The sequence below is a fragment of the Bos mutus genome, chromosome 22, assembly GCF_027580195.1.
Source record: "Bos mutus isolate GX-2022 chromosome 22, NWIPB_WYAK_1.1, whole genome shotgun sequence".
NCBI lineage: Eukaryota > Metazoa > Chordata > Mammalia > Artiodactyla > Bovidae > Bos > Bos mutus.
In genome coordinates this window covers 51678437-51745612 of record NC_091638.1, presented here as the reverse complement: position 1 = coordinate 51745612, position 67176 = coordinate 51678437, and the positions used below count along the sequence as shown (strand labels likewise).

General features: G+C 51.6%; 6 protein-coding genes and 2 pseudogenes across 8 annotated transcripts; 7 read left to right on the top strand and 1 right to left on the bottom strand.

Annotated features, from left to right (window-relative positions):
* Positions 1 to 4763: 4763 nt before the first annotated feature.
* Positions 4764 to 6880, top strand: LOC102284674 (cathelicidin-3). Its single transcript, XM_014483341.2, has 4 exons — positions 4764 to 4961; positions 5584 to 5691; positions 5852 to 5923; positions 6515 to 6880. The coding sequence occupies exons 1-4, from the start codon at positions 4764 to 4766 to the stop codon at positions 6665 to 6667; spliced, it is 531 nt and encodes a 176-aa protein (XP_014338827.2). The 3' UTR covers positions 6668 to 6880.
* A 10424-nt stretch (positions 6881 to 17304) lies between these two features.
* On the top strand, positions 17305 to 19352 carry LOC102285503 (cathelicidin-4-like; annotated as a pseudogene).
* A 5445-nt stretch (positions 19353 to 24797) lies between these two features.
* Positions 24798 to 26145, top strand: LOC138984657 (cathelicidin-4). The gene is made up of 4 exons (XM_070359340.1): positions 24798 to 24995; positions 25099 to 25206; positions 25344 to 25415; positions 26022 to 26145. Exons 1-4 carry the CDS (start codon positions 24798 to 24800, stop codon positions 26076 to 26078), a joined length of 435 nt encoding a protein of 144 aa, XP_070215441.1. The 3' UTR covers positions 26079 to 26145.
* Positions 26146 to 30357: 4212 nt separating this feature from the next.
* Positions 30358 to 31641, top strand: LOC138984668 (cathelicidin-4-like; annotated as a pseudogene).
* Positions 31642 to 37043: 5402 nt separating this feature from the next.
* On the top strand, positions 37044 to 38423 carry LOC138984654 (cathelicidin-4-like). Its single transcript, XM_070359313.1, has 4 exons — positions 37044 to 37241; positions 37345 to 37452; positions 37590 to 37661; positions 38271 to 38423. The coding sequence occupies exons 1-4, from the start codon at positions 37044 to 37046 to the stop codon at positions 38325 to 38327; spliced, it is 435 nt and encodes a 144-aa protein (XP_070215414.1). The 3' UTR covers positions 38328 to 38423.
* A 5138-nt stretch (positions 38424 to 43561) lies between these two features.
* On the top strand, positions 43562 to 44959 carry LOC102269519 (cathelicidin-1). The gene is made up of 4 exons (XM_005909335.3): positions 43562 to 43759; positions 43873 to 43980; positions 44130 to 44201; positions 44786 to 44959. The coding sequence occupies exons 1-4, from the start codon at positions 43562 to 43564 to the stop codon at positions 44873 to 44875; spliced, it is 468 nt and encodes a 155-aa protein (XP_005909397.1). The 3' UTR covers positions 44876 to 44959.
* A 2919-nt stretch (positions 44960 to 47878) lies between these two features.
* LOC102269799 (cathelicidin-7) lies at positions 47879 to 49758 on the top strand. The gene is made up of 4 exons (XM_005909336.2): positions 47879 to 48079; positions 48700 to 48807; positions 48960 to 49031; positions 49633 to 49758. The coding sequence occupies exons 1-4, from the start codon at positions 47879 to 47881 to the stop codon at positions 49756 to 49758; spliced, it is 507 nt and encodes a 168-aa protein (XP_005909398.2).
* A 2750-nt stretch (positions 49759 to 52508) lies between these two features.
* On the bottom strand, positions 52509 to 66670 carry NME6 (NME/NM23 nucleoside diphosphate kinase 6). Of its 3 annotated transcripts, none has more exons than XM_005909337.2 (6): positions 66533 to 66670; positions 63967 to 64063; positions 62500 to 62602; positions 61292 to 61331; positions 60728 to 60888; positions 52509 to 60463 (listed from the first exon to the last, which is right to left on the bottom strand). In XM_005909337.2, exons 2-6 carry the CDS (start codon positions 64054 to 64056, stop codon positions 60297 to 60299), a joined length of 561 nt encoding a protein of 186 aa, XP_005909399.1. In that variant the 5' UTR covers positions 64057 to 64063; positions 66533 to 66670; the 3' UTR covers positions 52509 to 60296. The 3 variants fall into 3 exon arrangements, with proteins under 3 accessions (XP_005909399.1, XP_070215470.1, XP_070215469.1); XM_070359369.1 differs by having other exon boundaries at positions 66412 to 66539; XM_070359368.1 differs by lacking the exon at positions 66533 to 66670 and adding an exon at positions 65859 to 66362.
* Between the last annotated feature and the right edge of the window lie 506 nt (positions 66671 to 67176).

Sequence of the window (67176 nt, the reverse complement as noted above, 5' to 3'; positions counted from 1 at the left end):
TTCACACCAACACAGCATGGCTCTCACCAAACACAGTTCTAGCCCACCCCATCCCTGCCACTCATCAGTCCTCCCAGTCTCCATCCCCATCCAGTCCACAATCCCTCCTGCCCCCAGCTTCTCCCTTGTGTGATGTTTTTAATCAAGGTCAGTATCTGAAAAGAGGTTCCCCCTCGGGGGGCAGTTTGCTGTTGGAGGCATGAACAGTGGTTCTTTGCTTGTGGTGAGCGGTCTGAAAAGTGCTTTTAAAATCTCCAAATTACTTTGTTCTGTTTTTTTTTTTAATATAAATTTATTTATTTTAATTGGAGGCTAATTACTTATGAGCTTCCCTCAGGGCTCAGATGGTAAAGCATCTGCTTGCAATGAGGGAGACCCGGGTTCGATCCCTAGGTTGGGAAGATCTCCTGGAGAAGGAAATGGCAACCCACTCCAGTATTCTTGCCTGGAGAATCCCACGGATGGAGGAGCATGGTAGGCTACAGTCCATGGGGTCGCAAAGAGTCAGACACGATTGAGTGACTTCACTTTCACTTCACTAATTACTTTACAATATTGTATTGGTTTTGCCATATATCAACATGAATCTGCCATGGGTGTACATGTGTTCCCCATCCTGAACCCCCCTCCCACCTCCCTCCTCATACCATCCCTCTGGGTCATCCCAGTGCACCAGCCCCAAGCATCCTGTATCCTGCATCGAACCTGGACTGGCAACTCGTTTCATATATGATATTATACATGTTTCAATGCCATTCTCCCAAATTGTTCTGTTTTTTCTCTTTCTTTCATTTAAAAAAATTTAACTATTTATTTATTTATTTTGTCTGTGCCAGGTCTCTTACCGCTTTGCAGTGAAGGCCTACAGCTCTGTCTAGTTGCAACGAATGGGGGCTAAACTCTGGTTGTGGTATGCAGACTCCTCATTGCGGTGGCTTATCGTGTCGCAGAGCACCGGCTCTAGGCATGCAGGCTCCACTAGTTGCAGCACGTGGGCTCAGTAGTTTTGGGTCGTGGGCTCTAGAAAACAGGATCAGGAGTTGGGGCCACAGGCTTAGTTGTCCCATCGCATGTGGGATCTCCCTGGACCAGGGATCAAACCTGTGTCTCCTGCTTTGATGGAAGGATTCTTTACCATTGTATCACTAGGGAAGTCCTTTCTTTTTCTTTCTTTTTTTCTGGTTTAATTTTTGCTGGCTTCCAAATTGTTTTTTGGAAATCAGAAAAGCAAGTGCCACCTGGATCTGTTGAGGTTGAACCTGGGATCAGGAGAAAGGTGGATAATGATAAATAGAATCAGAAGAGATTGCATTCTGATTTCCAGTCCCTCATTCTCCCCAGGAGTTGGTCCCTCCTGTCTTTCAGTGCATCAGTTCATTTCTGTTCAGTCGCTCAGTCACGTCCGACTCTTTGCGACCCCATGAATCACAGCACACCAGACCTCCCTGTCCATCACCAACTCCCAGAGTTCACTCAGACTCACGTCCATTGAGTCAGTGATGCCATCCAGCCATCTCATCCTCTGTCGTCCCCTTCTCCTCCTGCCCCCAGTCCCTCCCAGCATCAGAGTCTTTTCCAATGAGTCAACTCTTCCCATGAGGTGGCCAAAATACTGGAGTTTCAGCATCAGCATCATTCCTTCCAAAGAAATCCCAGGGCTGATCTCCTTCAGAATGGACTGGTTGGATCTCCTTGCAGGCCAAGGGACTCTCAAGAGTCTTCTCCAACACCACAGTTCAAAAGCATCAATTCTTTGGCACTCAGCCTTCTTCACAGTCCAACTCTCACATCCATACATGACCACAGGAAAAACCATAGCCTTGACTAGACGGACCTTTGTTGGCAAAGTGATGTCTCTGCTTTTGAATATGCTATCTTGGTTGGACATAACTCTCCTTCCAAGGAATAAGCGTCTTTTAATTTCATGGCTTCAGTCACCATCTGTAGTAGATGGCAAAAGCTCGGAGGAGCTGCTGGAAGTGTTTCTACCTTCCCAGGGCACTCATGGACAGATGGAAGACGTCCACTAGGACAAGCCAGTCAGTGGGAAGGGAACACAGAGGCACCCGGGGAGGAGTGTGTGGGCTTCTTGTGAAGGGCCCTGTCTTCCTCCATCCTCCTAGAAGTTCATGTCTGGATGGGCTCAGCTCACTTCCTGCTGGAAGGTCGTGGTCTCCAGGAGGCTAACCCTGAGATCCTAAGGGTTTGCTAGTCTTTGTCCTGGTGGAAGAATGAAAGAGAATTTGCTTTTCTGATGTATCCAAGGCATCCAGGGTCCTGTCTGGGGAGAGAACATCCCCTCAGTCTCTCTGCTGACAGGTCTGGCCTGGGCCCCAGCTGCCCTCTCTACACCCATGTCCCCAGTAAAAACCTACTCACAGGAATGGTACCCATGCCCCACAGTCTGTTCACTGCCTGGGGCTGGCCCTGAGCTTGGTTCTCTTCCGCAAAGCTCAGGCACCTTCCCGCTCAGCCCCCACCTGGGCCCAGGTCACCTTGTCACACGGTCCCAGATCCAGCGGAGAGGAGCTGATAGGATGTTTGCTGTGCTTGGTGGTGGTGAGATTTGGAGCCCGAGCTTGGCTCAGCTGAGGCCCTTGGAATCACTGGGCTCAAGGCTGACTCTGAGCAGTCACCTCGATGCCCTCCAAGTACTCTGGCTATGGTGTGGCTGGTGCAGCCTCTGTTGGTTTTATGTCCCCCGCCTCCCCCTAGTACCTGGGGGTGGGATGGTGCTGCCCTCCTGCCAGCTGATCTGCTTCATCAAACCCCATGCCTGGGAAACCCCAGCCTAGCTGAGGAGTTTCCAGGAGGACTTAGCCTCCCCATCTCTTTGCTTCACCTGAAGTGGTCAGTGGGAAGGAGGAAGTAGACCTTGAGCAGAGAGAGGGTCCTGATGCTCAACTGTCCTTCCCTGTTTCTTGCAGAGGGCAGGAGGGAGGACCAAATTGCCCTCCACTGGTTGCCGAGAGGTGCACAGCGTGCTGGGTCAGTGGAGGGATTGGGTCCCCCACTGGGTCTGCCATTTCCTAGTGAGGGGCGTTGTCCTTGATTGAAAGATTTGCCTGTGGGTCTCATTTTCCTTGACAACTGATCTACACAGAGAGCTGGTGGGTGTTCCCAGAGATCTGGGGCCCTGTTTAGAACAGGGTTTCTGTTCCGATTGCCCCAGACTCTCAGGGACCAGAAGGGTAGCTGGAAGAGAAAAGGAGGGGGTGATGCAGGATCAGGACTCCTACGAGTTTGTTTGGGGTGAAAAGTGTATGTGGATTTCCTAAAGACCGGATGTGGACTTGGGGGCAACCTGTCTGGGGACAAGGGCGTGGTGTCTTTCCTGAGAAGAGCTCTGTTCTGACAGGCTGTGAGGACTAAAGCAGGATCCTGGAGGCATGGAAGGCTCACACTTGGCATCACAGGACTAAAGCAGGATCCTGGAGGCACAGCCTGAACCTGGCAGAGGACACGACACTGCATCCAGAGAGGATGGACAAGGGGACTTCAGTCTGAAGTCTGAGCAAAGGCAAGGGCGCAGAGGCAGGAAAGCATAGGGTGGGTGTCAGGATTACCAGTCACCCTGTAAGCATGTGTATTGCTCGCTATTTTCTATTGCAATCATCTCCCTTTCCTCCTTTTACTTGGGAAAAGGATACAGCTTGACCAAGGTGGCTCTGGGGCAATATCTGGGCTGTGTAACCAGGTTTCACAAAGCCCAACTCTCTTTCCTTCTCCAAGACTGAGTGGGCAACCAGCACCGTCCATCCAGGCTGCCACCTTCCAAGGCGGGCTGGCCAAGCCCTCAAGGGTCCCACAGGGCAACTGAGTCCACGAGCCACCACGGGCCTCATGGGCACATGGTGCTTCCCTGCTGGTGATGGATTCAAATGGGCTTCATGGTCTCAGGACTCCTCTGTCCCTTGGGCACATTCTTTCTCCCAGCTGTGCTCTCTTGTCCTCCCAGTGGGCCCCGCTTCCCCCTCGGTGTCCAATCAGAGCAGTGAGCAGGGAGTCACTGAGGTCAAATCAGAAGGGATGTCCTCAAGTCTCTGCGAGCCAAGAGAAGTTTCCTTGTGTGGTTGAGGTCAGGGAAGGCTTCTCAAGTTGGAAGACAGGTCAAACAGAGGCATCAGGTGCAGAGATGGGAGGAGAGCAGGAGGCTCTGAGTGGCTTGTGGTTGGGGTGGATGGGGCACCCTGACACCTGAGAACCACAGGGCTCGGGTGTGGACAATGATGAGGATCAATATCCAGACCGTGGTGCCCCTGCCTCAAGGCAGCTGGTCAGTGGCCACATCAGTGGCTGGCAGGAGCCCTAGATGATGGTGTGAGGGTGGACAGTAGTTAGGGAAGAGCCTGGAACACAAAGAAGTTGACCTCTGGGGCTTGTGGCTTCACTGAGACGAAAGGAGATGGGGGCAGGAGCTGGGCAGGAGTGGAGGGAGGTCAGAGGGCTTGTAGACACTGTGTACTCCTTCCCTCTTGGAGGGCACAACCCACCTGAGCAAGCCTTACTGTGACACTTTCCATGTGCCCCAGAGAGGCCGAGGTATTAAGAGAGCTGGAGAAACCATTTCTTCACCTTGCACAGGGGCCTCCCTGCCCACTGCCCAGAAAACCAATGAGGCAACAGCAAGGACTGTGGCAAGACCAGCTCACACCCTAGGAAGAGGGCAGGGATGGGGAAGGTTCCTTGTTGAACCTTTGCATCAGGCCCAGGTTGAGCATAAAAGAAGCATTTCTCAGGTGGAAGGAGGCAGACTGGGGACCATGGAGACCCAGAGGGCCAGCCTCTCTCTGGGGCGCTGGTCGCTGTGGCTGCTGCTGCTGGGACTAGTGCTGCCCTCGGCCAGCGCCCAGGCCCTCAGCTACAGGGAGGCCGTGCTTCGTGCTGTGGATCGCATCAATGAGCGGTCCTCAGAAGCTAATCTCTACCGCCTCCTGGAGCTAGACCCGCCTCCCAAGGACGTGAGTTGTGGAGGGGGCCGGGGACAGGCCCTTCTCCTGCCTGCTTTGGCCACAGTGTCACTCCTTTCACTCAGGCTGTACCTCCTGTCAGGAAGGCACTTTTCCCTCTAGGTGGGCTCCCACCTCTTCCAGGAGACCTTCCCAGATCTGGGGCTCTCCCAGCATCAGGCTTCCTGCCTTAGCATCTCTGCTGTGGGAACAGGCGCCCTGCACACCTGGCTCCCTGAACTTCTGGGAACTCCAGGGATGGAGGGGTCACAGGCTCTGTGAGTGACTTCCCTGCTCATGTCCCACCTGAACCTTGATGTCTCTCTGCCAGGGGGAGCTCTGTCAGCCTGGAGGCTCCAGTGACAAGTGCTCTCCCTGCAGGCGGCCCTGACCTCCCACAGCCCCTCTGAGGGGAGGCGCTGCCATCAGCGCTGCTGTGAGGGCCGCTCCTGCTTTCTGTGTGCCCGTGAGGCTGGGCATGGGCTCTGTCCCCTCCCCTGTGCTGCCGGCACCAAGCCCAGGGCAGGACACACAGGGGGCTGGAGAGGCTGCCATCCGGGTGGGGGGCAAGGAGACAGATCAGAGAAGGAAACATGAGCCTGAGCTCAGTCTCCCCACTTTGATCGTTGACTAGGTAGAGGACCGGGGAGCTCGAAAGCCTGCAAGCTTCACAGTGAAGGAGACTGTGTGCCCCAGGACGAGCCCGCAGCCCCCGGAGCAGTGTGACTTCAAGGAGAATGGGGTGAGCCTGGGGTCTGGAAGCTGAGGGCTGGGATCAATGCTTCTCAGGGAGCTGAGCAGGGGCCTTCAGGGAAGATTTCCAGCCCCTGGGGTGTGAAGTAGGGTTAGCCTGGAAAGTTATGGCCTGGGGGTTCCAGTTTGACCTTGAACTTTCCTTCCAGCTGGTGAAACAGTGTGTGGGGACAATCACCCTGGACCAGTCCGATGACCTATTTGACTTAAACTGTAATGAGGTGAGTGGCCCCTTCTGGTTTTGGAGGGTTCTAGGGGGTAGAGTGTGGAGCATGCTTTGGACTGCTGACCCGCTGCCTCATCCAGGGTAGAGAAAGGCCCTTCTACCTGGACCCCTCCTTCCCCAGTCCCAGGTCTCCAGCCCTGGCTCTGCATCCCTTAGAGCAGTGTTTCTGTAATGCGGTCCCCACCCCGGAACTGACATGAGACAGATTCTCAGATCTGAGAGCTCCTGAATCCGACTCTGGGGTGGAGTCCAGCCATTTCTATTTTCACAAGTCCTACAGGGGATTCTGACTGGGCTGAAGTTGAGAGGAATTGACTCAGTAATGATCTCTAATCTGCTGCTCTAATCCAGCTTCGCTAGGATGGGCTTGTGAACCTTGGAAGCCCTATGTTGTCTGTGGACCTGTTTCTCCCTAGGTCTCTGTATATAGGGGTTCAATCATATGCTTCAACGATAACAGCCAGAGGGTGAACAGGGCCCAACACTCGTGGTGTCCCAGTTAGAGGGCTGTTCAGGTGTGAAGTGAGGGATCTTGTCTTGACCCTTGCCCAGTCCCACAACAAATCTGTTTTGTCATGGTTTACAGCTTCAGAGTGTCAGGAGAATTCGTCCCCGGCCACCACGTTTGCCAAGGCCAAGGCCAAGGCCATTGCCATTCCCACGGCCTGGGCCAAGGCCAATTCCAAGGCCACTGCCATTCCCACGGCCTGGGCCAAGGCCAATTCCAAGGCCATTGTGAAAATCATTGGGAACGCCAACATCAAGGTTAGCACTACGGCCAAGACCAGCGCCGAGCCCATATCCATTCCTGCTGACATCTCCCATTCCAAGGTTTCCCGGAAAACAGTGAAGAATTGGTTGACATCACACCCATTAAAGAATTTTGATGAATCCTGAGTCCACAGAAGGGTCCTAAGGGTCTGATTTGTTTGGCTTAGACTTTTGGACGGTGAAAAATAAATTCTGGTGAAGACAACTTTCCCCCACCTTCAATTTCAATTTTCTCACCTCTTAACACTTACTGAGACCGAGTCCTTAAGCCTGAGAGGCCTCCTTTGTGTGTGTGTGTGTGTGTGTGTCTGTGTATGCGTGTGTGTCTATGCACATGTGTGTATCTGTGTGTGTGTGAGATCACTCCTGTGAACACAGAGAAGCATGAAGCCCCTGTTCCTTCCAGGAGGGCACAAGGGAGGCAGCAGCCCCAGGAGCTCCAGGACGGCGTCTCCACCCTCGGGTTCCTCGCGAGCCCTTCACCCACCCTCTAACACCTCCTCTAACACCCAGTAGGATGTACGGAGACCTGCTGTGTGTGGAGTGCTGGTGGGAATGCTGCTCCAGCTCTCATGGAGCTGACAGTCCATGAGGGGCCAGGCTTCTCACCTTGTTAAACACTCACAGAGTCACAGTTCAGTCTCAGGGCTGAGCTGGAAAGTTCAATGTCCAGAATGTCCCACCTGCTCTTGACAAATTTAATTCTGGAAAAGCCCACTCCTTTTGCCTTTTCCTATGGCATTGAGACACATCTGTGTTTCCTTACCTGGTCCCAGATTTCAGCAGTGGGTTTGTGCTTAAGGATCACACGGTATAAAAATTTGCACCATTAAATAGACACATCCTGCTCACTGGGGTGAAGAGCTCTGCATGAGGGTGAGAGGCACAGAATGACAAACAGGTCACATGTCTACTTGCCTGTGTGTTTCAGACACTCTTTGTGTCCTGCTCACTCCCCACTCTCGAGCTGACCTTTGCCCTGGGGCAGACTGGAAGCACTGGGGAGTTTGAATCCAGGGAGCAGCTTCAACTAACCATTGAGCGGACTTGATGGAAAAACACCTCCTCTTCCTTAGTCCTTGCGGTAGCCCACTCCCAGACATATCACACCTCTGTCTGAGGTTCTGTGCACTTCAGTGACCTCTTCATTGAACGTACTCTTCGGACTCAGGTCCTGCCCTGTCTCCCGTCTCTACATCCCTGCTGGACCTTTCTGGAATTGCCTCCCAAACAAACTACTTCTGCTAACACTTGTCTTAGGTCTGTTTCTGGGTCAAGACACAGATTCCTTTCTCTCAGAGGTACAGAGGGCAGGATCTCACAGAGGGTATGCTTTGTTACCTGTCAGGTTTGCTTCCTCTTGGTGAGTAGGCGGGGCTGATTTCAGGAAAGTTCATGCGTCACTCTACATCGCTTCTCACTGTGAGAGGAAACCCTACAGGGCAACTCAGGGCTCTGTTTTGTCTGTGTCAGTGATACAGGCTTGACAGAGCCAACTGTAAAATGGTCAGGAATTTTTTTTAGCTGCTCGTCAAACTCCTGGTAGCCTCAAAACGGTGGACGTTCCTGCCAGTGTGTTGATGCCTCCCAAGCTCCGTGCCGCCTGGTCCTGTCTGTGCTGCTGAGACAACGAGAGCTGCAGGGAAGAGATTTGGTACCAGAACACGTAACTGGAGTCCGCCGTTGTTGATGAAACTGAGTAGCAATGTCTTTATTTTCCAAAGCACACACTAGATGTCAAAACTTGGGAAAAGCCACTGGAAAGGCTGTTTGTTTGTTTTTCTTTATTTATTTATTTTTATTGGAGGCCAATTACTTTACGATATTGTGGTGGTTTTTGCCATACATTGACATGAATCAGCCATGGGTATACAGGTGTTCTCCATCCTGAACCTCCCTCCCACCTCGCTTCCCATCCCATCCCTCAGGGTCATCCCAGTGCACCAGCCCTGAGCACCCTTCTCACGCATCGAACCTGGACTGGCGATCTATTTCACATATGATAATACACATGTTTCAATGCTATTCTCTCAAATCAACCCACCCTTGCCTTCTCCCACAGAGTCCAAAAGTCTGTTCTTTACATCTGTGTCTCTTTCACTGTCTCGCATATAGGGTCATTGTTACCATCTTTCTAAATTCCATCAGTCAGTTAGTTCAGTCACTCAGTCGTGTCCGACTCTTTGTGACCCCATGAATCGCAGCATGCCAGGCCTCCCTGTCCATCACCAACTGCCGGAGTTCACCCAGACTCACGTCCATCGAGTCAGTGATGCCATCCAGCCATCTCATCCTCTGTCGTCCCCTTCTCCTCCTGCCCCCAATCCCTCCCAGCATCAGGGTCTTTTCCAATGAGTCAACTCTTCAAATGAGGTGGCCAAAGTACTGGAGTTTCAGCTTCAGCATCATTCCTTCCAAAGAAATCCCAGGGCTGATCTCCTTCAGAATGGACTGGTTGGATCTCCTTGCAGGCCAAGGGACTCTCAAGAGTCTTCTCCAACACCGCAGTTCAAAAGCATCAATTCTTCGGCACTCAGCCTTCTTCACAGTCCACCTCTCACATCCATACCTGACCACGGGAAAAACCATAGCCTTGACTAGACAGACCTTTGTTGGCAAAGTAATGTCTCTGCTTTTGAATATGCTATCTAGATTGGTCATAACTTTCCTTCCAAGGAGTAAGCGTCTTTTAATTTCATGGCTGCAGTCACCATCTGCAGTGATTTTGGAGCCCCCCAAAATAAAGTCATCCACTGTTTCCACTGTTTCCCCATCTATTTCCCATGAAGTGATGGGACCGGATGCCATGATCTTCATTTTCTGAATGTTGAGCTTTAAGCCAACTTATTCACTCTCCACTTTCACTTTCATCAAGAGGCTTTTGAGTTCCTCTTCACTTTCTGCCATAAGGGTGGTGTCATCTGCATATCTGAGGTTATTGATATTTCTCCCGGCAATCTTGATTCCAGCTTCTGCTTCTTCCAGCCCAGAGTTTCTCATGATGTACTCTGCATATAAGTTAAATAAACAGGGTGACGATATACAGCCTTGATGTACTCCTTTTCCTATTTGGAACCAGTCTGTTGTTCCATGTCCAGTTCTCACTGTTGCTTCCTGACCTGCATACAGATTTCTCAAGAGGCAGGTCAGGTGGTCTGGTATTCCCATCTCTTGAAGAATTTTCCACAGTTTATTGTGATCCACACAGTCACAGGCTTTGGCATAGTCAATAAAGCAGAAATAGATGTTTTTCTGGAACTCTCTTGCTTTTTCCATGATCCAGCGGATGTTGGCAATTTGATCTCTGGTTCCTCTGCCTTTTCTAAAACCAGCTTGAACATCAGGAAGTTCATGGTTCACATGTTGCTGAAGCCTGGCTTGGAGAATTTTGAGCATTACTTTACTAGCGTGTGAGATGAGTGCAATTGTGCGGTAGCTTGAGCATTCTTTGGCATTGCCTTTCTTTGGGATTGGAATGAAAACTGACCTTTTCCAGTCTTGTGGCCACTGTTGAGTTTTCCAAATTTGCTGGCATATTGAGTGCAGCACTTTCACAGCATCATCTTTCAGGATTTGGAATAGCTCAACTGGAATTCCATCACCTCCACTAGCTTTGTTCGTAGTGATGCTTTCTAAGGCCCACTTGACTTCACATTCCAGGATGTCTGGCTCTAGGTCAGTGATCACATCATCGTGATTATCTTGGTCTTGAAGATCTTTTTTGTACAGTTCTTCTGCGTATTCTTGCCGCCTCTTCTTAATATCTTCTGCTTCTGTTAGGTCCATATCATTTCTGTCCTTTATCGAGCCCATCTTTGCATGAAATGTTCCCTTGGTATCTCTGATTTTCTTTAAGAGATCTCTAGTCTTTCCCATTCTGTTGTTTTCCTCTATTTCTTTGCATTGATCGCTGAAGAAGCCTTTCTTATCTCTTCTTGCTATTCTTTGGAACTCTGCATTCAGATGTTTATATCTTTCCTTTTCTCCTTTGCCCTTCGCTTCTCTTCTTTTCACACCTATTTGTAAGGCCTCCCCAGACAGCCATTTTGCTTTTTTGCATTTCTTTCCCATGGCATGGTCTTGATCCCTGTCTCCTGTACAATGTCACGAACCTCAGTCCATAGTTCATCAGGCACTCTATCTATCAGATCTAGGCCCTTAAATCTATTTCTCACTTCCACTGTATAATCATAACGGATTTGATTAAGGTCATACCTGAATGGTCTAGTGGTTTTCCCCACTTTCTTCAATTTAAGTCTGAATTTGGCAATAAGGAGTTCATGGTCTGAGCCACAGTCAGCTCCTGGTCTTGTTTTTGCTGACTGTATAGAGTTTCTCCATCTTTGGCTGCAAAGAATATAATCAATCTGATTTCGGTGTTGACCATCTGGTGATGTCCATGTGTAGAGTCTTCTCTTGTGTTGTTGGAAGAGGGTGTTTGTTATGACCAGTGCATTTTCTTGGCAAAACTCTATCAGTCTTTGCCCTGCTTCATTCCATATTCCAAGACCAAATTTGCCTGTTACTCCAGGTGTTTCTTGACTTCCTACTTTTGCATTCCAGTCCCCTATAATGAAAAGGACATCTTTTTTGGGTGTTAGTTCTAAAAGGTCTTGTAGGTCTTCATAGAACTGTTCAACTTCAGCTTCTTCAGTGTTACTGGTTGGGGCATAGACTTGCATTACCGTGATATTGAATGGTTTGCCTTGGAAACGAACAGAGATCATTCTGTCGTTTTTGAGATTGCATCCAAGTACTGCATTTCGGACTCTTTTGTTGACCATGATGGCTACTCCATTTCTTCTGAGGGATTCCTGCCTGCAGTAGTAGATATAATGGTCATCTGTGTTAAATTCACCCATTCCAGTCCATTTTAGTTCACTGATTCCTAGAATGTCGACATTCACTCTTGCCATCTCTTGTTTGACCACTTCAATTTGCCTTGATTCATGGACCTAACATTCCAGGTTCCTATGCAATATTGCTCTTTACAGCATCGGACCTTGTTTCTATCACCAGTCACATCCACAGCTGGGTATTGTTTTTGCTTTGGCTCCATCCCTTCATTCTTTCTGGAGTTATTTCCACTGATCTCCAGTAGCATATTGGGCACCTACTGACCTGGGGAGTTCCTCTTTCAGTATCCTATCATTTTGCCTTTTCATACTGTTCATGGGGTTCTCAAGGCAAGAATACTGAAGTGGTTTGCCACTCCCTTCTTCAGTGGACCACATTCTGTCAGATCTCTCCACCATGACCCATCCGTCTTGGGTTGACCCACGGGCATGTCTTAGTTTCATTGAGTTAGACAAGGCTGTGGTCCTAGTGTGATTAGATTGACTAGTTTTCTGTAAGTATGGTTTCAGTGTGTCTGCCCTCTGATGCCCTCTTGCAACACCTACCATCTTACTTGGGTTTCTCTTACCTTGGGCGTGGTGTATCTCTTCACGACTGCTCCAGCAAAGCACAGCCGCTGCTCCTTACCTTAGACGAGGGGTATCTCCTCACCACCACCCTTCCTGATCTTCAGCGTGGGACAGCTCCTCTCGGCCCTCCTGAGCCCGCACAGCCACCGCTCCTTGGAGGTGGGGTTGGTCCTCCCCGCCGCCGCCCCTGGCCTCGGGTGTGGGGTTGCTTCTCCCGGCCGCTGCCCCTGGCCTCGGGCATCCGAGCATGGGGTAGCTCCTCCCGGCCGCCACCCCTGACCTCGGACGCGGGGTAGCTCCTCTCGGCTGCCGCCCCTGACCTCGGACGTGAGTAGTCTTCTCCGCCGTTCCTGCACCGTCGCAGCCTGGCACTCTCGGCCGCTGCCCCTGACCTCGGACGTGGGGTAACTCCTCTTGGCCGCCGCCCGTCGGGCATGGGGTCCTCCTGGCTTCTGCTCCTGACCTCGGACGTGGGGTAGCTCCTCTCGGCCGTACTTAGTGCGCCGGTCGCAGCCGCCCGCGCTTAGTGGGCTAAATTCCATACATATGCGTTAATATACTGTATTGGTGTTTTTCTTTCTGACTTACTTCACTCTGTATAATAGGCTCCAGTTTCATCCACCTCATTAGACCCGATTCAAATGCATTCTTTTTAATAGCTGAGTAATATTCCTTTGTATATGTACCACAGCTTTCTTATCCATCCATCTGCCGATGGACTGCTAGGTTGCTTCCGTGTTCTGGCTATTGTAAACAGTGCTGCAATGAACATTGGGGTACACGTGTCTCTTTCAATTCTGGTTTCCTTGGTGTATATGCCCAGAAGTGGGATTGCTGGGTCGTATGGCAGTTCTACTTCCAGTTTTTTTACGTAATCTCCACACCATTCTCCATAGTGGCTGTCCTAGTTTGCATTCCCACCAACAGTGTAAGAGGGTTTCTTTTTCTCTGCACCCTCTCCAGCATTCACTGTTTGTAGACTTTTTGATAGCAGCCATTCTGACTGGTGTGAGATGGTACCTCATTGTGGTTTTGATTTGCAGTTCTCTGATAATGAGTGATATTGAGCATTTTTTCATGTGTTTGTTAGCCATCTGTATGTCTTCTTTGGAGAAATGTCTGTTTAGTTCTTTGGCCCATTTTTTGATTGGGTCACTTATTTTTCTGGAATTGAGCTGCAGGAGTTGCTTGTATATTTTTGAGATTAATTCTTTGTCAGTTGCTTCATTTGCTATTATTTTATCCCATTCTGAAGGCTGTCTTTTCACCTTACTTATAGTTTTCTTCGTTGTGCAAACGCTTTTAATTAGGTCCCATTTGTTTATTTTTGCTTTTATTTCCATTATGCTGGGAGGTGAGTCATAGAGGATCCTGCTATGATTTATGTCAGAGAGTGTTTTGCCTATGTTTTCCTCTAGGAGTTTTATAGTTTCTGGTCTTACATTTAGATCTTGAATCCATTTTTTTATTTTTGTGTATGGTGTTAGAAAGTGTTCTAGTTTCATTCTTTTACACGTAGTTGACCAGTTTTCCCAGCACCACTTGTTAAAGAGATTGTCTTTTCCCCACTGTATATTCTTGCCTCTTTTGTCAAAGATGAGGTATCTGTAGGTGCGTAGATTTATCTTTGGGCTTTCTATTTTGTTCCATTGATCTATGTTTCTGTCTTTGTGCCAGGACTATACTGTCTTGATGACTGTAGCTTTGTAGTATAGCCTGAAGTCAGGCAGTTTGATTCCTTCAGTTCCATTCTTCTTTCTCAAGATAGCTTTGGCTATTCGAGGTTTTTTGTATTTCCATACAAATTTTGAAATTATTTGTTCTAGTTTTCTGAAAAGTACCGCTGGTATCTTGATAGGGATTGTATTGAACCTATAGATTGCTTTGGGTAATATACTAATTTTCACTATATTGATTCTTCTGATCCATGAACATGGTGTATTTCTCTACCTATTAGTGTCATCTTTGATTTCTTTTACCAGTGTTTTATAGTTTTCTATACATAGGTCTTTTGTTCCTGGAAGGGCTGTTTCTACCTTCCCAGGGCACCCATGGACAGATGGAAGACCTCCACTAGGGCATGCCAGTCAGTTGGGAGGGAACACAGAGGCACCCAGGAAAGAAGGAGGAATGTGTGGGCTTCGTGTAAAGGGCCCTGTCTTCCTCCATCCTCCCAGAAGTTGATGTCTGGATGGGCTCAGCTCACTTCCTGCTGGAAGGTCGTGATCTCCAGGAGGCTGACTCTGAGATCCTGAGGGTTTGCAAGTCTTTGTCCTGGTAGAAGAATGAAAGAGGATTTGCTTTCCTGATGTACCCAAGGCATCCAGGGTCCTGTCTGGGAAGAGAACATCCCCTCAGTCTCTCTGCTGACAGGTCTGGCCTGGGCCCCAGCTGCCCTCTCTACACCCATGTCCCCAGTAAAAACCCACTCATGGTACCCATGCCCCACAGTCTGAGCCTGGTTCTCTTCTGCAAAACTCAGGCACCTTCCGGCTCAGCCCCCACCTGGGCCCAGGTCACCTTGTCACACGGTCCCAGATCCAGCAGAGAGGAGCTGATAGGATGTTTGCTGTGCTTGGTGGTGGTGAGATTTGGAGCCCGAGCTTGGCTCAGCTGAGGCCCTTGGAATCACTGGGCTCAAGGCTGACTCTGAGCAGTCACCTCGATGCCCTCCAAGTACTCTGGCTATGGTGTGGCTGGTGCAGCCTCTGTTGGTTTTATGTCCCCCGCCTCCCCCTAGTACCTGGGGGTGGGATGGTGCTGCCCTCCTGCCAGCTGATCTGCTTCATCAAACCCCATGCCTGGGAAACCCCAGCCTAGCTGAGGAGTTTCCAGGAGGACTTAGCCTCCCCATCTCTTTGCTTCACCTGAAGTGGTCAGTGGGAAGGAGGAAGTAGACCCTGAGCACAGAGAGTGTCCTGATGCTCAGCCCTCACCCAAGTCCACCCTCACAGTCATTGGAACCTTCCCTGTTTCCTGCAGAGGGCAGGAAGGAGGGCCAAATTGCCCTCCACTGGTCCCCGAGAGGTGCACAGCATGCTGGGTCAGTGGAGGGATTGGATCCCCCACTGGGTCTGCCATTTCCTAGTGAGGGGCGTTGTCCTTGATTGAAAGATTTGCCTGTGGGGTCTCATTTTCCTTAACAACTGATCTACACAGAGAGCTGGTGGGTGTTCCCAGAGATCTGGGGCCCTCTTTAGAACTGGGTTTCCATTCTGATTGCCCCAGACTCTCAGGGACCAGAGGGTGGCTGAGAGGAGGAAAGGAGGGGGTGATGCAGGGTCAGGGCTCCTACCTGAGTTTGTTGGGGGTGAAAAGTGTATGTGGATTTCCCAAAGACTGGATGTGGAGTTGGGGGGAAAATTGATGCTTTTGAACTGTGGTGTTGGAGAGGACTCTTGAGAGTCCCTTGGACTGCAAGGAGATCCAACCAGTCCATTCTGAAGGAGATCAGCCCTGGGATTTCTTTGGAAGGAATGATGCTGAAGCTGAAACTCCAGTACTTTGGCCACCTCATTTGAAGAGTTGACTCATTGGAAAAGACTCTGATGCTGGGAGGGATTGGGGGCAGGAGGAGAAGGGGACGACAGAGGATGAGATGGCTGGATGGCATCACTGACTCGATGGACGTGAGTCTGAGTAAACTCCGGGAGTTGGTGATGGACAGGGAGGCCTGGCATGCTGCGATTCATGGGGTCGCAAAGAGTTGGACACGACTGAGTGACTGAACTGAACTGAACTGGCTGGGGACAAGGGTGTGGTGTCTTTCCTGAGAAGAGCTCTGTTCTGATAGGCTGTGAAGACTAAAGCAGAATCCTGGAGGCATGGAAGGCTCACACTTGGCATCACAGGAGGCACAGCCTGAACCTGGCAGAGGACACGACACTGCATCCAGAGAGGATGGACAAGGGGACTTGTCTGAAGTCTGAGCAAAGGCAAAGGCGAAGAGGCAGGAAAGCATAGGGTGGGTGTCAGGATTACCAGTCACCCTGTAAGCATGTGTATTGCTCGCTATTTTCTATTGCAATCATCTCCCTTTCCTCCTTTTACTTGGGAAAAGGATACAGCTTGACCAAGGTGGCTCTGGGGCAATATCTGGGCTGTGTAACCAGGTTTCACAAAGCCCAACTCTCTTTCCTTCTCCAAGACTGAGTGGGCAACCAGCACCGTCCATCCAGGCAGCCACCTTCCAAGGTGGGCTGGCCAAGCCCCCAAGGGTCCCACAGGGCAACTGAGTCCACGAGCCACCACGGGCCTCATGGGCACATGGTGCTTCCCTGCTGGTGATGGATTCGAATGGGCTTCATGGTCTCAGGACTCCTCTGTCCCTTGGGCACATTCTTTCTCCCAGCTGTGCTCTCTTGTCCTCCCAGTGGGCCCCGCTTCCCCCTCGGTGTCCAATCAGAGCAGTGAGCAGGGAGTCACTGAGGTCAAATCAGAAGGGATGTCCTCAAGTCTCTGCGAGCCAAGAGAAGTTTCCTTGTGTGGTTGAGGTCAGGGAAGGCTTCTCAAGTTGGAAGACAGGTCAAACAGAGGCATCAGGTGCAGAGATGGGAGGAGAGCAGGAGGCTCTGAGTGGCTTGTGGTTGGGGTGGATGGGGCACCCTGACACCTGAGAACCACAGGGCTCGGGTGTGGACAATGATGAGGATCAATATCCAGACCGTGGTGCCCCTGCCTCAAGGCAGCTGGTCAGTGGCCACATCAGTGGCTGGCAGGAGCCCTAGATGATGGTGTGAGGGTGGACAGTAGTTAGGGAAGAGCCTGGAACACAAAGAAGTTGACCTCTGGGGCTTGTGGCTTCACTGAGACGAAAGGAGATGGGGGCAGGAGCTGGGCAGGAGTGGAGGGAGGTCAGAGGGGATGTAGACACTGTGTACTCCTTCCCTCTTGGAGGGCACAGCCCACCTGAGCAAGCCTTACTGTGACACTTCCCATGTGCCCCAGAGAGGCCGAGGTATTAAGAGAGCTGGAGAAACCATTTCTTCACCTTGCACAGGGGCCTCCCTGCCCACTGCCCAGAAAACCAATGAGGCAACAGCAAGGACTGTGGCAAGACCAGCTCACACCCTGGGAAGAGGGCAAGGATGGGGCAGGTCAGAAAGACTCCTGGTTTATCCTTTGTATCAGGTCCAGACTGAGCATGTTCCGTGGGCTGGGAGGAGGCTGACTGGGGACCATGGAGACCCAGAGGGCCAGCCTCTCCCTGGGGTGCTGGTCGCTGTGGCTGCTGCTGCTGGGACTAGTGCTGCCCTCGGCCAGCGCCCAGGCCCTCAGCTACAGGGAGGCCGTGCTTCGTGCTGTGGATCAGCTCAATGAGCGGTCCTCAGAAGCTCATCTCTACCACCTCCTGGAGCTAGACCCGCCTCCCTAGGACGTGAGTTGGGGAGGGGACCGGGGACAAGCCTTTCTCCTGCCTGCTTTGGCCACACTGTCGCCCCTTCACTCTGGCTGTACCTCCTGTCAGGAAGGCACTTTTCCCTCTAGGTGGGTTCCCACCTCTTCCAGGAAACCTTCCCAGACCTGGGTCATCTCCCAGCACCAGGCTTCCTGTCTTAGCATCTCTGCTGTGGGAACAGGCGCCCTGCACACCTGGCTCAGGTTCCCTGGACTTCTGGGAGCTCCAGGGATGGAGGGGGTCACAGGCTCTGTGAGGTGACTTCTCTGCTAGTGTCCCCCCTGAACCTCGGTGTCTCTCTGCCAGGGGGAGCTGTGTCAGCCTGGAGGCTCCAGTGACAATGGCTCTCCTTGCAGGCGGCCCTGACCTCCCTCAGCCCCTCTGAGGGGAGGCGCTGCCATCAGCGCTGCTGTGAGGGCCGCTTCTGCTCTCTGTGTGCCCGTGAGGCCAGGCATGGCCTCTGTCCCCTCCCCTGTGCTCCCAGCACCAAGCCCAGGGCCGGACACACAGTGGGCTGGAGAGGCTGCCGTCTGGGTTGGGGGCAGGGAGACAGATCAGAGAAGGAAACATGAGTGAACCTAGTTTCCCCACTTTGATTGTTGACCATTGGAGGACCGGGGAGCTCGAAAGCCTGTGAACTTCAGGGTGAAGGAGACCGTGTGTCCCAGGTCGAACCTGCAGCCCCCAGAGCAGTGTGACTTCAAGGAAAATGGGGTGAGCCTGGGGACTGAGACTGAGGGCTGGGATCAATGCTTCTCAGTGCGAGCTGGACAGGGAAATCGGGAAGGTTTCCAGCATCTAGAGGGTGAGGTGAGCCTGGGAGATTATGGCCTGGGGGTTCCAGTTTGACCTTGAGGTACCCTTCCAGCTGGTGAAACAGTGTGTGGGGACACTCAGCCTGTACCGGTCTGATGACCCGTTTGGTCTAAACTGTAATGAGGTGAGTGTCCCTTTCTGTGTTGTGCAGATGCTAACAAGGTGGGTTGTGGAACATGCTTAGGACCAATGACCCGCTGCCCCATCCGGGGCAGAGAAAGGCCCTCCTACCCGGGCCCCTCCCTCCCCTGAGCCCCAGGTCTCCAGCCCTGGCTCTGCATCCCTTAGAGCAGTGTTTCTGTAATGCGGTCCCCACCCCGGAACTGACATGAGACAGGTTCTCAGGTCCCACTGAGCTTCTGAATCAGACTCTGGGGTGGCATCTAGCCACTGTATTTTCACAAGGCCTCTAGGGAATTCTGACTGGGCTGAAGTTGAGAGGCATTGACTCAAGTAAGTAATGATCTTTCATCCCCTGCTCTAATCCAGCTTTGCTAGGATGGGCTTGTGGCCCTGCGAAGCCCCATGTTGTCTGTGGACGTCAGTTTCTCCACAAGTCTCTGTATATAGGGATTCAATCATATGCTTCAAAGATAACAGCCCGAGGGTGAACAGGGCCCAACACTCGTGGTGTCCCAGTTAGAGGGCTGTTCAGGTGTGAAGTGAGGGATCTTGTCTTGACCCTTGCCCAGTCCCACAACAAATCTGTTTTGTCATGGTTTACAGCTTCAGAGTGTCAGGAGACTTCATCCCCAGCATCAACGTTTCCCAAGGGAAAGGCCATGGCCAAAGCCATTGCCATTACCACTGCCAAGGCCAGGGCCAGGGCCAAGTCCATGGCCAAAACCCCTGTGATAATCATTGTGAAGGCCAAGGTCAAGTTTAGCGCTGTGGCCAAGACCAATGCCAAGTCCACGTCCATTCCTGTTGACGTCTCTCATTCCAAGGTGTCCTTGAAAATGGTGAAGGATTGGCTGCCATCACACCCATTAAAGAATTTTGGTGAATCCTGAGTCCACAGAAGAGTCCTAATGTTCTGATTTGTTTTGGCTTAGACTGCTGGATGGTGAAAAATAAATTCTTGTGAAAACAACTTCCTCCAGGCTTCAATTTCTACTTTCTCACCTCTTCCCACTTATTGAGACTGAGTCCTTAACTCTCAGAGGGCTACTCTGTGTGTGTGTGCCTCTGTGTGTGTGTGTCTATGTTTCTGTGTGTGTCTGTGTGTTTGTCTATGTGTGTGTGTGTATGTATGTGTGAACACAGAGAAGCGTGAGGCTCCTGTTCCTTCCAGAAGGGCACAAGGCAGGCAGCAGCCCCAGGAGCTCCAGGACAGCGTCCTCACCCTCGGGTCCCTCCCAAGCCCTTCACCCACCCCTGCCCTCCCCCTCCAACACCCAGTAGGATGGAAGGAGACCTGCCGTGGGTGCAGAGCTGGTGGGGCTGCTGCTCCTGCTCATGTGGAGCTGACAGTCCACAAGGGGCCAGGAGAATCACCTTGTTAAACACTCACAGAGATGAAGTTCAGTCTCAGGGATAAGCCTGCAGGTGCAACGCCCAGGACGTACCTCTTGCCCTCGACAATCTGAATTCTGAAATAGCCCATCCCTCATGGCTTTTCTGTGGCATTTAGACTCAATACTGTTTCTTCAGCTGGGTCTCAGATGTCAGGGGTGGGTTTGTGCTTAGCGATCACGTAGTATAAAAATGTGTACCATTAAAAAGAAGTATCCTGCTCATCAGGGTGAAGATTTCTCCACGAGGGCGTGAGAGACAGAGTGACACAGAGATTCCATGTCTATTTGCCTGTGTGTTTCAGACACTGTCCGTGTCCTGCCCACTCCCCATTCTCTAGCTGACCTTTGCTCTGAGGCAGACAGGAAGCACTATGGAGTTTGTATCAGGGAACACCTTCAATTAACAATTGGGGGCTGCTGCTGCTAAGTCACGGCAGTCGTGCCCGACTCGGTGTGACCCCATAGACGGAAGCCCACCAGGCTCCCCTCCCTGGGATTTTCCAGGCAAGAACACTGGAGTGGGTTGCCATTTCCTTCTCCAATGCATGAAAGTGAAAAGTGAGAACTTGGGGTAAAAACATCTCCTCTTCCTCACTCCCTCGGGGGCCCACCTCCAGACGTATCACACCTCTGCCTGAGGTCCCCAGCTGGGTTGAGCTCCTGTCATCCACTTTACTGCCTGTTTATTGACATGTCTTCTTCTCACTCATCCTGCCCTGACTCCTCTGTCTACACTTTTGCTGGCTTTTTCTGGAATTACCTTGCAAACAAACTCCTTCGATTAAAGGCTTGCCTTCAGTCCCCTTCTGGGCCACTGTGAACCAAGACATATTCCCTTGTCTGAGAGGGACATAGGGTAGGATCTCACAGAGCATTTACTTTGTTACCTGTCAGGCTTGTCTCCTCTTGGTGAGCAGGTGTGTTGATTGCAGACAGGTTAGTGATCCCTGTGCGTCTTCTCTACATCGTCATATGCTGTGGGGGGAAGCCGTACTGAGGGAACTCAGAGCTGTGTTGTGTCTGTGCCCGAGGATCCAGGCTTGGTAGAGCCAAGTGTGAAATGGTCAGTTTTGTTTTGTTTTTTGAGCTGGCTGTTACATTCTTGGTAGCTTGAAATCAGCCATGGAAAAAATGTTTACACCATGGAAACTGGCAGATGGTCCACATTAGGCCCATCACCGCTGGCACATCCCAGCCCCACCGGAGAGAGGGACCACTCATCAGGATGACATGACATCTGTGCAGGTCACTTCTGTTTTCAGTCGTTCCCCATGATTGCCCATCTTGCTCCCATGGCCTCCCACCTGTAGCCTCGGGCCAGTCTCGTCCTTTCATATTCTACATGGGCATTTACCTGACATTCCTTGCTGCGGAGGAGGCTCCCAGCATGTACAGGTAACCACTGATAGCAGAAAGGGGTGGATGCTTACATTGGTTCCATCTGAATCCTAGAGCTGGGAGCTGAAGTGGTCCCTGGCAGGGAGGTCTGCAGGCCTACTTAGCGCCTTCTAAGGGGATTGGCTTCTGAGTGTCTGCTCTTCGATCCCTGGACCTCTTACTCCCTGAGAGAACAAATATCAGGTCCTTCCATTAATGGCTTTGAGCATCAGGCCAGGGCAGTGGCCCCGAGAGGGGGGAGGAGCCTCTCTAGAGGCTGAGAGAGTGTCGGGCTGCCTGGGATGAGGTACTGAAGACAAAATAAGGCAGGTTGGTGCCCTGACAGGCTGGACCATGCGGGCGTGGGTTGTGACAGCACAGTCCCGGGCTGCTCGGTGCCTGGGGGTAGGTACGAAATGTGTGTGTGGGGAGACGACAGTTCAGTTTTGACCCTTTTGGTTGAGGTGGGCCAGAGGGATGCTGGTCTCTGGGTGGGCGCTGGGCAGGTAGGTATGTTAGTGTCCTGTTCAATCCTGTCAGTGGGCGGCTGCCCTGAGGACCCTCAGCTGTTGGGACTGTGGGAGGTAGATGGTAATGGCTCTCAGGTCCCTTCACAGCTGCCTTCACAGCTTCCCCCTCCCCAGGAGACAGCTGGGATACTCTGTCTCCTCTGCGCTTGGCCTGTGTAAGTGACTGCCTGTGAAGGGACATGAGAGCCCAGCTCCCTCCTCAGTGAGTCCTAAAGCAGGGATGCAATGCCAGTTCCAGGGCTTTTGGGCTGAGGTTTAAGCTCGTCCCAGGGTAGAGCGCCTCCCTGAGGGAGGGTTCGGGTCACCCTGCTGAGTCTGCCATTTCCTAGTGAGGGGGGTCCTTGATTGAATGGTTTACCTGTGGGTCTCATTTTCCTCATCAACTGACCTACACAGAGAGCTGGTGGGTGTTCCCAGAGGTCTGGGGGCACTGTTTGGGACTGGATTCTGGTTCTCCTTGCCCCAGAGTCTCATGGACAGGAAAGATGGCTGGGAGGAGCAAAGGAGGGGGCAATGCAGGATCAGGGCTCCTACTAGAGTTTGTTGGGGTGAAATGTGCACGCGGGTGTCTCAAGGTTCAGATGCGGAGTGGGGACATGCCGGCTGGAGACAAGGGCTGTGCCGTCTTTCCTGAGAAGACCTCAGCCCTAACAGGCTGTGAGGACTAAGCCAGAAAAGCTGGTTGCTCAGGGCATGGAAGACATGCTCCTCACCATGAGAGGTGCCATCAAGGACCACACTGAGGACCCTACACAGAATTAGGGAGGATGGGGGAGGGGACTTCAGTCTGAAGTGTGAGCCAATGCAAAGGCCCAGAGGCAAGATAGCACAGGGAGGGTTTCAGGCTTACCTAATAGCCAGTAACCATGTGTATTGCTAGTAATTTTCTATTGTAATCACCTCGCTTTCCTTCTTTGACTTGGGAAAAGGATACAGCTTGACCAAGAGGCCACTGGGGCAAGACCTGGGCTGTGTAACCAGGTTGCACCAAGGCCCACCTGTCCTTCTCTCTCCAAGGCTGATGTGTAACCAGCACCTTCCATCCAGCTGCCACTTCCGAGGGGCCCCAGCCAACTGCCCAGAGTCCCACAGGTCAACACATGCCAAGAGCTACCCCTGGCCTCCAGTCACATGGCTATCCCAAGGCAAGCCTTATTCGAATGAGCTTCATGGTCCCTGAGCCCCTCTAACACTTGGCTGCTTATGGCTCCCATCTGTGCTCTCTCTACCACCCAGCACCAGCCCTCAAGCCTGGTGTCTCACCCACACGACTGGACATGGAGTCAAATGAGAAGAAACTTTCTCAGGGCTGTGAGAGCCAAGAGGAGGAGATTCTGAGTGTTCTTAGAGATCAGGGATGCCTTTCCAAGGAGGAAGGCCAGGGCAAGCAGAGGGACCAGGGCACAGCTGGGAGATGAGCTGGAGGCTCCGACGGGCCCGAGTGATCGGGGTGGCCTGGGACCCAGTACCTGAGGCCTGTAGGGTGGGGAGTGAGGACAATAAAGAGACCCAAGCATCCAGACCCTAATGTCCCTGGCTCAAGGAGGTGGGTGAAATACCCAAATCAGTGATTTGCAGAAGCCCCCTAGACAATGGTATGGAGGGTGGACAGTGGTCAGGGGAGAGCCAGGAACATACTCTCTAGAAACTGAGTAAAGAAAAGCTTTAACCTTCCTGAAGGCTGCGGGACCCAAGATAAATGAGGTGCTGAATCTCCTTGGACATCAGTGAAGGCTTCCTAAGGAAGAAGGTCAGGGCAAGCAGAGGGGTCAGGGGAGGAGATGGGAGACGAGCATGTGGCTCTGAGGTGCCTGAGTGTTTGGGATGGACAGGGGAGCCTGACACCCGAGGCCTGCAGGCAGTGGGAGAGGACAACACCGAGCATCAAGCTGCAAACCTTGTTGCCCTTGACTCAAGGCAGCAGGTGAAACGGTCAAATCAGTGGTTTGCAGGATCCTAGACAATGGTGTGGAGGGCGGACAGTGGTCAGGGAGAGCTAGGAACATACTCTCTAGAAACTGCGTAAAGAGAAGGCATTAACCTAACCTAGTTATTTGGTGAGGACTGTCCATCCTGTGGTTGCCTTCACTGTGAGAGAGAACAAAGAACTGTGGTCGTGATACAGATGACACTTCCTCATACTTAGCTGGGGAGGTGCCAGGGTAACAGCCCAGGCATCTGGCCAGGGAAATATATGACTGAGAAAGTAATCAGAAGAGTCCAGAAGAGGGGACAGATGGAGCCGAGCTCCTGACTGGCTGAGAACTGAGCCCATAGGACAGGATGGTGTGGCCTTGATGCCTGCCTCGGTACTGGCTTGGTGGGGGGGGCGGCGGGGAGTTAGGCTCTAGACATGATGATACTGTCAATCATTCATGAAAGTTGCTGAGTGCCTACTGGCCAAGAGCCTTGAGCAGGAGATTTATTGTTGAATATACTCCTTTAAGGGCTTCCCATGTGAAGCTAGTGGTAAAGAACTCACCTGCCGGTTTAGGAGATGTAAGACGTATGGGTTTGATCCCTGGATGGGGAAGATCCCCTGGAGAAGGGCATGGCCACACACTCCAGTATTCTTGCCTGGAGAATCCCATGGACAGAGGAGCCTGGTGGACTCCAATCCATGGGGTCACAAAGAGTTGGACACGCTGAAGTGACTTAGCACGCACGCATGCAAAGTCCTTCAAACTGTTGTCAGGTGTGCAGGTGTAAGACAGATTTCTGACTCCCTCCCTCTCCTAAGGACTCAACCATTTTGAGCAAACCTGCCGGTGACACTCCCCAGGGTGTCCAGAAGAGACCAAGAAGTTGTCAGGGAGATGGAGAAACCATTTCTTCACCTTGCACAGGGGCCTCTCTTCAAACTGCCCCAAAACCCATGAAGCAACAGCAGGGGCTGAGGCAAGTCCACCTCAGGCCCTGGGAGGAGGGCAGGGATGGGGCTAGTCAGGAAGACTCCTGGTTGAGCCTTTGCATCAGGGCCCAGGCTGAGCATAAAAGGAGGGTCCTTCACCTGGGAGGAGGCAGAATGGGGACCATGCAGACCCAGAGGGCCAGCCTCTCACTGGGGCGGTGGTCACTGTGGCTACTGCTGCTGGGACTAGTGGTGCCCTCGGCCAGCGCCCAAGCCCTCAGCTACAGGGAGGCCGTGCTTCGTGCTGTGGATCAGCTCAATGAGCTGTCCTCAGAAGCTAATCTCTACCGCCTCCTGGAGCTAGACCCACCTCCCAAGGATGTGAGTTGGGGAGGGGACTGTCTAGGTGAGGGGCAGGGAGACAGATCAGAGAAGGAAAAATGAGCCTGAACCCAGTTTCCCCCGCACTTCAATCCGTCACCAGAATGAAGATCTGGGCACTCGAAAGCCTGTGAGCTTCACGGTGAAGGAGACTGTGTGCCCCAGGACGATTCAGCAGCCCGCGGAGCAGTGTGACTTCAAGGAGAAAGGGGTGAGGCTGGGCGCTTGGGGTCAATGTTTCCCAGGGAGCTGAACAGGGAGCTTCTGAGAAGGTTTCCTGTCTCTGGGGTGAGGCTGGGAGGTTATGGCCAAGGGGATTCCAGTTTGACCTTGAGCCTCTCCTTCCAGCGGGTGAAACAGTGTGTGGGGACAGTCACCCTGGACCCATCCAATGACCAGTTTGACCTAAACTGTAATGAGGTGAGTGGTCCCTTCTGGACTGGGGGGGTTCTAGGGAAGATAGTGTGTGGAACATCCTCTGTACCAATGACCCGCTGTCCCATCCAGGGCAGACAGAGGCCCTCCTACCCTGGCCCCTCCTTCCCTAAGCCCCAGGTCTCCAGCCCTGGGGCTGCCTCCCTTCGAGCAGTGGTTCTCTACTGGGGTTCCCATCTGGGAACTGACATGAGATGGATTCTCAGGACCCACTCAGACTTCCTGAATCTGACACTGGAGTGGGGCCCAGCCATTTGGATTTTCACAAGCCCTCCAGGGAATTGTGACTGAGCTCAGCTTATGACACACTGACTGCAGTCATGGGTTTTCAGCCTCTGCTCTCATCCAGCTTTGCTGGAATGTGCTTGACCCTGGGAAGCCCCATGCCATCTGTGGGCCTCAGTTTCCTCTCTGTCTGTGGTATGGAGATTCAACCACATGCTCCAAGGGTCACAGCCAGAGCGTGACCTGGGGTTGCAAGGCTCCTTGGGCAGCCCAGGAAGGTAGAGGTGTGGTGTGTGTGTGTGTGTGGGGTGTCAAGTGTTAATCATGAGTCAGTCCCAAAAGAAGCTTGTGGCTTCCTTTTCATAGCTCCAGAGTGTCATCCTACCCTGGAAATGGCCATGGTGGCCTTGGCGCAGAGGTTGATGGAGAAGAGCTGTCAGATCCTGAGCCTGGGGAAGAGTCTTAAGTGTCTGATTTGTTCAGATTCGGGCTTCTGGACAGTGAAAATAAATTCTTGTGAAAACAGGTTCCTCCAGGCTTTAATTTCACTTTTGTCTCCCCTTCTCCCACTCATCAGGACCATATCCCTAACTCTGGGAGGTCCCCCACATATGGTGTGCATCTATGTGTATGTGTCCATGTGTGTGTGTGAGATCACTCCTGTGAACACAGAGAAGCCTGAGGCTCCTGTTCCTTCCAGGAGGGCATGGGGCAGGCAGCAGCCCCAGGAGCTCAGGAACTGCCTCCCCACCCTCGGGTCCCTCCCGAGCCCTTCACCCACCCCTGCCCTCCTCCTCCAACACCCAGTAGGACGTAAGGAGACCTGCCGTGGGTGCAGAGCTGGTGGGGCTGCTGTTCCTGCTCACGTGGAGCTGACAGTCCACGAGGGGCCAGGCTGCTCACCTTGTTAAACACTCACAGAGACGAAGTTCAGTCTCAGGGATAAGCCTGCAGGTGCAACGCCCAGGACGTACCTCTTGCCCTCGACAATCTGAATTCTGAAATAGCCCATCCCTCATGGCTTTTCTGTGGCATTTAGACTCAATACTGTTTCTTCAGCTGGGTCTCAGATGTCAGGGGTGGGTTTGTGTTTAGTGATCACGTAGTATAAAAATGTGTACCACTAAAAAGAAGTATCCTGCTCATCGGGGTGAAGATTTCTCCACGAGGGCGTGAGAGACAGAGTGACACAGAGATTCAATGTCTATTTGCCTGTGTGTTTCAGACACTGTCCGTGTCCTGCCCACTCCCCATTCTCTAGCTGACCTTTGCTCTGAGGCAGACAGGAAGCACTATGGAGTTTGTATCAGGGAACACCTTCAATTAACAATTGGGGGCTGCTGCTGCTAAGTCACGGCAGTCGTGCCCGACTCGGTGTGACCCCATAGACGGAAGCCCACCAGGCTCCCTCCTGGGATTTTTCCAGGCAAGAACACTGGAGTGGGTTGCCATTTCCTTCTCCAATGCATGAAAGTGAAAAGTGAGAACTTGGGGTAAAAACATCTCCTCTTCCTCACTCCCTCGGGGGCCCACCTCCAGACGTATCACACCTCTGCCTGAGGTCCCCAGCTGGGTTGAGCTCCTGTCATCCACTTTACTGCCTGTTTATTGACACGTCTTCTTCTCACTCATCCTGCCCTGACTCCTCTGTCTACACTTTTGCTGGCTTTTTCTGGAATTACCTTGCAAACAAACTCCTTCGATTAAAGGCTTGCCTTCAGTCCCCTTCTGGGCCACTGTGAACCAAGACATATTCCCTTGTCTGAGAGGGACATAGGGTAGGATCTCACAGAGCATTTACTTTGTTACCTGTCAGGCTTGTCTCCTCTTGGTGAGCAGGTGTGTTGATTGCAGACAGGTTAGTCGATCCCTGTGCGTCTTCTCTACATCGTCATATGCTGTGGGGGGAAGCCGTACTGAGGGAACTCAGAGCTGTGTTGTGTCTGTGCCCGAGGATCCAGGCTTGGTAGAGCCAAGTGTGAAATGGTCAGTTTTGTTTTGTTTTTGAGCTGGCTGTTACATTCTTGGTAGCTTGAAATCAGCCATGGAAAAAATGTTTACACCATGGAAACTGGCAGATGGTCCACATTAGGCCCATCACCACTGGCACATCCCAGCCCCACCGGAGAGGGACCACTCATCAGGATGACATGACATCTGTGCAGGTCACTTCTGTTTTCAGTCGTTCCCCATGATTGCCCATCTTGCTCCCATGGCCTCCCACCTGTAGCCTCGGGCCAGTCTCGTCCTTTCATATTCTACATGGGCATTTACCTGACGTTCCTTGCTGCGGAGGAGGCTCCCAGCATGTACAGGTAACCACTGATAGCAGAAAGGGGTGGATGCTTACATTGGTTCCATCTGAATCCTAGAGCTGGGAGCTGAAGTGGCCCCTGGCAGGGAGGTCTGCAGGCCTACTTAGGCCTTCTAAGGGGATTGGCTTCTGAGTGTCTGCTCTTCGATCCCTGGACCTCTTACTCCCTGAGAGAACAAATATCAGGTCCTTCCATTAATGGCTTTGAGCATCAGGCCAGGGCAGTGGCCCCGAGAGGGGGGAGGAGCCTCTCTAGAGGCTGAGAGAGTGTCGGGCTGCCTGGGATGAGGTACTGAAGACAAAATAAGGCAGGTTGGTGCCCTGACAGGCTGGACCATGCGGGCGTGGGTTGTGACAGCACAGTCCCGGGCTGCTCGGTGCCTGGGGGTAGGTACGAAATGTGTGTGTGGGGAGACGACAGTTCAGTTTTGACCCTTTTGGTTGAGGTGGGCCAGAGGGATGCTGGTCTCTGGGTGGGGCGCTGGGCAGGGTATTGTTAGTGTCCTGTTCAATCCTGTCAGTGGGCGGCTGCCTGAGGACCCTCAGCTGTTGGGACTGTGGGAGGTAGATGGTAATGGCTCTCAGGTCCCTTCACAGCTGCCTTCACAGCTTCCCCCTCCCAGGAGATCCTGGGATACTCTGTCTCCTCTGCGCTTGGCCTGTGTAAGACTGCCTGTGAAGGGACATGAGAGCCCAGCTCCTCCTCAGTGAGTCCTAAAGCAGGATGCAATGCCAGTTCCAGGGCTTTTGGGCTGAGGTTTGCTCGTCCCAGGGTAGAGCGCCTCCTGAGGGAGGGTTCGGGTCACCCTGCTGAGTCTGCCATTTCCTAGTGAGGGGGGTCCTTGATTGAATGGTTTACCTGTGGGTCTCATTTTCCTCATCAACTGACCTACACAGAGAGCTGGTGGGTGTTCCCAGAGGTCTGGGGGCACTGTTTGGGACTGGATTCTGGTTCTCCTTGCCCCAGAGTCTCATGGACAGGAAAGATGGCTGGGAGGAGCAAAGGAGGGGGCAATGCAGGATCAGGCTCCTACTAGAGTTTGTTGGGGTGAAACGTGCATGCCTGTCTCAAGGTTCAGATGCGGAGTGGGGACATGCCGGCTGGAGACAAGGGCTGTGCTGTCTTTCCTGAGTAGACCTCAGCCCTAACAGGCTGTGAGGACTAAGCCAGAAAAGCTGGTTGCTCAGGGCATGGAAGACATGCTCCTCACCATGAGAGGTGCCATCAAGGACCACACTGAGGACCCTACACAGAATTAGGGAGGATGGGGGAGGGGACTTCAGTCTGAAGTGTGAGCCAATGCAAAGGCCCAGAGGCAAGATAGCACAGGGAGGGTTTCAGGCTTACCTAATAGCCAGTAACCATGTGTATTGCTAGTAATTTTCTATTGTAATCACCTCGCTTTCCTTCTTTGACTTGGGAAAAGGATACAGCTTGACCAAGAGGCCACTGGGGCAAGACCTGGGCTGTGTAACCAGGTTGCACCAAGGCCCACCTGTCCTTCTCTCCAAGGCTGATGTGTAACCAGCACCTTCCATCCAGCTGCCACTTCCGAGGGCCCCAGCCAACTGCCCAGAGTCCCACAGGTCAACACATGCCAAGAGCTACCCCTGGCCTCCAGTCACATGGCTATCCCAAGGCAAGCCTTATTCGAATGAGCTTCATGGTCCCTGAGCCCCTCTAACACTTGGCTGCTTATGGCTCCCATCTGTGCTCTCTCTACCACCCAGCACCAGCCCTCAAGCCTGGTGTCTCACCCACACGACTGGACATGGAGTCAAATGAGAAGAAACTTTCTCAGGGCTGTGAGAGCCAAGAGGAGGAGATTCTGAGTGTTCTTAGAGATCAGGGATGCCTTTCCAAGGAGGAAGGCCAGGGCAAGCAGAGGGACCAGAGGCACAGTTGGGAGATGAGCTGGAGGCTCCTGGGAACGGGCCCGAGTGATCGGGTGGCCTGGGACCCAATACCTGAGGCCTGTAGGGTGGGGAGTGAGGACAGTAAAGAGACCCAAGCATCCAGACCCTAATGCCCCTGGCTCAAGGAGGTGGGTAGAAATACCCAAATCAGTGATTTGCAGAAGCCCCTAGACAATGGTATGGAGGGTAGCAAACCTGCTGGTGACACTCCCCCTGTGAGGGTGTCCAGAAGAGACCAAGAAGTTGTCAGGAGATGGAGAAACCATTTCTTCACCTTGCACAGGGGCCTCTCTTCAAACTGCCCCAAAACCCATGAAGCAACAGCAGGGGCTGAGGCAAGTCCACCTCAGGCCCTGGGAGGAGGGCAGGGATGGGGCTAGTCAGGAAGACTCCTGGTTGAGCCTTTGCATCAGGGCCCAGGCTGAGCATAAAGGAGGGTCCTTCACCTGGGAGGGAGGCAGAATGGGGACCATGCAGACCCAGAGGGCCAGCCTCACTGGGGGCGGTGGTCACTGTGGCTACTGCTGCTGGGACTAGTGGTGCCCTCGGCCAGCGCCCAAGCCCTCAGCTACAGGGAGGCCGTGCTTCGTGCTGTGGATCAGCTCAATGAGCTGTCCTCAGAAGCTAATCTCTACCGCCTCCTGGAGCTAGACCCACCTCCCAAGGATGTGAGTTGGGGAGGGGACTGTCTAGGTGAGGGGCAGGGAGACAGATCAGAGAAGGAAAAATGAGCCTGAACCCAGTTTCCCCCGCACTTCAATCCGTCACCAGAATGAAGATCTGGGCACTCGAAAGCCTGTGAGCTTCACGGTGAAGGAGACTGTGTGCCCCAGGACGATTCAGCAGCCCGCGGAGCAGTGTGACTTCAAGGAGAAAAAGGTGAGGCTGGGCGCTTGGGGTCAATGTTTCCCAGGGAGCTGAACAGGAGCTTCTGGAGAGGTTTCCTGTCTCTGGGGTGAGGCTGGGAGGTTATGGCCAGGGGATTCCAGTTTGACCTTGAGCCTCTCCTTCCAGCGGGTGAAACAGTGTGTGGGGACAGTCACCTGGACCCATCCAATGACCAGTTTGACCTAAACTGTAATGAGGTGAGTGGTCCCTTCTGGACTGGGGGGGTTCTAGGGAAGATAGTGTGTGGAACATCCTCTGTACCAATGACCCGCTGTCCCATCCAGGGCAGACAGAGGCCCTCCTACCCTGGCCCCTCCTTCCCTAAGCCCCAGGTCTCCAGCCCTGGGGCTGCCTCCCCTCGAGCAGTGGTTCTCTACTGGGGTTCCCATCTGGGAACTGACATGAGATGGATTCTCAGGACCCACTCAGACTTCCTGAATCTGACACTGGAGTGGGGCCCAGCCATTTGGATTTTCACAAGCCCTCCAGGGAATTGTGACTGAGCTCAGCTTATGACACACTGACTGCAGTCATGGGTTTTCAGCCTCTGCTCTCATCCAGCTTTGCTGGAATGTGCTTAGACCTGGGAAGCCCCATGCCATCTGTGGGCCTCAGTTTCCTCTCTGTCTGTGGTATGGAGATTCAACCACATGCTCCAAGGGTCACAGCCAGAGCGTGACCTGGGGTTGCAAGGCTCCTTGGGCAGCCCAGGAAGGTAGAGGTGTGGTGTGTGTGTGTGTGTGGGGGGGGGGTGTCAAGTGTTAATCATGAGTCAGTCCCAAAAGAAGCTTGTGGCTTCCTTTTTCATAGCTCCAGAGTGTCATCCTACCCTGGAAATGGCCATGGTGGCCTTGGCGCAGAGGTTGATGGAGAAGAGCTGTCAGATCCTGAGCCTGGGGAAGAGTCTTAAGTGTCTGATTTGTTCAGATTCGGGCTTCTGGACAGTGAAAATAAATTCTTGTGAAAACAGGTTCCTCCAGGCTTTAATTTCACTTTTGTCTCCCCTTCTCCCACTCATCAGGACCATATCCCTAACTCTGGGAGGTCCCCCACATATGGTGTGCATCTATGTGTATGTGTCCATGTGTGTGTGTGAGATCACTCCTGTGAACACAGAGAAGCCTGAGGCTCCTGTTCCTTCCAGGAGGGCATGGGGCAGGCAGCAGCCCCAGGAGCTCAGGAACTGCCTCCCCACCCTCGGTCCCTCCCGAGCCCTTCACCCACCCCTGCCCTCCTCCTCCAACACCCAGTAGGATGTAGGAGACCTGCCGTGGGTGCAGAGCTGGTGGGGCTGCTGTTCCTGCTCACGTGGAGCTGACAGTCCACGAGGGGCCAGGCTGCTCACCTTGTTAAACACTCACAGAGACGAAGTTCAGTCTCAGGGATAAGCCTGCAGGTGCAACGCCCAGGACGTACCTCTTGCCCTCGACAATCTGAATTCTGAAATAGCCCATCCCTCATGGCTTTTCTGTGGCATTTAGACTCAATACTGTTTCTTCAGCTGGGTCTCAGATGTCAGGGGTGGGTTTGTGTTTAGTGATCACGTAGTATAAAAATGTGTACCACTAAAAAGAAGTATCCTGCTCATCGGGGTGAAGATTTCTCCACGAGGGCGTGAGAGACAGAGTGACACAGAGATTCAATGTCTATTTGCCTGTGTGTTTCAGACACTGTCCGTGTCCTGCCCACTCCCCATTCTCTAGCTGACCTTTGCTCTGAGGCAGACAGGAAGCACTATGGAGTTTGTATCAGGGAACACCTTCAATTAACAATTGGGGGCTGCTGCTGCTAAGTCACGGCAGTCGTGCCCGACTCGGTGTGACCCCATAGACGGAAGCCCACCAGGCTCCCCTCCCTGGGATTTTTCCAGGCAAGAACACTGGAGTGGGTTGCCATTTCCTTCTCCAATGCATGAAAGTGAAAAGTGAGAACTTGGGGTAAAAACATCTCCTCTTCCTCACTCCCTCGGGGGCCCACCTCCAGACGTATCACACCTCTGCCTGAGGTCCCCAGCTGGGTTGAGCTCCTGTCATCCACTTTACTGCCTGTTTATTGACACGTCTTCTTCTCACTCATCCTGCCCTGACTCCTCTGTCTACACTTTTGCTGGCTTTTTCTGGAATTACCTTGCAAACAAACTCCTTCGATTAAAGGCTTGCCTTCAGTCCCCTTCTGGGCCACTGTGAACCAAGACATATTCCCTTGTCTGAGAGGGACATAGGGTAGGATCTCACAGAGCATTTACTTTGTTACCTGTCAGGCTTGTCTCCTCTTGGTGAGCAGGTGTGTTGATTGCAGACAGGTTAGTCGATCCCTGTGCGTCTTCTCTACATCGTCATATGCTGTGGGGAAGCCGTACTGAGGAACTCAGAGCTGTGTTGTGTCTGTGCCCGAGGATCCAGGCTTGGTAGAGCCAAGTGTGAAATGGTCAGTTTTGTTTTGTTTTTTGAGCTGGCTGTTACATTCTTGGTAGCTTGAAATCAGCCATGGAAAAAATGTTTACACCATGGAAACTGGCAGATGGTCCACATTAGGCCCATCACCACTGGCACATCCCAGCCCCACCGGAGAGAGGGACCACTCATCAGGATGACATGACATCTGTGCAGGTCACTTCTGTTTTCAGTCGTTCCCCATGATTGCCCATCTTGCTCCCATGGCCTCCCACCTGTAGCCTCGGGCCAGTCTCGTCCTTTCATATTCTACATGGGCATTTACCTGACGTTCCTTGCTGCGGAGGAGGCTCCCAGCATGTACAGGTAACCACTGATAGCAGAAAGGGTGGATGCTTACATTGGTTCCATCTGAATCCTAGAGCTGGGAGCTGAAGTGGCCCCCTGGCAGGAGGTCTGCAGGCCTACTTAGGCCTTCTAAGGGGATTGGCTTCTGAGTGTCTGCTCTTCGATCCCTGGACCTCTTACTCCCTGAGAGAACAAATATCAGGTCCTTCCATTAATGGCTTTGAGCATCAGGCCAGGGCAGTGGCCCCGAGAGGGGGGAGGAGCCTCTCTAGAGGCTGAGAGAGTGTCGGGCTGCCTGGGATGAGGTACTGAAGACAAAATAAGGCAGGTTGGTGCCCTGACAGGCTGGACCATGCGGGCGTGGGTTGTGACAGCACAGTCCCGGGCTGCTCGGTGCCTGGGGGTAGGTACGAAATGTGTGTGGGGGGAGACGACAGTTCAGTTTTGACCCTTTTGGTTGAGGTGGGCCAGAGGGATGCTGGTCTCTGGGTGGGGCGCTGGGCAGTAGGTATTGTTAGTGTCCTGTTCAATCCTGTCAGTGGGCGGCTGCCCTGAGGACCCTCAGCTGTTGGGACTGTGGGAGGTAGATGGTAATGGCTCTCAGGTCCCTTCACAGCTGCCTTCACAGCTTCCCCCTCCCCAGGAGATCCTGGGATACTCTGTCTCCTCTGCGCTTGGCCTGTGTAAGTGACTGCCTGTGAAGGGACATGAGAGCCCAGCTCCCTCCTCAGTGAGTCCTAAAGCAGGGATGCAATGCCAGTTCCAGGGCTTTTGGGCTGAGGTTTAAGCTCGTCCCAGGGTAGAGCGCCTCCCTGAGGGAGGGTTCGGGTCACCCTGCTGAGTCTGCCATTTCCTAGTGAGGGGGGTCCTTGATTGAATGGTTTACCTGTGGGTCTCATTTTCCTCATCAACTGACCTACACAGAGAGCTGGTGGGTGTTCCCAGAGGTCTGGGGGCACTGTTTGGGACTGGATTCTGGTTCTCCTTGCCCCAGAGTCTCATGGACAGGAAAGATGGCTGGGAGGAGCAAAGGAGGGGGCAATGCAGGATCAGGGCTCCTACTAGAGTTTGTTGGGGTGAAACGTGCATGCCTGTCTCAAGGTTCAGATGCGGAGTGGGGACATGCCGGCTGGAGACAAGGGCTGTGCTGTCTTTCCTGAGTAGACCTCAGCCCTAACAGGCTGTGAGGACTAAGCCAGAAAAGCTGGTTGCTCAGGGCATGGAAGACATGCTCCTCACCATGAGAGGTGCCATCAAGGACCACACTGAGGACCCTACACAGAATTAGGGAGGATGGGGGAGGGGACTTCAGTCTGAAGTGTGAGCCAATGCAAAGGCCCAGAGGCAAGATAGCACAGGGAGGGTTTCAGGCTTACCTAATAGCCAGTAACCATGTGTATTGCTAGTAATTTTCTATTGTAATCACCTCGCTTTCCTTCTTTGACTTGGGAAAAGGATACAGCTTGACCAAGAGGCCACTGGGGCAAGACCTGGGCTGTGTAACCAGGTTGCACCAAGGCCCACCTGTCCTTCTCTCTCCCAAGGCTGATGTGTAACCAGCACCTTCCATCCAGCTGCCACTTCCGAGGGGCCCCAGCCAACTGCCCAGAGTCCCACAGGTCAACACATGCCAAGAGCTACCCCTGGCCTCCAGTCACATGGCTATCCCAAGGCAAGCCTTATTCGAATGAGCTTCATGGTCCCTGAGCCCCTCTAACACTTGGCTGCTTATGGCTCCCATCTGTGCTCTCTCTACCACCCAGCACCAGCCCTCAAGCCTGGTGTCTCACCCACACGACTGGACATGGAGTCAAATGAGAAGAAACTTTCTCAGGGCTGTGAGAGCCAAGAGGAGGAGATTCTGAGTGTTCTTAGAGATCAGGGATGCCTTTCCAAGGAGGAAGGCCAGGGCAAGCAGAGGGACCAGAGGCACAGTTGGGAGATGAGCTGGAGGCTCCGACGGGCCCGAGTGATCGGGGTGGCCTGGGACCCAATACCTGAGGCCTGTAGGGTGGGGAGTGAGGACAGTAAAGAGACCCAAGCATCCAGACCCTAATGCCCCTGGCTCAAGGAGGTGGGTGAAATACCCAAATCAGTGATTTGCAGAAGCCCCCTAGACAATGGTATGGAGGGTGGACAGTGGTCAGGGGAGAGCCAGGAACATACTCTCTAGAAACTGCGTAAAGAAAAGCTTTAACCTTCCTGAAGGCTGCGGGACCCAAGATAAATGAGGTGCTGAATCTCCTTGGACATCAGTGAAGGCTTCCTAAGGAAGAAGGTCAGGGCAAGCAGAGGGGTCAGGGGAGGAGATGGGAGACGAGCATGTGGCTCTGAGGTGCCTGAGTGTTTGGGATGGACAGGGGAGCCTGACACCCGAGGCCTGCAGGCAGTGGGAGAGGACAACACCGAGCATCAAGCTGCAAACCTTGTTGCCCTTGACTCAAGGCAGCAGGTGAAACGGTCAAATCAGTGGTTTGCAGGATCCCTAGACAATGGTGTGGAGGGCGGACAGTGGTCAGGGAGAGCTAGGAACATACTCTCTAGAAACTGCGTAAAGAGAAGGCATTAACCTAACCTAGTTATTTGGTGAGGACTGTCCATCCTGTGGTTGCCTTCACTGTGAGAGAGAACAAAGAACTGTGGTCGTGATACAGATGACACTTCCTCATACTTAGCTGGGGAGGTGCCAGGGTAACAGCCCAGGCATCTGGCCATAGGAAATATATGACTGAGAAAGTAATCAGAAGAGTCCAGAAGAGGGGACAGATGGAGCCGAGCTCCTGACTGGCTGAGAACTGAGCCCATAGGACAGGATGGTGTGGCCTTGATGCCTGCCTCGGTACTGGCTTGGTGAGGGGGCGGCGGGGAGTTAGGCTCTAGACATGATGATACTGTCAATCATTCATGAAAGTTGCTGAGTGCCTACTGGCCAAGAGCCTTGAGCAGGAGATTTATTGTTGAATATACTCCTTTAAGGGCTTCCCATGTGAAGCTAGTGGTAAAGAACTCGCCTGCCGGTTTAGGAGATGTAAGACGTATGGGTTTGATCCCTGGATGGGGAAGATCCCCTGGAGAAGGGCATGGCCACACACTCCAGTATTCTTGCCTGGAGAATCCCATGGACAGAGGAGCCTGGTGGACTCCAATCCATGGGGTCACAAAGAGTTGGACACGCTGAAGTGACTTAGCATGCACGCATGCAAAGTCCTTCAAACTGTTGTCAGGTGTGCAGGTGTAAGACAGATTTCTGACTCCCTCCCTCTCCTAAGGACTCAACCATTTTGAGCAAGAGACCAAGAAGTTGTCAGGAGATGGAGAAACCATTTCTTCACCTTGCACAGGGCCTCTCTTCAAACTGCCCAGCAACACATGAAGCAACAGCAGGGGCTGAGGCAAGTCCACTTCACACCCTGGGAGGAAGGCAGGGATGGGGCGGGTCAGGAAGAGTCCTGGTTGAGCCTTTGCATCAGGGCCCAGGCTGAGCATAAAAGGAGGGTCCTTCACCTGGGAGGAGGCAGAATGGGGACCATGCAGACCCAGAGGGCCAGCCTCTCACTGGGGCGGTGGTCACTGTGGCTACTGCTGCTGGGACTAGTGGTGCCCTCGGCCAGCGCCCAAGCCCTCAGCTACAGGGAGGCCGTGCTTCGTGCTGTGGATCAGCTCAATGAGCTGTCCTCAGAAGCTAATCTCTACCGCCTCCTGGAGCTAGACCCACCTCCCAAGGATGTGAGTTGGGGAGGGGACTGTCTAGGTGAGGGGCAGGGAGACAGATCAGAGAAGGAAAAATGAGCCTGAACCCAGTTTCCCCCGCACTTTAATCCGTCACCAGAATGAAGATCTGGGCACTCGAAAGCCTGTGAGCTTCACGGTGAAGGAGACTGTGTGCCCCAGGACGATTCAGCAGCCCGCGGAGCAGTGTGACTTCAAGGAGAAAGGGGTGAGGCTGGGCGCTTGGGGTCAATGTTTCCCAGGGAGCTGAACAGGGAGCTTCTGGGAAGGTTTCCTGTCTCTGGGGTGAGGCTGGGAGGTTATGGCCAAGGGGATTCCAGTTTGACCTTGAGCCTCTCCTTCCAGCGGGTGAAACAGTGTGTGGGGACAGTCACCCTGGACCCGTCCAATGACCAGTTTGACCTAAACTGTAATGAGGTGAGTGGTCCCTTCTGGACTGGGGGGGTTCTAGGGAAGATAGTGTGTGGAACATCCTCTGTACCAATGACCCGCTGTCCCATCCAGGGCAGACAGAGGCCCTCCTACCCTGGCCCCTCCTTCCCTAAGCCCCAGGTCTCCAGCCCTGGGGCTGCCTCCCTTCGAGCAGTGGTTCTCTACTGGGGTTCCCATCTGGGAACTGACATGAGATGGATTCTCAGGACCCACTCAGACTTCCTGAATCTGACACTGGAGTGGGGCCCAGCCATTTGGATTTTCACAAGCCCTCCAGGGAATTGTGACTGAGCTCAGCTTATGACACACTGACTGCAGTCATGGGTTTTCAGCCTCTGCTCTCATCCAGCTTTGCTGGAATGTGCTTGTGACCCTGGGAAGCCCCATGCCATCTGTGGGCCTCAGTTTCCTCTCTGTCTGTGGTATGGAGATTCAACCACATGCTCCAAGGGTCACAGCCAGAGCGTGACCTGGGGTTGCAAGGCTCCTTGGGCAGCCCAGGAAGGTAGAGGTGTGGTGTGTGTGTGTTGGGGGGGTGTCAAGTGTTAATCATGAGTCAGTCCCAAAAGAAGCTTGTGGCTTCCTTTTTCATAGCTCCAGAGTGTCATCCTACGCTGGAAATGGCCATGGTGGCCTTGGCGCAGAGGTTGATGGAGAAGAGCTGTCAGATCCTGAGCCTGGGGAAGAGTCTTAAGTGTCTGATTTGTTCAGATTCGGGCTTCTGGACAGTGAAAATAAATTCTTGTGAAAACAGGTTCCTCCAGGCTTTAATTTCACTTTTGTCTCCCCTTCTCCCACTCATCAGGACCATATCCCTAACTCTGGGAGGTCCCCCACATATGGTGTGCATCTATGTGTATGTGTCCATGTGTGTGTGTGAGATCACTCCTGTGAACACAGAGAAGCCTGAGGCCCCTGTTCCTTCCAGGAGGGCACGGGGCAGGCAGCAGCCCCAGGAGCTCAGGAACTGCCTCCCCACCCTCGGGTCCCTCCCGAGCCCTTCACCCACCCCTGCCCTCCTCCTCCAACACCCAGTAGGACGTAAGGAGACCTGCCGTGGGTGCAGAGCTGGTGGGGCTGCTGTTCCTGCTCACGTGGAGCTGACAGTCCACGAGGGGCCAGGCTGCTCACCTTGTTAAACACTCACAGAGACAAAGTTCAGTCTCAGGGATGAGCCTGCAGGTGCAACGCCCAGGACGTACCTCTTGCCCTCGACAATCTGAATTCTGAAATAGCCCATCCCTCATGGCTTTTCTGTGGCATTTAGACTCAATACTGTTTCTTCAGCTGGGTCTCAGATGTCAGGGGTGGGTTTGTGTTTAGTGATCACGTAGTATAAAAATGTGTACCACTAAAAAGAAGTATCCTGCTCATCGGGGTGAAGATTTCTCCACGAGGGCATGAGAGACAGAGTGACACAGAGATTCAATGTCTATTTGCCTGTGTGTTTCAGACACTGTCCGTGTCCTGCCCACTCCCCATTCTCTAGCTGACCTTTGCTCTGAGGCAGACAGGAAGCACTATGGAGTTTGTATCAGGGAACACCTTCAATTAACAATTGGGGGCTGCTGCTGCTAAGTCACGGCAGTCGTGCCCGACTCGGTGTGACCCCATAGACGGAAGCCCACCAGGCTCCCCTCCCTGGGATTTTCCAGGCAAGAACACTGGAGTGGGTTGCCATTTCCTTCTCCAATGCATGAAAGTGAAAAGTGAGAACTTGGGGTAAAAACATCTCCTCTTCCTCACTCCCTCGGGGGCCCACCTCCAGACGTATCACACCTCTGCCTGAGGTCCCCAGCTGGGTTGAGCTCCTGTCATCCACTTTACTGCCTGTTTATTGACATGTCTTCTTCTCACTCATCCTGCCCTGACTCCTCTGTCTACACTTTTGCTGGCTTTTTCTGGAATTACCTTGCAAACAAACTCCTTCGATTAAAGGCTTGCCTTCAGTCCCCTTCTGGGCCACTGTGAACCAAGACATATTCCCCTGTCTGAGAGGGACATAGGGTAGGATCTCACAGAGCATTTACTTTGTTACCTGTCAGGCTTGTCTCCTCTTGGTGAGCAGGTGTGTTGATTGCAGACAGGTTAGTCGATCCCTGTGCGTCTTCTCTACATCGTCATATGCTGTGGGGGGAAGCCGTACTGAGGGAACTCAGAGCTGTGTTGTGTCTGTGCCCGAGGATCCAGGCTTGGTAGAGCCAAGTGTGAAATGGTCAGTTTTGTTTTGTTTTTTGAGCTGGCTGTTACATTCTTGGTAGCTTGAAATCAGCCATGGAAAAAATGTTTACACCATGGAAACTGGCAGATGGTCCACATTAGGCCCATCACCGCTGGCACATCCCAGCCCCACCGGAGAGAGGGACCACTCATCAGGATGACATGACATCTGTGCAGGTCACTTCTGTTTTCAGTCGTTCCCCATGATTGCCCATCTTGCTCCCATGGCCTCCCACCTGTAGCCTCGGGCCAGTCTCGTCCTTTCATATTCTACATGGGCATTTACCTGACGTTCCTTGCTGCGGAGGAGGCTCCCAGCATGTACAGGTAACCACTGATAGCAGAAAGGGGTGGATGCTTACATTGGTTCCATCTGAATCCTAGAGCTGGGAGCTGAAGTGGCCCCTGGCAGGGAGGTCTGCAGGCCTACTTAGGCCTTCTAAGGGGATTGGCTTCTGAGTGTCTGCTCTTCGATCCCTGGACCTCTTACTCCCTGAGAGAACAAATATCAGGTCCTTCCATTAATGGCTTTGAGCATCAGGCCAGGGCACTGGCCCCGAGAGGGGGGAGGAGCCTCTCTAGAGGCTGAGAGAGTGTCGGGCTGCCTGGGATGAGGTACTGAAGACAAAATAAGGCAGGTTGGTGCCCTGACAGGCTGGACCATGCGGGCGTGGGTTGTGACAGCACAGTCCCGGGCTGCTCGGTGCCTGGGGGTAGGTACGAAATGTGTGTGTGGGGAGACGACAGTTCAGTTTTGACCCTTTTGGTTGAGGTGGGCCAGAGGGATGCTGGTCTCTGGGTGGGGCGCTGGGCAGTAGGTATTGTTAGTGTCCTGTTCAATCCTGTCAGTGGGCGGCTGCCCTGAGGACCCTCAGCTGTTGGGACTGTGGGAGGTAGATGGTAATGGCTCTCAGGTCCCTTCACAGCTGCCTTCACAGCTTCCCCCTCCCCAGGAGACAGCTGGGATACTCTGTCTCCTCTGCGCTTGGCCTGTGTAAGTGACTGCCTGTGAAGGGACATGAGAGCCCAGCTCCCTCCTCAGTGAGTCATAAAGCAGGGATGCAATGCCAGTTCCAGGGCTTTTGGGCTGAGGTTTAAGCTCGTCCCAGGGTAGAGCGCCTCCCTGAGGGAGGGTTCGGGTCACCCTGCTGAGTCTGCCATTTCCTAGTGAGGGGGGTCCTTGATTGAATGGTTTACCTGTGGGTCTCATTTTCCTCATCAACTGACCTACACAGAGAGCTGGTGGGTGTTCCCAGAGGTTTGGGGGCACTGTTTGGGACTGGATTCTGGTTCTCCTTGCCCCAGAGTCTTATGGACAGGAAAGATGGCTGGGAGGAGCAAAGGAGGGGGCAATGCAGGATCAGAGCTCCTACTAGAGTTTGTTGGGGTGAAACGTGCATGCCTGTCTCAAGGTTCAGATGCGGAGTGGGGACATGCCGGCTGGAGACAAGGGCTGTGCCGTCTTTCCTGAGTAGGCCTCAGCCCTAACAGGCTGTGAGGACTAAGCCAGAAAAGCTGGTTGCTCAGAGCATGGAAGACATGCTCCTCACCATGAGAGGTGCCATCAAGGACCACACTGAGGACCCTACACAGAATTAGGGAGGATGGGGGAGGGGACTTCAGTCTGAAGTGTGAGCCAATGCAAAGGCCCAGAGGCAAGATAGCACAGGGAGGGTTTCAGGCTTACCTAATAGCCAGTAACCATGTGTATTGCTAGTAATTTTCTATTGTAATCACCTCGCTTTCCTTCTTTGACTTGGGAAAAGGATACAGCTTGACCAAGAGGCCACTGGGGCAAGACCTGGGCTGTGTAACCAGGTTGCACCAAGGCCCACCTGTCCTTCTCTCTCCAAGGCTGATGTGTAACCAGCACCTTCCATCCAGCTGCCACTTCCGAGGGGCCCCAGCCAACTGCTCAGAGTCCCACAGGTCAACACATGCCAAGAGCTACCCCTGGCCTCCAGTCACATGGCTATCCCAAGGCAAGCCTTATTAGAATGAGCTTCATGGTCCCTGAGCCCCTCTAACACTTTGGCTGCTTATAGCTCCCATCTGTGCTCTCTCTACCACCCAGCACCAGCCCTCAAGCCTGGTGTCTCACCCACACGACTGGACATGGAGTCAAATGAGAAGAAACTTTCTCAGGGCTGTGAGAGCCAAGAGGAGGAGATTCTGAGTGTTCTTAGAGATCAGGGATGCCTTTCCAAGGAGGAAGGCCAGGGCAAGCAGAGGGACCAGAGGCACAGTTGGGAGATGAGCTGGAGGCTCCGACGGGCCCGAGTGATCGGGGTGGCCTGGGACCCAATACCTGAGGCCTGTATGGTGGGGAGTGAGGACAATAAAGAGACCCAAGCATCCAGACCCTAATGCCCCTGGCTCAAGGAGGTGGGTGAAATACCCAAATCAGTGATTTGCAGAAGCCCCCTAGACAATGGTATGGAGGGTGGACAGTGGTCAGGGAAGAGCCAGGAACACAGAGGAGGACTTTGGGCATTCTGGCTCCCCGTTGGAGGAGAGAAGACGGGGTAGGACCAGGGAAGGAGTGGTACGAGGTCTAGGAGTGTCCTCAGGAAGAAGGAGCAGGTAGGGCTCCCAGGCTTCCAGCTCAGGGTCCTGCGGCAGCACCCAGCCAACAGCTCAGTGCGGACAACCAGGGTGTTCATGGGAGTCTTGAACCCAGAGCCATGTGTGCACGAGAACTCGTGTCTTGAAAAGGGAAGGGATAGCCCCTGGAACATGTGAGAACTGAGAGGAGAAGCAGCCCGGATGCACCCGAGCCAGCCCTGCCTCCTAAGAGGAGACTCCCTGGAGGAGACTCAGCAGAACCCACAGAGGAGGGGACCCAGGAGAGAAGCGACAGGGGAGAATCAGTGTTTGGAGGACAGATGGACTCTGCAGCCTGTGAAGATAAAGATAAGGCTTTAGTGCGGCCCCTGTACTTAGGGAGGGCTGTCCAGCCTGCGATGGCCTGAGGGTGAAATAGAGCAAAGAAGCGTGCAGATGACCATTTCTCAGGGCAGATGAGAGGCAGCCAAAGCAATAGGCCAGGTTTGGTAGGTTCTGGGGCCAGGACATTTTTAGACTGAGAAGAGCAATGCAGAGGAATCCAGGAGAGGAGACAAATGGAGCTCACTGTATGAGGGCTGGACACAGAGACGATGGTGTGGCCCTGTGTCTACCTAGGGACTGGCTGGTGTGTACATCTTGAGATGTAGTACTGTCATCCACTCACCAAATGTCAAGTGACCCTCTACTGGGTTCCAGGCAGTGCCAAGAGGTGGAGGCTGACTGCTGAATACACTCCTTTACCCCGGATCCTCAGGAGCCCATGGTGTGGACTCAGAGGGGATGTAGACAGTGCCTGGTCCCTCCCTCTCCTCAAGGACTCAACCCCTTTGAGCAACCCTGCCTGTGACACTTCCCACGGACCCCAGGAGAGGCCGAGATATTGTCAGGGAGATGGAGAAACCCTTTCGTCACCTTGCACAGGGGCCTCCCTGACCACTGCCCAGAAATCCAATGAAGCAACAGCAAAGCCTGAGTCAAGTCCACCTCGCACCTGGGAGGAGGCCAGGGATGGGGCGGGTCAGGTTGAGTCTTTGCATCAGGCCCAGGCTGAGCATAAAAGGAGGGTCCCTCAGGTGGGAGGAGGCAGACTGGGCACCATGGAGACCCAGAGGGCCAGCCTCTCCCTGGGACGGTGGTCACTGTGGCTGCTGCTGCTGGGACTAGCGCTGCCCTCGGCCAGCGCCCAGGCCCTCAGCTACAGGGAGGCCGTGCTTCGTGCTGTGGATCAGCTCAATGAGCAATCCTCAGAACCTAACATTTACCGTCTTCTCGAGCTGGACCAGCCTCCTCAGGATGTAAGTCAGGGAGGGGGCTGGGGAAGGGACCCTCTGGGTGGAGGAGCAGAGACACAGAGCAGAGAAGGAAGCCTGAGCCCAAGCCCAGTCTCCCCACTCTGATCCTCGAGCAGGATGAAGACCCAGACAGCCCGAAGCGGGTGAGCTTCAGGGTGAAGGAGACCGTGTGCTCCAGGACCACCCAGCAGCCCCCCGAGCAGTGTGACTTCAAGGAGAATGGGGTGAGCCTGGGGGCTGGGGGCACAGGAGGCTGCTTCCCAGATTGCTGAACAGGGGGCTTCGAGCAAGGTTCCCAGCCCCTGGTGTGAGGCTGGGAGCTTATGGCCTGGGGGTGGGTGGTTCCACTTTGACCTTGAGCCTCCCCTTCCAGCTGCTGAAACGCTGTGAGGGGACAGTCACCCTGGACCAGGTCAGGGGTAACTTCGACATCACCTGTAATAATGTAAGTGGCCCCTTCTGTACTGTGGGAACTGCTGTGGCGGTGGGTTGTGGAACTTCCTTTGGACCAATGACCCACTGCCCCATCCAGGGCAGAGAAAGACTCTCCTACCCTGCCCCCTCCCTCCCCGAGCCCCAGATCTCCCGTCCTGGCTGTGTGTCCCTTAGAGCAGTGGTTCTCTCCTGGGGTCCCCACCCAGAGAACTTGTCAGAAAGGCAGATTCTCAGCCCCACTCAGGCCACCTGAGTTGGACTCTGGGGTGGGGTCTGACCATTTGTCTTTTCCCAGGACTTCCAGGGATTCTGACTGTGCTAAAGTTTTGAGAGTCACGAGCCCTCAACCTCTGCTCTCTTCCAGCTTTGCTGGGATGGGCTTGTGACTCTGGGAAGCCCTTGTCTTCCTTTAGTCTCTTCATCTATTTCTGAGTGTGGGGATTCCACCTCATGCTCCAAATATCACAGCCAGAGGTGAACTTGTGCCTGAGGATCCTGGTGTGACCCTGAAACAGGAAGGGCCAGGTGGGGAGGGATCTTGGGTTGATGGTGATGCAGTACCAACAAGCAACCTGTGTTTTTCTTGTTTCACAGCACCAGAGCATCAGGATTACAAAGCAGCCATGGGCACCACCACAGGCAGCCCGATTATGTCGCATTGTAGTGATAAGGGTTTGCAGATAATCAGCTCTTGTAGATTTCTGTCATAAGCCAGTAAAGAGTCCTAAGGGTTTTCTTACTCTGCCTCAAGCTACTGGATCTGAAAAATAAATTCTTGTGACGTGATATCCTCCAGGTCTCAATTTCATTGTCTCCTCTCCTCACAGTTATCAAGAAAGAATCTTGAACTATTTCATGTCTCGTGTGTGTGTGTACCCGTGTGTGTGTGTGTCTATGTGTCTGTGTGTGTGTCCATGAGTGTATGTGTGTGTGAGATCACTCCTGTGAACACAGAGAAGGGTGAGGGCCCTGTTCCTTCCACGCGGGAGGCAGTAGCCTCAGGAGCTCCAGGACAGCGTCTCCATCCTTGGGCGCCTCCCGAACACTTCACCCGCCCCACTCTGCCCTCCTCCTCCAACACCCAGTAGGACCTAAGGAGACCTGCTGTGTGTGCAGTGCTGGTGGGAATGCTGCTCCTGCTCGCATGGAGCTGACAGTCCACGAGGGCCCATGCTTCTCACCTTGTGAAGCACTCAGAGAGACGCAGTTGAGTCTCAGGGCTCAGCCTGCAGGTGCAATGCCCATGAGTCTCATGGACATGACGCTGGCTGGGAGGAGCAGAGGAGGGGGTGATGCAGGATCGGGGCTCATACCTGAGTTTGCTGGGGAAAAGGTGCATGCGGATTTCTGAAAGACCAGGTGTGGAGGCGGGGGCAACCACTCTAAGATGACGACTGTGATGTCTTTTCTGAGCAGACCTCAGTTCCGACAGGCAGTGAGGACTAAACCAGGAAAGCCGGAAGCTTTCACCTTTCGCATCACAGGAAGTACATCCTGAGGACCCGGAAGTGGACCCTCCTAAGGCTCAGGGAAGGACGGGGGAAGAGGGCTTCAGTCTGAAGTGTGTAAGAGTGAAAGGCCCAGAGGCAGGAAAGCAAAGAGAGGATTTCAGGGTTACCAGAACCTGTCACTACGTGTATTGCTGATTATGCTCTATTGTAATCAAGTCGCTTTCAGCCTTTGATTTGGGAAAAGGATACAACTTGACCACAGTGCAGGGTCAAACCTGGACAAGGAAACCAGGGTGCCCAGAAGCCCACCTCTCGTTCCTCTCCAAGGCTGAGTGTGTAACCACCACCATCCATCCAAGCTGCCATCTTCCGTGGTGTCCGAGACAATTGTCCCGAGTCCCAGAGGCCCACAGAGGCCATGAACTACCCCTGGACGGCAGTCACGTGGCCATCCCAAGGGAAACTGGATTAGAATTTGCTTCACGGCCTCTGGGCCCCTTTAATATTTTGGCTTATTATCTGTCCCAGTTGCACTCCCTCCACACCCCAGCGCTGGCCACTCTGCTTGGTGACTTGTCCAGATGACTGGACATGGAGTCACTTGGGGGTCAAATTAGAAGGGATGTCCGGAACATTGATGTCCTATGTCAGAAAAGAGGAGGAGGTGCCTTCTGTGCCTGCAGATCCCTGCAGGCTTCCCAAGGAGGTAAAGCAGTGCAAGCAGAGAGATATCAGGGGCAGAGATGTGGGGAGGAGCAGGAGGCTCTGAGTGGCCTGAGGGATTTGGGTGATGGGACAGCCTGACACCCAAGGCCCGCAAGTCTGGGGTAAGAAAAACTAAGAATAGCAACTGTCTAGGCCCTGATGCCAGGGCGGGGGGTTGTAGGCTGGGGAGGCAGGAGGTGAAATGGTCAAATGGGCAGTGTGTTGGAGCCTTAGAAAAATAGCATGGAGGGTGGACAGTGGTCAGGGAGAAGCTGGTATTCGAGGAAGGTGGAGTCTGGAGGTTGCGGCTTCCCTGAGAGGAGAGAAGACAGGGTAGGCCCAGGGCAGGTGTGCTGGGAGGTCAGGGGAGTGTCCTCAGGAGGAAGAAGGAGCAGGTGGGGCTCCCATGCTTCCAGCTCAGGGCTCCTGTGGCAGTACCCAGCCAACAGCCCAGTGCGGACAACCAGGCTCTTTATGGGAGTCTTGAAACCAGAGGCAAAGACCGTATGTGTGTGATGGGCACTGGTGTCTTGAGAAGGGCTGTCCCCAGGAATGTGTGAGGAGTGGGAGGAGAAGCAGCCCGGATGATCCTCAGCCAGCCCTGCCTCCTAAGAGGAGGACTTAAGAGGAGAGTCCTTGGAGAAGAGTCAGCAGAAGCCCCCAGGGAGGAGGGGACCCAGGAGGGCACAGCAAGGGAGAATTGGTCAGGGGCAAGTTCAGGAAGACAGAGGGTCCCCAGAACCTGTGGAGATAAGACAAGGCTTGAGTGTGGCCTCTGGATCTAGGGAGGGCTGCTCAGCCTGTGATGGGCTTGAATGTAAGCCAGCAAAGAATTGCTGGAAGTGGTGTAGGTAACACTTCCTCAGGCTCTGTTGGGGAGGGGCCAGGACAACACACCATGTTTTGTGGGGTCTGAGGACAAGACGGTATTAAACTGAGAAAATGAATGAAGAGGAGTCCAGGAGAGGGGAGAAATGGGACTCACTCTCTGAGGCCTGGGCACAGAGTAATAGATAGTATGGGCTTTGTGTCTGCCTAGGGACTAGCTGTGTGTGTAAGTCTTAAGTTGTGAGTAGTACTGTCAAGCATCATTAAATGACTCCCTATTGGGTTCTAGGCAGTACTGAGAGCTGAAGGTTGAGTGCACAATACACTTCTTTATCCTGAATCCTGAGAGACCATAGAGGGGAAGCCGAGGAGATGTAGACAGTGCCTGGCCCTTCCGTCTCCTGGAATACTCAATCCTCTTGGGCAAGCCTGCCTGTGACACTTCCCATGGACCACAGCAGGGCCCAAGACATTGTCAGGGAGATGGAGAAACCATTTCTTCACCTTGCACAGGGGCCTCCCTGCCTACTACCCAGCAATCCCATGAAGCAACAGCAGGGGCTGAGGCAAGTCCACTTCACACCCTGGGAGGAAGGCAGGGATGGGGCGGGTCAGGAAGAGTCCTGGTTGAGCCTTTGCATCAGGGCCCAGGCTGAGCATAAAAGGAGGGCCCCTCAGGCTGAGAGGAGGCAGTTTAGGGACCATGGAGACCCAGAGGGCCAGCTTCTCCCTGGGACGGTCGTCACTGTGGCTACTGCTGCTGGGACTAGTGGTGCCCTCGGCCAGCGCCCAGGACCTCAGCTACAGGGAGGCCGTGCTTCGTGCTGTGGATCAGTTCAATGAGAGGTCCTCAGAAGCTAATCTCTACCGCCTCCTGGAGCTAGACCCGCCTCCCGAGCAGGATGTGAGTTGGGGAGGGGGCTGGGAAGGGGATTTGTCTCCTGACATCCTCGGCACTGTTGCCCTCTTCATTAAGGCTGGTTCTCTTGTCAGGAAGGCACTTTTCCCACTACGTGGGTTCCCACCTCTTCTAGGAAACCCTCCCAGACCTGGGTCATCTCCCAGCACCAGGCTTCCTGTCTTAGCATCTCTGCTGTGGGAACAGGCACCCTGCACACCTGGCTCAGGCTCCCTGGACTTCTGGGAGCTCCAGGGATGGAGGGGGTCACTGAGGTGACTTCTCTGCTAAAGTCCCCCCTGAACCTTGGTGTCTCTCTGCCAGGGGGAGCTCCGTCAGCCTGGAAGTTCCAGTGACAAGGGCTCTCCCTGCAGGCGGCCCTGACCTCCCTCAGCCCCTCTGAGGTGAGGCGCTGCCATCAGCGCCGCTGTGAGGGCCGCTCCTGCTCTCTGTGTGTCCATGAGGCCGGGCACGGGCTCTGTCCCCTCCCCTGTGCTCCCAGCACCAAACCCAGGGCCGGACACACAGGGGGCTGGAGAGGCTGCCGTCCGGGTTGGGGGCAGGGAGACAGATCAGAGAAGGAAACATAAGCCGAGCCCAGTCCCCCCACTTTGATCCTTGACCAGGTGGAGCACCCGGGAGCTCGAAAGCCTGTGAGCTTCACAGTGAAGGAGACCGTGTGCCCCAGGACGACCCCGCAGCCCCCAGAGCAGTGTGACTTCAAGGAGAATGGGGTGAGCCTGGGGGCTGAAGGAGCAGGAAAATGCTTCTCAGGGAGCTGAACAGGGGGCTTCTGGGAAAGAATTGCAGTCCCTGGGGTGAGGTGGGGTGTGGCTGGGAGATATTGCCTGGAGTTTCTAGTTTGACTTCAAGCCTTCTTTTCCAGCTGGTGAAACAGTGTGTGGGGACAGTCACCCGGTACTGGATCAGGGGTGATTTTGACATCACTTGTAATAATGTAAGTGGCCCCTTTTGTACTGTGAGGACTGCTAGAGGGGTGGGTTGTGGAATTTCCTTTGGCCCAATGACCCACTGCCCCATCCAGGGCAGAGAAAGGTTCTCCTACCCTGGCCTCTCCCTCCCCCGAGCCCCAGGTCTCCAGTCCTGGCTCTGTGTCCCTTAGAGCAGTGGTTCCCTACTGGGGTCCCCAACTGGGAACTGACATAGAGGCAGATTCTCAGCCCCACTCAGATATCCTGAATCAGACTCCTGGATGGGGGGCAGCCTTTGTATTTTCACAAAGCCTCCAGGGGCTTCTTTCGATGCTGAAGTTTGAAACTCATTGACTCAAATCATGAGCTCTCAACTCCTGGTTCCCTTCCAGCTTTGTTGGGATGGGCTTGTGACCCTGGGAAGCCCCCTGTCACCTAAGGGACTTTGGTTTGCTTATCTATCTGTGGTGTGTTGATTTAACCACAGGCTCCAAACATCATATAGGAGGTAAACTGGGGCTCCAAGCTTCCTGATGTGGCCCAGGAATCGGAGTGTTCAAGTGGCAAGGGGTCTGGTTTTAATGCTGAGCCAATACCCCAAAGCAACTATTTCCTCCTGGTTCACAGATTCAGAGTGTGGGGCTATTCCGCCGGCTGAGGGACTCAATCTGGAGAGGTCAGCAGAAAATCCTCGAAAAAGCAAGGAGAATTGGTGAGAGAATCAAAGATATCTTCAGGGGATACAGTCCTTAGGATCAGGTTATCCTGGCTCAGATTTCTGAACTCTGAAAAATAAATTCTTCTAAAAACAACTTCATCAACATTCAAATTCACTTCTCTTCCCTCTCAGTCTTACCAGGACCAGGTCCTTAACTCTGAGAGTCCTCTTGAGTGTATGTGTGTGTGTGTGAGAGAGAGAGACAGACAGAGATCACTCCTATTAACTCCCAGATGGGTGAGGCAGGTCTCCTTTCAGGAGGGTATGCGGTTACAGGGATGTAATGACAACCATAGCTAACACGGATGTATGGTATATTTGAAAGTTGTTAAGAGAGTAGAGCCTAAGTGTTCTCATCACAAGGAGAAGACCTCATTTGTTTTTTGTATCTCTATGAGATGACGGATGTTAAGGAAACTTACTGTGGTACTCATTTCACAATATAGGTAAGTAAATTCGTTATGCGTACACTTGAAATTTGTAGTGCTGTATGTCAATTATATCTCAAATGAAACTGGAAAAAACATTTAAAGAGTGTGAAAGGATTATTACAGCAAAAAGTTTGTGAACCGCTACTTAGAGAAACTCTCCATGGGTGTGCAGGGAGACATATATGATAATCCAATTGGAGTGTTGGTCTGTTTCTTCAATAGATACCAAACAGCAGTGAACACAAATAAACGGATTACCGTGTATCATTGAAAAACAAAACAAAACAAAAAAAATTGTGCAAAATGAGCTAGTAAATATGTAATAAGGCTACCTATATAATGTCCAAAAGCGTGGAAACAATACTATGTTTTGCTTGTGGGTACTGGTGGTAAAAACAAAAAAACGTGCTGGAACACAACTGAGCAGGTCAACGCGCAAGGACAGTCCTCATCCGTTCCACTAGAGTCGCATTCTGGCCCCAAACTACGCTTCCCGGCAGGCTGCGCGCCGCGCCGTGACGCACTTTCTGCAGACTCACTTCCTTGCCTTTGCGTTGTTCGTTGGTAGGGCAGGGCCCCCGCTATCTTTTAGCAGCTGGGTGCGGTTGTTGGTAACTTTGATGCTGCCGCGTAGCCCAGCCGGGAGCAGATGCGGACCTCGCGGGAGCAGTTCCTGGGCTTGCCCGTGAACTGTGAGGTGGACCAGCTGGCCAAGTACTAGGGCAGGAAGAGAGCGACCGCCCCACCGCACCACCTCCCCGGGTGTTCGGACCTCAGGCGCAGGCCTGACGTGGGCCTGGGTGTCGCGGGGCTGATTTCCTAAGGAGTTGTGGAGAGGCGCGCTGAGGATGCGACCACCTCTCCCAACTGCTTGCCTTCCTTGTGGGTGGGGCGGCGTTCCCTCCCTCGTTGTCCAGTACCCTGTTCTTGTGGTTTATAGCTACCTCCCCAGAGTCCCTGGCCTCGCCTTCCGCCGCGGGGGTCCTGTCTGCGCCGTCCACTCCAGCGGCAAATCCGCTGGCGGCGAAAATTGAGCGCTTGAATTGTGGCGAGTGCTACTGAAGAACTACAGTCTTACGTCCTGTTAATTAATATCTAACTGAATAATGAAGAAGTCTAGAACTTGTTTTTCATCAGACACAAGGTGGTTGTTCAGTCGCTAAGTCGCGTCCGACTCTTTCGACCCCATGGACTATACCCCATCACGCTCCTTTCTCCATGAGATCTCCCAGCAAGAGTACTGGAGTGGGTTACCATTTCCTTCTCCAGGGAATCTTCCCTACTCAGGGGTCAAACCTGTGACTCCTGCATTGGAGGCAGGTTCTTTACAGCTGAGCCACCGGGAAAGCTCCCGACACAGTTATTATTTTGCTGAGACTACATTTCGCTTTAACCGTTTTTTTAACGTCTTTTGAAATGTGCTGTAGGTGTGCAAAACACATCTAATGTCAAAGAGATAACGGGGGTCGGGGGAGGAGAACCTAACCTATTGATAACCATTTAACATTGCATATGTGTTGAAATGATAATATCTTAGATATGTAGGGTTGAAGAAGTGAAGTTAGTCACTCAGTGTTGTCCGACTCTTTGGGACCCCATGGACTATTTAGTCCCCCAGGCTTCTCTGTCCACATGATTTCTCCAGGCAAAAATACTGGAGTGGGTTGCCATTACATTCTTCACAGGATCTTCCCAACCCAAGGATAGAACCCAGGTCTCCCACATTGCAGGCAGATTCTTTACCCTCTGAGCTACCAGGGAAGCCCATAAAATTAATTTCACCTTTTAAAAAACTATTTGAGATGGCTGCTATGGAATTATTTGTCCCCAGTGGTGCCGTGTGGTATGCGGGAATCGGGAATCTTAGTTCCCAGACCAGGGATGGAACCCGTGTCTCCTGCGGTGGAAGCACAGAGTCTTACCTCTGGGACCGCCAGGGAAGTCCAGGAAATTTAAAATTACGTATGTGGTTGGCACCGTAAATCCTATATTGCTCTTGGATAGCGCTGCTCTGGGAGAAGGGATATTTCTGCATCTGACAGAGCCTTCCTGGGCTCTTGGGGATGCTTCCTAGAGGAGCTGTTGTGTCTGGAGGGCGTTCTTACCCTGTCTTGTCTGAAGGGGGTCTGGTCTACCACATTTAATGTTACTTTTGGAGGTTCCTGCAGAATGGCTTTTTCAGCCCCTCTTCCCTAGCCACCAGGCACCTTCCTGGGTTGGGTTGTGCTGTAGAGAGAAAACGAAGGACCCGATGGTGACCTGAGAATGTGAGATGGGAGGAGGATGCATCTGTCACGACCAAATGCCTGCTGGTACTTACGTTTTCTTTTCTACCAAAGTAAAGAAGATTCTAATGGTTTTAGAAGCCACGTTTGCAATTTTAATATATGCTGAACTGCCATGTAGTTTGTAGTTTGTGCCCACCAATTATTAAAGAGACATTGTTTTCTCATTGACTTGAAATGCCATATATTCCACATACTACGATTAGGTTGTCCTTCATTCCACCCACCCATCCAGCCAGCCATTCATCCTCTTCCTCTGCAATAAAAAGTGTAGATATGACCAACCTATGATTGACCTGGATCATGAGGGAGGGAGGACATTATATTAAGTATAATATGTACAAATATATAAGTAGAGCAGAATAAGGGGGATCCAGAGTGCCAGGGTGTAGAGGCAGAGTTGGGCGATCAGGGTTGGCTTCTGTGAGGAACTATGTGTGAGCAGAAGCTTGAAAGAGGTAAGGAAGGTATATATGTGGGTGTGGTGGGAGACTCTTCTGGGCATGGAAACAATCAGTGCAGAGATAGGAAAGTAAGGAGGCCAGCGTGATCAGAGTACAGAGAGCAAGGAGGAGAAGAAAATATTAAAAGAGGCCCCTCTGAGTCCTGCAAGTTAAAAAATCTTAAAAGTGTAACTAGATCTTTCAGTTCTGTGTATTTAACTGATTCTTTTTACTATTATTATCTTACTTTAGCTGGGCTGAGTTTTTGTTGCAGCACACAGGCTTAGTTGCTCCAGGGCAGGTGAGATCTTAGTTCCCTGACCAGGGATTGAACCTGCATTGCAAGGCGGATTCTTAACCACTGGACCACCAGGGAAGTCACCAGTTTTGTGGTTTATAAGTGCTACGGTCTACAGGGTCACAAAAGGGTTGGACTTAGTGACTAAACAACTGCAAAGTTATTTGATATCATAAATCACATTTTTGTTCATTTATTGAAAACTTGAAACTGCCTCCATTGGTAGATACAAAGTTATTCTGGATATTCCTGAGCTCTTAAGACTGCTAGTTTCAGAGTTAAACATCAGTTTCTGTCAGAAGCTTTTTTAAGGTTTTTCTCTATTTGGCATAGCTATGAATTAAATAGTTCTGATTTGTTCTATTCTTTTCTGCTTGTATCTGTTTGGAACTGCTTTCATCAGTTTAAATTGGCTCCACTTCACTCCATTTAGCTTCTCACCTAGTTTCTCCATCTGTCTCAGTGAAGACTCACCCATTTAAATTTGCATTCAGCTAGCCAGTGTAGTTTGGACTTGTTTTTATCACTATGCTCATGCATTTCATTGATTCTGAGAAGTATATTACCTCAAGTTATTAATAAATTAATCTTTTACATGGAAACTTTGGATCATATTGGATCCATTTCAGGCTTTATACTGTTCTGCTACATTTGATTTATTCTTCCTTTTCTCTGTATATCTTTGTTCTTTTATTGCTGAATTATTTAAAACAAATCCCAAATAATGTGATATATCACTCCTAAATATATCACAATGTAGCTATAACAAATAAGGATTTTTAAAAAATATATATAACCACATTATCAGTAGTGTCTTAGTATTTTCTAATAGTTGGCCTGTGTTCAAATTTACCTGATCATCTCAAAGTCTTTTGTGAATTTGAATCAGGATCTTGACAAGATCCACACATTCCTTTTTTAAAAAAATGTTTCTTAAGCCTGTATCAATTCTTCATCCCTCTTCTGTTTTTTTCTCTCCAGGCCATGGATCTATTTATAATGCTCTGAATCTAGAATATAAATCTCCTTTAGATAATATTGTAAAGTAGTTTTCACATAGTAGATTGTAAATCAAGGGGAAAATTGTTTTGAACTTTATCACAAAGTATTCATCAATATGAAAGGCATGGCAATTCCATGGTGGTTCAGTGCTTAGGGCTCAGCACTTTTACTGCCATGGCCTTTACTCGGTCTCTGGTTTGGAACTAAGATCTCGCACACTGCTTGGCATAGCTGGAAAAAAAAAAGAAAACATTACATCATCAGTGGCATTGCTGGCTGTAGTATTTGAATTCCTACCCATACAGCACACCTGTGTCTGTCATCAGAAGAAGGTACGCATCATCAATAAGGCACATCCATGTCTGTCTCCATTTGTAACTGTGAAGTGCCTATAGCTATAAGTGTCTGATTATTTCACTGTGTCTCCTAATGTAGTCCTTCCAATAAATTCATATTAAAAAGCATAGTATTTTATTGTGAATTACTTTCCTTTATTTCTCTTTTATATTTTGGGTTAGGGCACTATTTTTTAAAAATTCTGTGTGTGGGGACATTTTATTCAATATGAATCTCATTTCGAGACAGTAAATGAGATGTTACAAAACACAGACTATGAGAAGGAGCCTTTGATTCCAACAGTGTTGAGAACAGAACATGTGTCTGTCTTCTGTCTAACCTTTCAAGGTCTTTCTTAATTAACTCTGCTCCTATCACCCGTTCACTCAAAAGTATTCATTAACTATTAAATGTTAAGTCCAGCTCTGTGTTCTTGGGATGTACCAGTAGTATATCTGGGAGAAGGGTGTTCCAGACATAGGAACCTGTCAGTGCACAGCAGCAGGACAGAGGTCAGTGCAGCTCAGACTGGAGTGAACAAAGGTAGAGTATGGATGGAGTCAGAAAGCCGATAGGTTATGAAAGAATGTAGAACCTAGTGGGCCCCTCTCAGGGCTTGGCTTTTACTCTGAACATTATGGATATATATATATATATATATATATATATATATTCATTTATTTTTGGGTGCACTAGGTCTTCACTGCTGCGTGGGCTTTCTCTAGTTGCAGTGAGTTGGGGCTACTCCCTAGTTGCGGTGCACGGACTTCTCATCGAGGTGGTTTCTCTTATTGTGGAGCATAGGCACACGGGTTAGGGTTAGGGCTTCAGTAGTTGTAGCTCCCAGGCTCTAGAGCACGGGCTCAGTGGTTGTGGCACATGGGCTTAGTTGCCTCACAGCATGTGGAATCTTCCCACCAAGGATCAGACCTGTGCCGCCTGCATTGTCAAGTGGATTCTTTACCACTGGACCACCAGGGAAGTCCTGGATACATATACATTCTTTCATAAAGTGAACAGTTCTATTTCTTAGAAATGTGCAATAAAGAAGGAAGAGATTGGAATTAGCTTTAGTCACCTGTTCCCAACCCATTCTTCTATTTGTGATCCCAGACAGAACTCTCATGGCTCCAGAGAGTACTTCCTTTGGATCAGTGCGGGTCCTGACTTGATTGGGCTCAGTAGACCCTCTAGAGCAACATGTCTTAGCATCCTTCATTCTGTCCTGAGAGAGTCAGTGAAGTTGGACAGATAATGAATGGGGAAATTCAAATGAGGCTTCACATGTGCTCTGGTTAGCCATTATTCTCCACTATCTTCTGTATTAGAGACATCCAGACTGAGGGACTCCTCTATCAATCTACTCTTTCTTTTCATAGAAAAAGTCAGAAAGAATGTCCCCATATTTGTCATGAAGATTGTTCTCTTGTTGGAAACAAATTGTTGTAGCTTATGTGTCCGTGTAACTGGTTATGGCCTAGAAGATAATTTTAGTATAAGTGCAGATGCTTACAAAGCTGACGATGCCTCTGATGTTTACTTGGAAGATTCCTTTTTGGGATAATATATAGAATAATAGGTTCTACTGTGAGGTTTTTGTTTTTTGTTTTCTTTGCTTGATTCAAACAAAATATGTAATAAGTAAAAATTGACTAACGGGTGGTCCAGTGATTAAGAATCCACCTTGTGATGCAAGGGACACTGGTTCAATCCCGGGTCCAGGAAGATCCCACATGTCGCAGAGCAGCTAAGCCTGTGTGTCACAACTACTGAGCCTGTGTTCTAGAGCCCACAAGCTGCAACTGCTGAGCCCATGCACTGCAACTGCTGAAGCCTGCATGCCTAGAGGCCATGCTCTGCAACCAGAGAAGCTGCCACAATGAGAAGCCCGCCATACTGCAATGAAGAGTAGCCCCTGCTTGCGGCCACTAGAGAAAGCCCATGTGCAGCAACAAAAGCAGCAACAAAGACCCACCACAGCCTAAAAATAAAATAAATAAATCTTAAAAAAAAAATTGACTGTGGTACATAATCTGAACCTAATCATAAGAAAATGTCAGGAATGTTCTATACATATTCTAAACATGAGAAAGATTTTCTAAAAAAAGAACTCTGTTCTTCAGAAATGCCAATCTCATGAAAGAGACACTAATGGAAACTAAGGAAACATAACTAATTATAATATGATTGTAGACAATCCTGTACTATAGGGAAAATGCTGCTGCTGCTGCTGCTGTTGCTAAGTCGCTTCAGTCGTGTCCAACTCTGTGTAACCCCATAGACGGCAGCCCACCAGGCTCCCCCGTCCCTGGAATTCTCCAGGCAAGAACACTGGAGTGGGTTGCCATTTCCTCCTCCAATGCACGAAAGTGAAAAGTGAAAGTGAAGTCGCTCAGTCATTATTGGGTCAACTGACAACTGGAATACATACGATAGTCATTAAGTTAAAGTGAAAGTTGCTCAGTCGTGTCCGACTCTTTGCAACCCCATGGACTATATAGTCCATGGAATTCTCTAGGCCAGAATGGGTGGCCTGGAGTGGGTAGCCTTTCCTTTCCCTTCTCCAGGGGATCTTCCCAACCCAGGGATGGAACCCAGGTCTCCCACATTGCAGGTGGATTCTTTACCAGCTGAATCACAAGGGAATACTGGAGTGGGTAGCCTATCCCTTCTCCAGGGGATCTTCCTGAACCAGGAATTGAACCAGGGTCTCCTGCATTGCAGGAGGATCTGATAGTTGTTAAAATATTATATAAATGTTAAATTTACCAGAGTTGATAACTGTATTGTGGTTATGAAAAAGAATATCCCTACTTTTGTCAGACACACAATGAAGTATTTATAGGTAAAGAGCATGATTGTATGCACTGATTCAAAGAAAAAAATGTATGTACATACACGTGTGCTAAGTTGCTTCAGTCGTGTCCGACTCTGTGTGACCCCATAGACGGCAGCCCACCAGGCTCCCCAATCCCTGGGATTCTCCAGGCAAGAACACTGGAGTGGGTTGCCATTTCCTTCTCCAATGCATGAAAGCGAAAAGTGAAAGTGAAGTCACACAGTCGTGTCCGACTCTTATCGACCCCATGGACTGCAGCCTACCAGGCTCCTCCATCCATGGGAGTTTCCAGGCAAGAGTACTGGAGTGGGGTGCCATCGCCTTCTCTGCATATACGTGTACACACACATATATAACACAAATTTTAGCAATAAGTAGTTTGGGAAAAGGGTACAGAGCTGTTCCGTGTACTGTCCTTATTCTTGCAACTTTTCTGTATGTTTGAAATTATTTCCAAATAAAGAGTCAAAAGGGGTTGAAGGAAATACAGGTCTGGTGAAACTTGCCTTGGAGAGACAGACATTAATGGCTGTGAATGATGAATGGACTATAAGACATTATGACAAGGAGGAAAAGCCTAGCTAACCCTTCCTGTGATTACTCTGACTGAAAACTCTTTCTTCAGATTCAAAGCCACAAATCCATCCCTGGCCTCTCTGTCCTCTGGCAGTCAGCAGATTCTCAGCCAGCATGCTCTCAGCAGTCATCCTATTTCCAGATTCATGTGCAGGAAATCAACACCAACCAGGAGATCCTTGCCCAGTTGAGCAGCAGCAGTAGCAGCAACAACAGTCTGATAAAAACTACTGGGGGGAGGGGTGGTGGTGGGCAAAGCGGAATATCAAAGAGTGAGGGTCTCTACCCCTTCGTTTTCAAGTTCCAATGGCAGTAGGACTTCAGTGGTTTTCTCCAGCCCACCCCAGGGACCACCAGTAAACTCTCAGGGAGCCAACTAAGTGTTGAAGGTGCAGCTCAGTCTAACCCAGAGGGTAATCTCTGGGGAAACAGACAACATTCCCGAGAGGGTAGAAATCTCAGGATCTGGAGCAATCCGGTTTGTAGAGTGTGAACTGGATTTTAGCCAGAAGTCAAACCTCTTCAGATGCAGGCTGTCATGGGGAGGGAACATCTTCCGTGTGCAGAGTGTGGGTGAAGCTTTAGTCGGAAGTCATATTCATCAGACATCGGAAGACACACGGGGAAAAGCCTTAAATACTAGGGAGCGTGAAAGTGAAGTCGCTCAGTCGTGTCCGACTCTTTGCAACCCCATGGACTGTAGCCTATCAGGCTCCTCCGTCCATGGGATTTTCCAGGCAAGAGTGCTGGAGTGGATTGCCACTTCCTTCTTCAGGGGATCTTCCAAACCCAGGAATCGGCAGATGCTTTACCATCTGAACCACCAGGGAAGCCGTAGGGAGCATAGGCCAGGCTTTTTAGATGTTTCCCCTTAAAACCACCAGAGTAGACACTCAGGGGATAAAGTTTATGTGTGCTTTTAGCCTCAAGTCACACTGCATGAGAGGACACACACAAGGGAGAAGCGTTTTGTGTGGGTGAGGTATTAGTGAAAAGTCAGACCTCATTAAGCACCAGAGGATTCACAGAGGACATAAACCTTACGTGTGGAGGAACTGTGGCCAAGACTTTAGGGTGAAATCACACCTCAGGACACATTCAGGTGAGAAGCCTTTTGTTCACAGGGAGTGTGGGTGGGGTCCTAGTGTGAAGACAATCCTCAACACACACCAGAGGACACACTCGGGAGAGGAGCCTGATGAGTACAAGTATGTGGGCAAGGCTTCAGCCTTCCTTCTCTGGCTGTTTCTCTCTTTTCTTGGCTTGTGCGAATATTTGTTTTCATAAGTTCTCTATATAAATTGAAGCCATCTCACTTTCAGTTTGTAGATTGTCATGCTAATGCTCCCTTGTGATTCACACCTCCCTGCATCTGTGCCTGTGCGGTTGCTTCCCACATGGACTCTGGGCTTGGCCATGTGACTTGCCTTTGTCAGTGGGGTATCAGCAAACATGACTCGAGGAAGCTTGATAAGTTCATGAATGGAGGCCTGCTTTCTTGCAACTCTGAAATAACCATGCAAAGAAGCAGCTCAGAAGGAAACACCACGCTGGACCCAACTGCTGAACGCAGCCATGTGCGTCCAGGTGAGCGCAGCAGAATCACCCAGCAGATCCACAGACATACAAGTTCAGTCATTATTGTTTGAAGCCATGAAATCTTGAGGTGGTTTGTCATAGTAGTAGGTAACTGTCATCCTCAGCTACAGCAGAGACATGGCTACCTTTAGTGGCTCTGCGCAAATCAGAAAAAAAAAAAGTCATAACAATATGCCGTTACTGGGCAGACATACTTTTGCTCAAACCAAAGGTGCCCCTTCTTCCAGGGTGCAGGCCTATGCCAGGGGCCTTTGTGCTCTACGTAAGCTGCACGCTGCGTGACCCTCCTGGGAGATTTTGACACAATTCTCTCTTCACTTAGCATAGACCAGAAACTTGACTTAGGACAGGTTTAATTACTCCAGTTAAGGGGAGAGAGAGAGCACCTCGAGTAGTGTTCCCAGCCTTTTTCAGTAGCATACTGACTTTTATTAAGGAAAACAGACCAAACATGGCTAATACAGAGTCACTGCATTTTTCAGGCAAGTCAGCTCGGCAAGCTTCTCCTTGAAAATGATAAACAGTTCTCAGAAAAAAGAGGAGCCATCATTCCTCTGAACCACCCACGAGCATTCCAGAGAGGAGGTAGATAGTGAGATTCTAGAAGAGGTGGCAGTGAGGAGCCTCTCGCAGGTGGTGGTGCCCAGCAGAGATGGCACAAGGAGCCCCAGGCCTCCCTGGTCCTAGAAGAATGCTCTGGGACCAGAGGTCTGTGAGAGAAGGTTGGGCAATGCCACCAGTCTTCACAAACTGACAGGCCTGTGTCAGGCTGGCCCCAGGCCTCCTGCGGGAGCAGCAAAGTGGATGCCACCCTCGGGACTGTAGTGCACAGGGCCACAGCGCAGCTGGGGCTCCTCTTCCTCGTACCATCGCTGTTCACTGAAATCCGGGAAGAAGGCTGCAATCTCTCTACTGGCTGAAACCACAGAGTCTGTAAGGGGAGGAAAAAAAGAGAAGGGATTCTCATAGGGAGTGCAGGGCAGAGGTAAGAAGCGGTCATAATCGGGTTCAGAAACCAGAGCCTGTCCTTCTCCCATCCCTAAGTCCTGGGCCACATCTGGCGAGGTCACCACACAGGGCCAACCGGGAGGAAAGCTCCCTGGGGGACCTGCCTTTCAACCCCACCATCCAGCCTGCCCACCATCCTTGAACCAAATTCCCTTATTAAAACTGTGGACACAGGAGGCAGCCTCACCTGAGCCGTGGGTTGTGTTACGGGTGTCAGTGAGGCCGAAACTCCCACGAATTGAATCTGGGGCCACGTGGCGTGCTCGAAACACTCTGGTGGGGCCCATCACGGTCCTCCAGAGCTGGATGGCGTCCTTGTGGGCGAGGATGTAGGCTCGGATCGGCCCACTGTGAACCAAGGGAGCACATGTCAGGAATCTGGCTCTGCCTTCAGGAGGGCACACTGTGAGCAGGGCCCAAAGGCACACTGGACATCCTGAGAGTCTCCTTGCCTTTCTAGCTGAGTACTGCTTCAAAGAGCTGATAGAAGGCCGCTGATGAAGAAGAAAGGCCGCCAAGACAGCAGAGTTGTTAGGAAGCACTCAACAACACTCTTCTACAGCCCCTGGATCAGTAAGCACCTCAGAACAGGTGGCCACAGGGTCAGTGTCGGCCCGAGCCCACATTTCTTCAGACCCTAGACACTGCTTACAACTTTAAAGAGTGGCAAATAAAATTAACAAATCTACTTAGGGGGGCAGGGGAAATAAGTCTCAGTGGATGAAGATGTGGGAACCAAAATGAGAAATACCTGGCCATGAACTCCACCAGCCGCTGATAGAAAAAACGCCCTGCAAGGAGAGAAGACCTCCATTAAGACACGGTGCCAAGACAACTTTTTATACTCCTGCCTCCCTAGAGGAGGGAATAATCACTGTTTTAGAGAAAGGAACAGGGAGTCTGACTTACCTGGGTCTGAACCCAGGCTCTCCAACTTACCACCTGTGTAGTTTCAGGTAAATCAATAACTTCCCTAACTTAGTTTCCTAATCTGTGTGCTGGGGACATAATACCTACCTCATGGGGTTTCTGGGAAATTAAATGAAATCATGAGCCTTTGGACAGTACTTGACAGAGTTTTTTGTTAACTAGTGATATTACTTTCCCTGGTGGCTCAGACGGTAAAGAGTCTGCCTGCAATGTGGGAGACCCGGGTTCAATTCCTGGGTTGGGAAGATCCCCTGCAGAAGGAAATGGCAATCCACTCCAGCACTCTCGCCTGGAAAATCCCATGGACAGAGGAGCCTGATAGGCTACAGTCCATGGGATCGCAAAGAGTCGGACATGACTGAGTAACTTCACTATCAGTGATATTATCAGGATATAAAACTAAATTTCTTGTTGGTACCATGAGGTAGGACCCTCCTAGAAAATATCTTAAAAACATTGATAATCATGAAAAGTTTGTGTTATCAATCCACTCTCTAGAAGACTGGCTGAATTTTACAGTTGGTAAGTACAGTAGTCATGTATGGATGTGAGAGTTGGACTATAAAGAAAGCTGAACGCCGAAGAATTGATGCTTTTGAACTGTGGTGTTGGGAGAAGACTCCTGAGAGTCCCTTGGACTGCAAGGAGATCAGACCAGTCCATCCTAAAGGAAATCAGTCCTGAATATTCATTGGAAGGACTGATGCTGAAACTCCAACACTTTGGCCACGTGATGCGAAGAACTGACTCATTGGAAAAGACCCTGATGCCAGGACTGAAGGCAGGAAGAGAAGGGGACGACAGAGGAGATGGTTGGATGGCATCACCGACACAATGGACATGAGTTTGGGTGGACTCCAGGAGTTGCTGATGGACAGGGAGGCCTGGCGTGCTGCAGTCCATGGGGTCACAAAGAGTCAGACACACTGAGCGACTAAACTGACGTCAGTGAGAACCTGACTTGGGTGTCCACGTGAAATCTTTCTAGGGATAGAGAAGCCTCCTGCTCAGAGGACTGTTGGCTCCTACCTTCATGCTCTCGGTAAAATTTCTGGCAGTCTTCCTTTCTCCACAGAAGTTCTCTCATTCGCACAATAAGGAACTTGTTGCTCAGAATCTGCTGATGAACAGCCTGGATAAATGCCACCCCAAAGATAAAAGTCAGTGAAAGGGAGCATCTGAGTGAACAGGAGACCCAGGCTAACCAAAAAAACCCTGGGGACCCTTTAGAGCCTAAAACTTGAAGGAAAGAGACACCCTGTTGCTATCTTGAAGATGGGAGTAAGTCATGTAACGAGGAATGTGAGTAGTCGCTAAAAACGGTAGTCCCCACCTGAAGGCCAACAAGGACATGGGGACCTCAGTCCTATAGACACAGAAATCAAATTCTGCCATTCTGAATGAGCTTCAAACTGGATTCTTCCCCACACCCTGGAGATAAGGGCCCAGTCAGTTGATACCTGGACTTCGGCTTTGTGAAACCCGAAGGAGAGAACCTAGCCCTTAGCCAAACCTACTGGACCTCTACATTCTAGAACTGTGAGGTAATGAATGCTGTTTTAAGCTGCTAAGTGTGTGGTAATTTATTAGACAGCAATAAAGAACTAGGGCTTCCCAGGTGGTACAGTGGTGCAGAATTTGCCTGCAATGCAGGAGACACAGGAGACTAGGGTTTGATCCCTGGGTCAGGAAGATCCCCTGGAGGACAAAATGGCAACCCACTCCAGTATTCTTGCCTCGAAAATTCCATGGACAGAGGAGCCTGACACACCATAATCCATGGAGTTGCAAAGAGCCGGACACGACTGAGCACACATGCAATAGACAACTAGTATATATACCCTGTCTTGAGGTTTGGTTCTTCTTACTGTATTAGAGCCTTTAATTATTTCAAAAAATATTTATTTGTTTCTTTGGCTGCATTTGGTTTAAAGAATCTGCCTGCAAGGCAGGAGACCTGGATTCCATTCCTCGGTTGGGAAGATCCCCTGGATGAGGGCATAGAAACCCATTCCAGTATTCTTGTCTGAAGAATTCCCATGGACAGAGGAGCCTGGGGGGCTACAGTCCATGGGGTTGCAAAGAGGCGGACATGACTGAGTGACTAAGCACAGGATCTTCACTGCTTCATGCAGAATCATTCGTTGTGGCCCATGGCCTTCAGTAGTTGTGGCACATGGGCTGAGTTGCCCCATCTTAGTTCCCCAACCTTAGTGGGATCTTAGTTCTTTGATCAGGAATCAAACCTATGTCCCCTGCATTTCAAGGTGGATTCTTAACCACTGGACTACCAGGGAAGTCCCTCTTATATTTTATATCTGCCTCAGTTCTCCAACAGATCTTTCGTCTCCTTGGGGTCAGTGTCCACGACGTCTAGCTTTGCCTCCACACCATCTAGCACAGGACTGTGCTGTCAGTCTTCACAAATGGCCCTATGGCACCTGAAACAGAAGCAATGCCCAGGGCATACAGTAGAGGCTTAGGACGTGTTCTTACCTCCAGAATCAGGGGGTGAGCAACTGCATCAGGCTTGATTAGGGCCAGAGTGAGCTGGAGAGCCTGCGGGCTCCGCAAGATCGAGGTCATCTCCCTCCTGCCATCAGAGAGCCAGATTAGAGACTCATCAGTGTTGCAGTCCCCACCCTTCTTACTCTGGAGCCATGCAGTCTTACAAGTCAACTAGGGCTCTCACTTCTGACATTAATAAAGCACATGACAGTTACTTAGTATTTAACTGCCCATTGGGATCATGGGATTGAGGGAAAGGAATAGTACAGGGGCCTTCAATTTACCCACTGGGGGACATAATCTTGCTAATGCAACTGTAACCCTGCAAAGGAGTGACCCATTCATGAAAAGTTCAAGTTTAAACATTACCTGTCTCTGCCAGTACTCCCTTCGCTTCCTATCTTTTGTGTTTTACAGAGGATTTACAATTTACATTCCTATAGACTCTAGCCACAAGGGTACGGTCATACAGTGCTCTCCCATCAATTCTAGAATTGCAAGACTGGATGGACAAGAATTGGGATGTTGCCAGGATACCACCCCTCTCACCTCCCCTGCCCCTGCCACTGCCTATGTCTGCTGGATACATACAATTTCTATTCTAATGTTACAGATAAGTCAGGATCTACCCTGGCCAAATCAAACCCTTTAACACACTTGCTGTCCTCAATGGCAAGGCTTGTTGTTCAGTTGTTAAGTTGTGTCTGACTCTTTGTGACCCCATGGACTGCAGCAAGCCAGGCTTCCCTGTCCTTCACCATGGCAAGGCTTGCAGACATGCAACTCGAAGGTCAAAGACAAGTTGTACTCATTTTGTAGCTGAAATGCCTGGCACAAAGACGCTTAATCAATTCTATTGACCAAATGAACCTATATAGTCTTATTCTATTTATCTTTGTATATCTACAGTCTAATCATGGTGTATGAGCTCAATAAATAATTGTGGAAATGCTATAAAAACATAAAAGTATTTTAAACTGGACTAAGAAAACTTGAGATCTCTTCCAACTTTGAAATTCTATTTACATGTAAGAAACTGATCATCTCTGCAGGTCTGAGGAGTTGTTCTCAAAGATTATCTGGGTGGAACCTCTAAATTTGCCAGTAAATAGAGAAGGCTTCCATGAACACACACAGTCTGGACAACCATGTTATTTCTCTTAGCCCGAAAGTGGCACATTAAAGGCACTGCTAGGGTCTGGCCCAAACAGAGAAACACTACCAAGGTCTTTCCTACTCATGCCCTTTCTACAGCATTCAGGCTGATGCTCCAGTCGATCCACAAAGCTAACCGCAGCCTAACCAGTACAAGATCAGCCAACTTAGTTTCCCTAACATCCCAGGCGGTGAGTAACCCAAAAGTGAGCAGAATCTTGTCATATTTTTAGGGAGAGATATCCTTGCCACCTCACCTTCCTCATCCTCCATATCCACCGTATCACTAAGTTCTAGCAATTTTGCCTCACCAGTGTGCTTCCAATCCATACAGTTCTCTCCTTCTCAGCTGCCACCACCCCAGTCCAAAACATCATCAACCCTCCCTGGACTTATGCAACAGCCTCTTTAATGATCTTCCAGTTTCTACTCTTGTTCCCTCTACAATCTGTTCTCCACACAATAGCCATTGAACTAAAAATGCAAATCTGATCATTTCCCTCCTTAACCCTTCAAAGTGTACAAAGTGTACTTTTATAATAAAACCTGAAAGCCTTGTCATGTCCTACTAGGCTTTGAGTGATCTGATCCCTCATCTAGAACTCCATACACCTTAACTTGCTTTTGCTCTAGCCTCATGGGCCTTGCAGCTCCAAGACTTTCTGGCCTGACAGCCAGAGTTTTCACAGTCCAGAATGTGTTCCCGCTGGTTATCTCCTACTCACCCACTAGATCTTAGTTCGCCTGCCCACTCTCATGGCTCCTTACACGTCTTCTTCACTTATCTCTTCCCCACTAGATGGTCAGCTCCATGAAAGCACCGATCTGTTTTGCTCGCCTCTGTATCCTCTGTACTGCAGAGTGCCTAGCACACACATGGCTCTCAACAGTATTTGTTGAATCAATCAGTGAATGAGTGATTCAGCTATTCCAAGGCCAGAATGCTAGAGGCTATCCAGGGGAGGGCATGGTTCCTTTTCTAATGCCAGCCAAGTCACGCTTGTCTTGGATACTGGTTTACAACAAAGAGGAACAGGTCGGCAAACTTGCTCAACGTAAAAGTCGCTCCTTTAAGAGACTTGTAAGTTTTAGAAGTTCCTTGGGCATTTGCCTTCACAACAGAGGCTCCTATTTCTCCGCTTCCTGGAGGGTGCCAGCCACGCTTTCCGTCCTCCCAAGCTCATCATCACCTCGGCTTTCTGCCTCCAAAACCTGAAGCCCCACCCTCCAATCCCCCAAGCTCACAGCCTCAGTTCTAGACACCACCCTCTTCCCCACCCTGCTCTTCCATTTCTCCAGGCCTGCAGCCCTGCGGTTTTGGCCCCTTGTACAGAGGCCTAAACCCACTCCAGATTCTGGGCTATTTGGGAGCCCCGGGTGGAGTTCGGATACGAGTCACCTGGTCCTCCCGCCGCGGGACCCGGCCACCAGGCACTGCAATAGCTAGCCCTTAGGTCCAAGCGGGGTCCTTTAGGCATTCGCCCGGGCAGCCCTCTTCGGGGTCCTTGCTGTGCGGCCCGGGCGGGGACGAGGTGCTGTGCCAGCCAATCCGGAATGTCCTGCAGCAGGAGGGCCCGCCTCCCGGTGGCCCTGATGTCTTTCCAGCGCTTGCTCCGGAGGGAAGAGGTGACGTAGCTGTCTTGGACGGGAGATGGGCTGGGCTCGGGCGCCCTCAGGTGGGAGAGCGGACCAGGCCGGTGGCACCGCGACGGGATGTGGCTCAGAGAGGACCTCGGAGAGGACAGAATGGGCGTTTCAGGGTGGCAGCCAGGCAGTGAGCGGGGCCTCCAGTGGGGCAGCCGGAGTGAGCTTTGCCCGACTCGCTTTCTTTTATATTTGATCTAGGATAGTGCCTTTCCTTGGTGGCTCAGAGGTTAAAGCGTCTGCCTGGAATGCTAGAGACCCGGGTTTCATCCCTGGGTCGGGAAGATCCCCTGGAGAAGGAAATGGTAACCCACTCCAGTATTCTTGCCTGGAGAATCCCATGGACGGAGAAGCCTGGAAGGCTACAGTCCATGGGGTCTCAAAGAGTCGGACACGACT

What these genes read in the sequence shown, in the direction of transcription:
- LOC102284674 (XM_014483341.2), top strand. Translation starts at nt 4,764, where the DNA reads ATGGAGACCCAGAGGGCCAGCCTCTCTCTGGGGCGCTGGTCGCTGTGG. An exon ending in TAGACCCGCCTCCCAAGGAC is followed by an intron (nt 4,962 to 5,583) that starts GTGAGTTGTGGA and finishes ATCGTTGACTAG; the next exon opens with GTAGAGGACCGGGGAGCTCG. An exon ending in TTGACTTAAACTGTAATGAG is followed by an intron (nt 5,924 to 6,514) that starts GTGAGTGGCCCC and finishes CATGGTTTACAG; the next exon opens with CTTCAGAGTGTCAGGAGAAT.
- NME6 (XM_005909337.2), bottom strand. Translation starts at nt 64,056, where the DNA reads ATGACCTCGATCTTGCGGAGCCCGCAGGCTCTCCAGCTCACTCTGGCC. An exon ending in CTCACCCCCTGATTCTGGAG is followed by an intron (nt 62,603 to 63,966) that starts GTAAGAACACGT and finishes GCATTTATCCAG; the next exon opens with GCTGTTCATCAGCAGATTCT. An exon ending in ATTTTACCGAGAGCATGAAG is followed by an intron (nt 61,332 to 62,499) that starts GTAGGAGCCAAC and finishes CTCTCCTTGCAG; the next exon opens with GGCGTTTTTTCTATCAGCGG.
- LOC138984657 (XM_070359340.1), top strand. Translation starts at nt 24,798, where the DNA reads ATGCAGACCCAGAGGGCCAGCCTCTCACTGGGGCGGTGGTCACTGTGG. An exon ending in TAGACCCACCTCCCAAGGAT is followed by an intron (nt 24,996 to 25,098) that starts GTGAGTTGGGGA and finishes ATCCGTCACCAG; the next exon opens with AATGAAGATCTGGGCACTCG. An exon ending in TTGACCTAAACTGTAATGAG is followed by an intron (nt 25,416 to 26,021) that starts GTGAGTGGTCCC and finishes TCCTTTTCATAG; the next exon opens with CTCCAGAGTGTCATCCTACC.
- LOC102269519 (XM_005909335.3), top strand. Translation starts at nt 43,562, where the DNA reads ATGGAGACCCAGAGGGCCAGCCTCTCCCTGGGACGGTGGTCACTGTGG. An exon ending in TGGACCAGCCTCCTCAGGAT is followed by an intron (nt 43,760 to 43,872) that starts GTAAGTCAGGGA and finishes ATCCTCGAGCAG; the next exon opens with GATGAAGACCCAGACAGCCC. An exon ending in TCGACATCACCTGTAATAAT is followed by an intron (nt 44,202 to 44,785) that starts GTAAGTGGCCCC and finishes CTTGTTTCACAG; the next exon opens with CACCAGAGCATCAGGATTAC.
- LOC102269799 (XM_005909336.2), top strand. Translation starts at nt 47,879, where the DNA reads ATGGAGACCCAGAGGGCCAGCTTCTCCCTGGGACGGTCGTCACTGTGG. An exon ending in ACCCGCCTCCCGAGCAGGAT is followed by an intron (nt 48,080 to 48,699) that starts GTGAGTTGGGGA and finishes ATCCTTGACCAG; the next exon opens with GTGGAGCACCCGGGAGCTCG. An exon ending in GTGACTTCAAGGAGAATGGG is followed by an intron (nt 48,808 to 48,959) that starts GTGAGCCTGGGG and finishes CTTCTTTTCCAG; the next exon opens with CTGGTGAAACAGTGTGTGGG.
- LOC138984654 (XM_070359313.1), top strand. Translation starts at nt 37,044, where the DNA reads ATGCAGACCCAGAGGGCCAGCCTCTCACTGGGGCGGTGGTCACTGTGG. An exon ending in TAGACCCACCTCCCAAGGAT is followed by an intron (nt 37,242 to 37,344) that starts GTGAGTTGGGGA and finishes ATCCGTCACCAG; the next exon opens with AATGAAGATCTGGGCACTCG. An exon ending in TTGACCTAAACTGTAATGAG is followed by an intron (nt 37,662 to 38,270) that starts GTGAGTGGTCCC and finishes CCTTTTTCATAG; the next exon opens with CTCCAGAGTGTCATCCTACG.